Below are 72,089 nucleotides of genomic sequence, written 5' to 3'. Positions count from 1 at the left end.
CATAGACTTACACTGGGCTCGTTGCTTGGGTCGAGCACCCGAGTATTCCAATGCGCTCGACCCGAGCAACGAGCACCCGAGCATTTTAGTGTTCGCTCATCACTAGTAATAATTGCAATTAGTGACTATTTAGAGATCGGCAGAAGACGCCCCCGGTTCATCATGAACCTTATATTTTTATTAGCCAATTATGCCGATGATTGGACGAGCCCTGAGGGGTTAACAGCTGACAGATTCCGCTCAGTGTTACAATGTGTCTGTTATCTCACATTAGGGAGAATTATGATGAGAAAGTGTCCTATGGCTCCGAGGAAAGTGAGAAATAAAGCCGTTTGTAAATAATCGCTTCTTCATACATTGAGATTGGGATCGGCGCGGGCTTTGTGTCGCTCCCTGAACGCTCTTCTTATCATTCACTTGCACTACGTGCTCCTTTATGCCGCCCGCTTCATTCCACAGATAAACACGTATTCGGATCAGTTTAGAAAATCCGCTAACATTGTATTTTCCTAGGAATATGATTAGCCGCAAATGGCGGTGATATTAGCTTCATGTAATTGTCTCTGTTCCAACATCTCAGTTTATATTTTCCATAATCGGCCTCTCGTGGGTAATTTTAGCATCCAACAGAGATAAGGCCAGTCTTCTAAAAGGCTACAGACCCGGGCAATAAGCAAAGTGGAAAGGTGCCCATATACCATAGATAGCCGTTAGCTGAAACACTAATAGTGCTGTATACAGTCCTCATAATCATACTACTATATAACATTAAAAAAAATAATACCATCATATAAAGCTCATATAATAATACTGTCACAGTGCTATATAATATAAAAAAATAATACTACCATATACAGCTCACATAATACCATCATACTACTATATAATCTAAAAAGATAATGCCATCATATAAAGCTCATATAATACTGTCATAGTGCTATATAATATAAAAAAAATAATACTACCATATACAGCTCACATAATACCATCATACTACTATATAATCTAAAAAAAAATAATGCCATCATATAAAGCTCATATAATACTGTCACAGTGCTACATAATATAAAAAAAATAATACTACCATATACAGCTCACATAATACCATCATACTACTATATAATATTAAAAAAATAATACCATCATATAAAGCTCATATAATACTGTCACAGTGCTACATAATATAAAAAAAATAATACTACCATATACTGCTCACATAATACCATCATACTATAATATAATAGAAAAAAAATAATACCATCATATAAAGCTCATATAATACTGTCACAGTGCTATATAATATAAAAAAATAATACTACCATATACAGCTCACATAATACCATCATACTACTATATAATATTAAAAAAATAATACCATCATATAAAGCTCATATAATACTGTCACAGTGCTACATAATATAAAAAAAATAATACTACCATATACTGCTCACATAATACCATCATACTACTATATAATAGAAAAAAAATAATACCATCATATAAAGCTCATATAATACTGTCACAGTGCTATATAATATAAAAAAAATACTACCATATACAGCTCACATAATATCATCATACTACTATATAATATTAAAAAAATAATACCATCATATAAAGCTCATATAATACTGTCACAGTGCTACATAATATAAAAAAAATAATACTACCATATACAGCTCACATAATACCATCATACTACTATATAATAGAAAAAAAATAATACCATCATATAAAGCTCATATAATACTGTCACAGTGCTACATAATATAAAAAAAATAATACTACCATATACTGCTCACATAATACCATCATACTACTATATAATAGAAAAAAAATAATACCATCATATAAAGCTCATATAATACTGTCACAGTGCTATATAATATAAAAAAATAATACTACCATATACAGCTCACATAATATCATCATACTACTATATAATCTAAAAAAATAATGCCATCATATAAAACTCATGTAATACTGTCATAGTGCTATATAATATATAAAAAATAATACTACCATATACAGCTCACATAATACCATCATACTACTATATAATCTAAAAAAAATAATACCATCATATAAAGCTCATATAATACTGTCACAGTGCTATATAATATAAAAAAAATAATACTACCATATACAGCTCACATAATACCATCATACTATTATATAATCTAAAAAAAATAATGCCATCATATAAAGCTCATATAATACTGTCACAGTGCTATATAATATAAAAAAAATAATACTACCATATACAGCTCACATAATACCATCATACTACTATATAATATTAAAAAAATAATACCATCATATAAAGCTCATATAATACTGTCACAGTGCTACATAACATAAAAAAAATAATACTACCATATACAGCTCACATAATACCATCATACTACTATATAATATTAAAAAAATAATACCATCATATAAAGCTCATATAATACTGTCACAGTGCTACATAATATAAAAAAAATAATACTACCATATACTGCTCACATAATACCATCATACTACTATATAATAGAAAAAAAATAATACCATCATACAAAGCACATATAATACTGTCACAGTGCTATATAATATAAAAAAATAATACTACCATATACAGCTCACATAATACCATCATACTACTATATAATCTAAAAAAATAATGCCATCATATAAAGCTCATATAATACTGTCACAGTGCTACATAATATAAAAAAAATAATACTTCCATATACAGCTCACATAATACCATCATACTACTATATAATAGAAAAAAAATAATACCATCATATAAAGCTCATATAATACTGTCACAGTGCTATATAATATAAAAAAATAATACTACCATATACAGCTCACATAATACCATCATACTACTATATAATCTAAAAAAAATAATGCCATCATATAAAGCTCATATAATACTGTCACAGTGCTACATAATATAAAAAAAATAATACTACCATATACAGCTCACATAATACCATCATACTACTATATAATATTAAAAAAATAATACCATCATATAAAGCTCATATAATACTGTCACAGTGCTATATAATATAAAAAAAATAATACTACCATATACAGCTCACATAATACCATCATACTACTATATAATATAAAAAAAAAATACCATCATATAAAGCTCATATAATACTGTCACAGTGCTATATAATATAAAAAAATAATACTACCATATACAGCTCATATAATACCATCATACTACTATATAATATAAAAAAATAATACCATCATATAAAGCTCATATAATACTGTCACAGTGCTATATAATATAAAAAAAATACTACCATATACTGCTCACATAATACCATCATACTACTATATAATCTAAAAAAAATAATGCCATCATATAAAGCTCATATAATACTGTCACAGTGCTATATAATATAAAAAAATAATACTACCATATACAGCTCACATAATACCATCATACTACTATATAATCTAAAAAAAATAATACCATCATATAAAGCTCATATAATACTGTCACAGTGCTATATACTATAAAAAAAATAATACTACCATATACAGCTCACATAATACCATCATACTACTATATAATCTAAAAAAAATAATGCCATCATATAAAGCTCATATGATACTGTCACAGTGCTATATAATATTAAAAAAATAATACTACCATATACAGCTCATATAATACCATCATACTACTATATAATATTAAAAAAATAATACCATCATATAAAGCTCATATAATACTGTCACAGTGCTACATAATATAAAAAAAATAATACTACCATATACAGCTCACATAATACCATCATACTACTATATAATATTAAAAAAATAATACCATCATATAAAGCTCATATAATACTGTCACAGTGCTACATAATATAAAAAAAATAATACTACCATATACTGCTCACATAATACCATCATACTACTATATAATAGAAAAAAAATGATACCATCATATAAAGCTCATATAATACTGTCACAGTGCTATATAATATAAAAAAATAATACTACCATATACAGCTCACATAATACCATCATACTATTATATAATCTAAAAAAATAATGCCATCATATAAAGCTGATGTAATACTGTCATAGTGCTATATAATATAAAAAAAATAATACTACCATATACAGCTCACATAATACCATCATACTACTATATAATCTAAAAAAAATAATACCATCATATAAAGCTCATATAATACTGTCACAGTGCTATATAATATAAAAAAATAATACTACCATATACAGCTCACATAATACCATCATACTACTATATAATCTAAAAAAAATAATGCCATCATATAAAGCTCATATAATACTGTCACAGTGCTATATAATATAAAAAAATACTACCATATACTGCTCACATAATACCATCATACTACTATATAATCTAAAAAAAAATAATGCCATCATATAAAGCTCATATAATACTGTCACAGTGCTATATAATATAAAAAAAATAATACTACCATATACAGCTCATATAATACCATCATACTACTATATAATATTAAAAAAATAATACCATCATATAAAGCTCATATAATACTGTCACAGTGCTACATAATATAAAAAAAATAATACTACCATATACAGCTCACATAATACCATCATACTACTATATAATATTAAAAAAATAATACCATCATATAAAGCTCATATAATACTGTCACAGTGCTACATAATATAAAAAAAATAATACTACCATATACTGCTCACATAATACCATCATACTACTATATAATAGAAAAAAAATGATACCATCATATAAAGCTCATATAATACTGTCACAGTGCTATATAATATAAAAAAATAATACTACCATATACAGCTCACATAATACCATCATACTATTATATAATCTAAAAAAATAATGCCATCATATAAAGCTGATGTAATACTGTCATAGTGCTATATAATATAAAAAAAATAATACTACCATATACAGCTCACATAATACCATCATACTACTATATAATCTAAAAAAATAATACCATCATATAAAGCTCATATAATACTGTCACAGTGCTATATAATATAAAAAAATAATACTACCATATACAGCTCACATAATACCATCATACTACTATATAATCTAAAAAAAATAATGCCATCATATAAAGCTCATATAATACTGTCACAGTGCTATATAATATAAAAAAAATAATACTACCATATACAGCTCACATAATACCATCATACTACTATATAATCTAAAAAAAATAATGCCATCATATAAAGCTCATATAATACTGTCATAGTGCTATATAATATAAAAAAAATAATACTACCATATACAGCTCACATAATACCATCATGCTACTATATAATCTAAAAAAAATAATACCATCATATAAAGCTCATATAATACTGTCACAGTGCTATATAATATAAAAAAATAATACTACCATATACAGCTCACATAATACCATCATACTACTATATAATCTAAAAAAAATAATGCCATCATATAAAGCTCATATAATACTGTCACAGTGCTACATAATATAAAAAAAATAATACTACCATATACAGCTCACATAATACCATCATACTACTATATAATAGAAAAAAAATAATACCATCATATAAAGCTCATATAATACTGTCACAGTGCTATATAATATAAAAAAATAATACTACCATATACAGCTCACATAATACCATCATACTACTATATAATCTAAAAAAAATAATGCCATCATATAAAGCTCATATAATACTGTCACAGTGCTACATAATATAAAAAAAATAATACTACCATATACAGCTCACATAATACCATCATACTACTATATAATATTAAAAAAATAATACCATCATATAAAGCTCATATAATACTGTCACAGTGCTATATAATATAAAAAAAATAATACTACCATATACAGCTCACATAATACCATCATACTACTATATAATATAAAAAAATAATACCATCATATAAACCTCATATAATACTGTCACAGTGCTATATAGTATTAAAAAATAATACTACCATATACAGCTCACATAATACCATCATACTACTATATAATATAAAAAAAATAATACCATAATATAAAGCTCATATAATACTGTCACAGTGCTATATAATATAAAAAAATAATACTACCATATACAGCTCATATAATACCATCATACTGCTATATAATATAAAAAAATAATACCATCATATAAAGCTCATATAATACTGTCACAGTGCTATATAATATAAAAAAAATAATACTACCATATACAGCTCATATAATACCATCATACTACTAAATAATATAAAAAAATAATACCATCATATAAAGCTCATATAATACTGTCACAGTGCTATATAATATAAAAAAAATACTACCATATACTGCTCACATAATACCATCATACTACTATATAATATAAAAAAATGCCATCATATAAAGCTCATATAATACTGTCATAGTGCTATATAATATAAAAAAAATAATACTACCATATACTGCTCACTTAATACCATCATACTACTATATAATATAAAAAAAATAATACCATCATATAAAGCTCATATAATACTGTCACAGTGCTATATAATATAAAAAAAATAATACTACCATATACTGCTCACATAATACCATCATACTACTATATAATATAAAAAAATAATACTACCATATACAGCTCACATAATACCATCATACTACTATATAATATAAAAAAAATAATACCATCATATAAAGCTCATATAATACTGTCACAGTGGTATATAATATAAAAAAATACTACCATATACTGCTCACATAATACCATCATACTACTATAAAATATGAAAAAATAATACCATCTTAAAGAGATCACATAATACTGTCACAGTACTATAAAATATAAAAAGTAATAATACTACCATATACAGCCCTCATAATACCATCTTAATACTATCATTTGGGCCTCTATGACAATACATAAGGCATCTTAGGTTTGGTGGCAGTAATCAGGCCTGTGTGTGGCTAGGGAAATTGAACTCAGCTTCCCAAAGATGTGATACACCACAGTTAATTTATGATTTTTTTGTTTGTTTGTTTGTTTGTTTTTGGGAGGGGGGCAATCACTTTTTCACACAGGACCCTGTAGGTTTGGATTTCTTTTTCCCTTAATAATAAAGACCTTCATTTAAAAACTGCATTTTGTGATTACTTGTGTTATTTTTGTCTAATATTTACATTTGTTTTGTGATCTGAAATATTTAAGTCACAAACATGCAAAAGAATAAGAAATCAGGAAGGGGGCAAACACTTTTTCACACCACTGTATACACCATGATGGGGGATATATATATTATAATGGGGGATATTTGTACCAGGATGGGTGACATATACCAGAATGGAGGACATACAGTACAGGCCAAAAGTTTGGACACACCTTCTCATTTAAAGATTTTTCTGTATTTTCATGACTATGAAAATTGTACATTCACACTGAAGGCATCAAAACTATGAATTAACACATGTGGAATTATATACTTAACAAAAAAGTGTGAAACAACTGAAAATATGTCTTATATTCTAGGTTCTTCAAAGTAGCCACCTTTTGCTTTGATGACTGCTTTGCACACTCTTGGCATTCTCTTGATGAGCTTCAAGAGGTATATAGCTCCCTATATACAATAAGTGCCTGCACATAGCTCCCTATATACAATAGGAGCCCGCACATAGCTCCCTTTATACAGTATGAGCCCCCACATAGCTCTCTATATACAGTAAGAGCCCTCACATAGCTCCCTATATTCAATAGGAGCCTACACATAGCTCCTTATATACAGTAAGAGCCCGCACATAGCTCCCTATATACAATAGGAGCCCGCACATAGCTCCCTATATACAGTATGAGCTCCCACATAGCTCCCTATATACAATAGGAGCCCGCACATAGCTACCTATATACAATAGGAGCCCGCACATAGCTCCCTTTATACAGTATGAGCCCCCACATAGCTCCCTATATACAGAAAGAGCCTGCACATAGCTCCCTATATACAATAGGAGCCTGCACATAGCTCCCTATATACAGGCGATGCGCTGCAGTGCAGAGGTGGAAAAGCAAGTAGGAGTCTTTTTTTCCTAATTTATTTATGGATGGGGGAGTACATATCAGGATGGGTGACTAGGATGGGGGAGCATATACCAGAGAGGGGGGGGAGCACGGACCAGAATGGGGGAGCATATACCAGGATGGGGAAGTATATACTAGGATGGAGGAGTATATACCAGGAAGGGGGACCAGGATAAGGGAGGGACATGTACCAGGATGGGGTAGTATATACCAGGATGGAGGAGTATATACCAGGATAGGGGACAAGGATGGGAAGGGGGGCATGGACCAGGATGGGGTAGTATATACCAGGATGGGGGAGTATATACCAGGATGGGGGAGTATAATGGAGGAGCATATACCAATAAAAAAGCTTGCCACCCGGGCGTAGAACGGGTTCAATAGCTAGTATGATATATTGTGATACAGACATCAGATGTTATATACTATACACATTGTTATATCCCTTCTGATGTCTGTACCACAGTATACCATACAGTAATCTGTATACTGGATATGACATTCTTTGTACAGGGATATACACTGTACTGATCACACCAGGACCTGCCTACAGGACCGCACATATTATATATGGAGCAGTATAGTATGTGACGTCCTGCAGGTTCAGGGTTGATCAGACAGTATAGGATCCTCTATGCTGATGTCTGTGGTCCCTCGGCTGGGGCTCACTGTGATTTATTGCAGGACTCTGAATTTTCTTGCAGATCTAGTGACGCTGGAGCTGATGACCCAGAGTGACCTGATCTGCAGCAAAGGACAGACTCCGGCAATAAGTCACACAGAGCCCCAGCAGAGCGTCTGCAGACCTGACACTAAGGGATCTGTGTGAACTCATCAGGAGGAGAGCAGCGTCCTGCAGCCCCCTCCTTAATCCTCATATTTACCGCCATCCACTGAGGTCTGCTGCACGAGCTCCTCTCCGGCAGGCTGATGAGCTCCGGGCGCCGCTGTGTGACGTCAGCTCTGGAGATGCAGCACACAGCTTGCAGGGGGCGTGTCTGTCTCCCTGGTGCGGCCGACCGACGTCTAAGGCACAGTGCGGTCCCCCTCTGCTGAAAACATTATAATGAGGGCAATCTGGCCATGGGCCCCCTGGAGACCCGGGCCCCGGGCGGTAGCCCAGATTGCCCTCATTATAATCCGCCTATGTACAAAACTACATAATGGGGGAGGAGAGAACATGTATGTGCTTATAGGATTTAGAAGGCAACAAGGGCCCATACATCTGACCAACATGCAGTGGAGGGGTACCTAGGTAGAAATTTTGCACCGGGGACCATCAGACTCTAGCTACGCCACTGGTGTCAGCTTAGTGTGATTTGATGCTCTTGGATGAGACAATCGTAGCCCAGGTGCGGAGAAGATGAAGAACAAAATCTCTCCATATTCTCCATTCTGTGAGTCCGCGGTCCGAGTGCAGTCCGATGTGTTCCACACACCCATAGACTTGAATGGGCGAATCCCATCATATTTACTTCTCAAATCACAGCATGCTGCAATTTTTTTCTCATGCCGAATCAGTATGAGACAAAAAATATTGATCGGAGAAAAAACAACAAACAAATGAAAAATAGTAAAAGAAGAATTTGGCGCAAAAATAAAAATAAAAGCCTTAAAACAAGAGAGAGTAGACAAATAACAAACTCAGATACAATAAAGAATTGTGCCCTTTGCCTTTGATACTTTTCTGTAGAACGGCTACACAAACCTCTCAGACTTGTTACTTGTTTTTCACAAACTTAGTTGTTTGCTGAAGTCATTAATTCCGAAAACAATTTTCTTTTTAGAAGAAAAATGTCAAAAGGCGGAAGGTAGAGGAGCGGGAGACGGGGAGATTTGTCAGAGGAGCTCGGATGGTGGAAGAACAATATCAAATATTAGGTTACGGGAGACTTTCCCGTGCAGAATGTGTTTATCTCGGCGAGTTGGCGGCTTTTCTGCAGGAAGCTCGTCAGCAGTCTTTCCAATTATGTTTTAATGCTGAGTAGGGCTTAACGCGAGGCACCGACGGCAGAACAATCCGGCAGGGAATGCTGGGAAATTCTCCTTTCTCGGGATGATTTTTCATTAGTTGCGGATGGAAATTAATTGATGTGCCCTTTATAAAAGTTGATAAGAGATAAAACGCTTCCCCTTCCCCCGGGGGCGGCTCTTTTTCTGATCCAAAAAAAACTGATTAATTTTTTCTCTTTCTTTATAGAACTTGGACCAGAATCTAAAGCCTCTAATATCACATCACGCAGCGCGGCAGAGATTATCCGCCAATGTTTCCCATCTGAAGTGCCGCCATGATTGTCCTGAGGCGGTCAGGGGGCGCTACTGTCATGTTATAAATGACAAGTGACTGTGTCTGGAGCCGATATGTAGGATGCGCTGCTACTAAATTACATCTTCTGCAGCCATTCGTGATCTTGATTCTTAACCCTTTGATTCTGGTATTTGATACTTTGTAATCAGGATTTCTCTGTTGCTTTATTTGACTTGAAATATTGTTAACACCTTCATGACTGGGTAGGTGTTTTTTTTCTCATTTTTTTCCAAAACTTTTTTCCTCCTTAGACATAATCATATCAGGGCTTATTCTTATTGACAATGTTCATTTTACCATATGTGACATGCAGAATTAGTGCTGTTGCAGAGTGTGACATGCAGAAGTAGTGCTGTTGCAGTGTGACATGCAGAATTAGTGCTGTTGCAGAGTGTGACATCCAGAAGTAGTGCTGTTGCTTCAAAATCATCCAGCAACTATTAGAAGTAACACAATTACAGGAGACAGAAAGTGTTTTACTCCAAAAGCATCCAGCAACTAGAGGGGTTAACACAGTCACAGGAAACAGGGAGTGTTTTAGCAGAGCCCCAGGGGGATTGTGGGGAACTTGTTATTGTTAGTCTGGCTGAAACCGAAGAGAAAGGTGGTGTACGATCTGCATCTCACAGAAGGCAAGTGAACAGGATTCAGATCAGGAGAGAAACTAAACAAAGGTCAGATTAACTCCCTGAACTAACAGTGCAGAGTATTATCGGGCAGGAAGATAAGGACTGGAAGGAATTGTGTCACAGGGATCATCTCCCTCATCAAACTCTCCTCCCTCCATCTCCATGCAGGATAAAGAATGCTGTGTACTATTGAGTCCTTGTGAACGAAAAGCCTGTGGTTGTGTATGCATAGAAGTGTGCTGCTAAGAGATCTAATCTATGCTGAATTATGCTACTGGAGAGACTGACGTTACTGTACCTGATTTAATAGACTGTACTGTGGTGAAGCCTATTTCTTCAAAGAGTTAAATGATACTGGCCATACTTGAATAAACTCCACTGTTAAACTGTTGAAAAAGACTCTTGTCAGATGTGTCTGGTCAGCAACTGAATCTATCGTGTGCCTGAGATTAGCTGCAGCACATGGTCTATGGTCACCCTGAGTAACTGTTCCCCCAGGATTCCAACAAATTCATGAAACCCGTCTCGCCCCTATCTGAACCTAGCGGCGTGCGTGTAACACATATAATGAACTAAGACATATATAGAAAAAAATTGCTACTAAAATGACAACCCCTTAAACGCTGCTGGTGGCATTTAACAGGAGTCTGTCAACAGATTTTTGCTACTCCGTCTGAGAGCAGCATGATGTAGAGGCAGAAACCCTGATTCCATTGATGTGTCACTTACTAGGCTCCTTGCTGCATTTCTGATAAAATCTCTGTTCTCTCTGCTGCAGATATAGCAGTGCTCTGAATGCTGAGCTCTGTATAACCCTGCCCACACTACTGATTGGCTGCTTTCTGTGCACACTATGTAAGCTGACAATCAGGAGTGTGGGCGGGGTTATACACAGCTCAGCATTCAGAACACTGCTAGATCTACAGTAGAGAAAGCGGCAAAGGGTTTTTATGAGAAGTGCAGCAAGTAAGTGACACATCGCTGGTATCAGGGTCTCTGCCTCTACATCATGCTGCTCTCAGATAGGATTGCCAAAAGCTGGTGGCAGATTCACTTTAACAAAAGTTAAATCACAAAGTGTCAAATATTTTGATTGCTAATATCTCCACAATGCAGGGTAGAAATTTAAAAAATATATATATATATATATTTATATATATATATATATATATACAGTGCCTACAAGTAGTATTCAACCCCCTGCAGATTTAGCTGGTTTGATAAGATGCAAATAAGTTAGAGCCTTCAAACTGCAAACGAGAGTAGGTTTTATGAACAGAAGCATAAATCTTACAAACCAAAAAGTTATGTTGCTCAGTTGAATTTTATTAAATTTTAAACATAAAAGTGTGGGTCAATTATTATACAACCCCTATGTTTAATATTTTGTGGAGTAACCCCTGTTTGCAATTACAGCTAATAATCGTCTTTTATAAGACCTGATCAGGCCGGCACAGGTCTGTGGAGTTATCTTGGCCCACTCCTCCATGCAGATCTTCTCCAAGTTATCTAGGTTCTTTGGGTGTCTCATGTGGACTTTATTCTTGAGCTCCTTCCACAAGTTTTCAATTGGGTTAAGGTCAGGAGACTGACTAGGCCACTCCAACACCTTGACTTTTTCCCTCTTGAACCAGGCCTTGGTTTTCTTGGCTGTGTGCTTTGGGTCGTTGTCTTGTTGGAACATGAAATTACGACACATCTTAAGATCCTTGATGGAGGAGCGGAGGTTCTTGGCCAAAATCTCCAGGTAGGCCGTGCTATCCATCTTCCCATGGATGCGGACCAGATGGCCAGGCCCCTTGGCAGAGAAACAGCCCCACAGCATGATGCTGCCACCACCATGCTTGACTGTAGGGATGGTATTCTTGGGGTCGTATGCAGTGCCATCCAGTCTCCAAACGTCACGTGTGTGGTTGGCACCAAAGATCTCGATCTTGGTCTCATCAGACCATAGAACCTTGAACCAGTCTGTCTCAGAGTCCTCCAAGTGATCATGAGCAAACTGTAGACGAGCCTTGACATGACACTTTGAAAGTAAAGGTACCTTACGGGCTCGTCTGGAACGGAGACCATTGCGGTGGAGTACGTTACTTATGGTATTGACTGAAACCAATGTCCCCACTGCCATGAGATCTTCCCGGAGCTCCTTCCTTGTTGTCCTTGGGTTAGCCTTGACTCTTCGGACAAGCCTGGCCTCGGCACGGGAGGACACTTTCAAAGGCTGTCCTGGCCGTGGAAGGCTAACAGTAGTTCCATAAGCCTTCCACTTACGGATGATGCTCCCAACAGTGGAGACAGGTAGGCCCAACTCCTTGGAAAGGGTTTTGTACCCCTTGCCAGCCTTGTGACCCTCCACGATCTTGTCTCTGATGGCCTTGGAATGCTCCTTTGTCTTTCCCATGTTGACCATGTCTGAGTGCTGTTCACAAGTTTGGGGAGGGTCTTAAATAGTCAGAAAAGGCTGGCAAAAGAGATCTTTAATCCACACATGTGAAGCTCATTATTCTTGGTGCCTGAACTACTTCTTAATACTTTAGGGGGACCAAACAGAATTCTTGTGGTTTGAGGGGTTGAATAATAAATGACACTCTGAATTAACTTTTAACGTTTTAAAAAAATAAATAAAAAAAAAAAAATAATTTGCTGCAGTGCATTTCCCACTTCCAGGCTGATCTACAGTACAAATGTCACAATGCCAAGTTAATTCCGCATGTGTCAACCAGCTAAATCTGCAGGGTGTTGAATACTACTTGTAGGCACTGTATATATATATATATATATATATATATATATATATATATATATATATATATATATGTAAAAAAAAAACTGACCAGCACATCCCAAATGTGAACAGGTGCAAGCTGCAGAAACTGCATAAGATATATAAAAAGAAAGCGCAGCAGCACTCCATTATGGCCAAGATACATAAAGACAATAAAACCATTTAATTTAAACTGTGTTATTACTCAATAAGCTTTACTTACAAAAAATGGAGGTTCTTAGCGCATAAATTGGCCAATTCATGTGTGCCCATCAACCGCTGCAAGGTGACCTCCCGTCTGATGGGTACTACTCTGCCTACATGCCTCTCTTGGGCTACAAGCCTATAACTCTGGACAGAACATGTCACTTCTGGGCTGAAACACCTACAATTTAAATGGGCTGGTAGAATAGAATATACATCACCTGCTGGTTAAATGGGGAAAGTGCAAGGTCAAACAGGAGGCAGTTCCCACCTCCTATAGCGGTTGATGGGCACACATGAATTGGCCAATTTATGCGCTAAGAACCTCCATTTTTTGTAAGTAAAGCTTATTGAGTAATAACACAGTTTAAATTAAATGGTTTTATTGTCTTTATGTATCTTGGCCATAATGGAGTGCTGCTGCGCTTTCTTTTTATATATATATATATATGTATATATATATTTTGCTCTCCAGCCCCATTGTGCCAGTTCAACATGGAAAATTCAGTGAAAGGTCCTCTTTAAGGACTTAAGGAGTTTTACAAATTTGTCAAAAAAAAAAAATGACACAGGAAAAAAATTGCGGAAGTCACGTGTATGAACCCATATTAATTAATGACTAGAGATGAGCGAATCGACTAAGAAAATCAAATTTGTTATGAATTTCTTAAAAAAAAAATCAGATTTCCAGAATCCAAATTTTTTGGGGGTGATTTGATGCGTGCAATTTCCAGCTAAAGGGAAATCCACACCCTGCTGTTATACTGGATTCTGAAGGCCAAAGGGTTTGTCCTTGGCCGCCCTGACCTTCCCCGTACCTGTCCCTTACCGTCTTCTCCCTTCTATCTCCCATCTCCTTTCATTTCCTGGCTTATGGTTCTGCCGTTGTTCATTACTCCCCACCCTGACATGTCACGTAGGGTGCGATGAACGTCATTGACGGGAATAATATGATCACCCCCCCGATTGGCCACGTGGGGTCTAGTGAAGAACAGCAGAACCAGAGGCCCAGAAACAGGAGAAGACAGAAGAAAAGAGAGGTGATCGGAGGACCAGCCACAGCAGGACAGGTACAGGCAGAGGTGAGTATAAAAGGGTTTTTTATTTGTTTTTTTAACCTCCTCCCAGCAAATTCGATTTCTACCAAATTTATTCATTGTGAATCGTATCTCTCCTCCATCCCACATTGAAGGACCGCCAGAACTAGATTTTAAGATATTCGCTCAATTCTATGTGTAAAACCAAAAACAAGCAAAATACCCAAATAACTGGAAGTAAATGGATAAATCGCACAGTGCAAATGGTAAGGTTTTAATATTAGAGTTAGGACTGTCCCATAAGGGTTACCGTGACGTGGTGGGATGGCTTTTACATTATTTTGATCAAAATTATGTTAACTAAATACCCTTTATTATTTATCATTATTTTTGCACCGTGCGATTTATCCATTTACTTCCAGTTATTTGGGTATTTTGCTTGCTTTTGGTTTTTCTCTGTCTAGTGGCCTTATGTGGACATGCATTTACATTTTGCATGCACATCAATTTATGTTTCAGTTCACACTTCCAGGTTTTTTCTTTGAAGTTTAGTGTGCTTTAATGCATTTAAGGGTGTGGCCGCCCTTTGTTTGAGCTGAAAGGTTCATTCTGCCTCTCAGGTCTATGCTTCTACTACGGGTGCAGTCTCTCTGCCCTTATACATATGTATGTCACTTGACAAATGATAAGGTTTTAATATTAGAGTTAGGACTGTCCCATAAGGGTTACCGTGACGTGGTTGGATAGCTTTTACATTATTTTGATCAAAATTATGTTAACTAAATACCCTTTATTATTTATCATTATTTTTGCACTGTGCGATTTATCCATTTACTTCCAATTATTTGGGTATTTTGCTTGTTTTTGGTTTTTCTCTGTCTTGTGGCCTTACATGGACATGCATTTACATTTTGCATGCACATCAATTTACGTTTCTGTTCAGACTCCCAGGTTTTTTCAATTCTATGTGTGTAACCACAGCACGGACGGAGGCGCTGAAGCAGCAGGAGATTTAACGAGCAATGAAAAGGTTTTTATAGGCTACGATCTCAGAGTTTTTGGTGACTTTTGCAGATTTTTGAAAAAAATGCAAGTAACCTATGTTACTTAATGGGTGCAGAAATGCTGCAGAAAATCTGCAACATCAAAAATGCACCAAAAATTTTTTTTTTATTGGTGAACTTCCACACCCCATAATTTATTGCACGCATGCACCAAATTTAGCCGAGGTATTTATGGTGACATTTGGTCTGGAGCGGTATAGAAATTTCTGGAACCGCAATGTTTCCATACGGAAAATAATGAGGCAAGTGTTAATGTTGCAAAAAAAAACTAACATGGGTCCAATTCTCTTTTTTCATTAAAAAATGGAGGCAATGAAACCTTGTAACAATTCTATCTGAAGATTTAAATATTTTCTTATAATTTTTCATTATATTTAGAATTTTTACCACCATCTATTATTATTATTTCTTTATGTGATTTTTGTATCTACTTTGTATATACATAATTCACAAGGACAACACATTATAATAATGGACCTGGGAGTTTTCCCCATTTTAATTATCCAGAGAAGTGATTCTAGGCGTCGTAATTTGGTCGTCAAGAGATTTCTGTAGAATAACTTTTAATTTGCAAATGAAGACGAACAAACTGAACCAATCTGCTCCGTCCGTCCTTCTTAGAACAATTTGGAAAATTCCTTAATTCTAATGGAAACTAAATGTGCGGAGATTTAGAGAGAATTGCGCGGCGTTCGTCTTCCTGTGTATTAACATGTAAGAAAAGCTATTACTCCACAAATGACTTTATAATTGAAAGCCCCAGTAATATTGCAGCAAATGGGCCCATTGTAGAGGAGGTAATGGAAAGTTCTGCGGTGCTTGTCGGCCGGCGAGGTCGGGTAATTGTTTCCTTTGTGTCTGGGCGCATTATCAATAAAGTGTTTAGAAGGGACGTTCACTTCTGTCTCTTCTCATTAAATGAAATTAACTGGAAAGAAAAACATATTTCACCATAATAACAAAAACATACACATGGAAAATAATAGATCCGAGCGGAGACGCTGAATATCATAATTACTGGGAGATGCAACACGGACGATCAAGTGACTCCACCATGTGTGTCCAAATAATGTGTAACTACCATCAGATCACAATGCAAAAGGGGGAAGAACCTGCAACATAGATAGATAGATAGATAGATAGATAGATAGATAGATAGATACGGGATAGATAGATAATAGATAGATGATAGATGATAGATAATAGATGATAAATAGATAGATAGATAGATAGATAGATAGAGGGTAGATAGATAGATAGATAGATAGATAGATAGATAGATACGGGATAGATAGAGGGATAGATAGACAGATAGATAGATAGAGGGATAGATAGATAATAGATAATAGATAGATAGATAGATAGATACGGGATAGATAGATAATAGATGATAAATAGATAGATGATAGATGATAGATAATAGATGATAAATAGATAGATAGATAGATAGAGGGTAGATAGATAGATAGATAGATAGATAGATAGAGGGTAGATAGATAGATAGATAGATAGATAATAGATAATAGATAGATAGATAGATAGATACGGGATAGATAGATAATAGATGATAAATAGATAGATGATAGATGATAGATAATAGATGATAAATAGATAGATAGATAGATAGATAGAGGGTAGATAGATAGATAGATAGATAGATAGATAGATAGATACGGGATAGATAGAGGGATAGATAGACAGATAGATAGATAGAGGGATAGAGGGATAGATAGATAGATAATAGATAGATAGATGATAGATAGATAGATAATAGATAGATAGATAGATAGATAGATACGGGATAGATAGAGGGATAGATAGATAGATAAATAATGATAGATAGATATATAGATAATAGATAGATAGATAATAGATAGATAATAGATAGATAATAGATAGGTAATAGATAATAGATAGATAGATAGATGATAGATAAATAGATAGATAATAGATAGATGATAGATAGATAGATAATAGATAGATAGATGATAGATAGATAGATAGATAATAGATAGATAATAGATAGATAGATAATAGATAGATAGATAGATAATAGATAGATAATAGATAATAGATAGATGATAGATAATAGATAGATAATAGATAGATAATAGATAGAGGGATAAATAGTGGGATAGATAGATAGATAGATAGATAGATAGATGATAGATAGAGGGATAAATAGTGGGATAGATAGATAGATAGATAGATCATAGATAGATAGATAATAGATAGATGATAGATAGATAATAGATAGATAATAGATAGACAATAGATAAATGATAGATAGATAAATAGAAAGATAATAGATAGATGATAGATAGATAATAGATAGATGATAGATAGATAATAGATAGATGATAGATAATAGATAGATAATGGAGAGATAATAGATATATAATAGATAATAGATAGATAAATAGATAGATGATAGATAGATAATAGATAGATAATAGATAGACGATGGATAGATAATACAGTCATATGAAAAAGTTTGGGCACCCCTATTAATCTTAAGCTTAATGTTCTATAAAAATTGGTGTTTTTGCAGCAGCTATTTCAGTTTGATCTATGTAATAACTGTTGGACACAGTAATGTTTCTGCCTTGAAATGAGGTTTATTGTACTAACAGAAAATGTGCAATCTGCATTCCAACAAAATTTGACAGGTGCATAAGTATGGGCACCTCACCAGAAAAGTGACATTAATATTTAGTAGATCCTCCTTTTGCAAAAATAACAGCCTCTAGTCGCTTCCTGTAGCTTTTAATGAGTTCCTGGATCCTGGATGAAGGTATTTTTGACCATTCCTCTTTACAAAACAATTCCAGTTCAGTTAAGTTTGATGCTCGCCGAGCATGGACAGCCCTCTTCATATGATCCCACAGATGTTCAATGATATTCAGGTCTGGGGACTGGGATGGCCATTCCAGAACATTGTAATTGTTCCTCTGCATGAATGCCTGAGTAAATTTGGAGCGGTGTTTTGGATCATTGTCTTGCTGAAAGATCCATCCACTTTGTAACTTCATATTTATCACTGATTCTTGAACATTATTGTCAAGAATCTGCTGATACTGAGTGGAATCCATGAGTCCCTCAACTTTAACAAGATTCCCAGTGCCGGCATTGGCCACACAGCCCCAAAGCATGATGGAACCTCCACCAAATTTTACTGTGGGTAGCAAGTGTTTTTCTTGGAATGCTGTGTTTTTTTGCCACCATGCATAACGCCTTTTTGTATGACCAAAAAACTCAATCTTGATTTCATCAGTCCACAGGACCTTCTTCCAAAAAGAAATTGGCTTCTCCAAATGTGCTTTTGCATACCTCAGCCAACTCTCTTTGTGGCGTGCTTGCAGAAACAGCTTCTTTCGCATCACTCTCCCATACAGCTTCTCCTTGTGCAAAGTGCCTTGTATAGTTGACCGATGCACAGTGACACCATCTGCAGCAAGTTGATGCTGCAGCTCTCTGGAGGTGGTCTGAGGATTGTCCTTGACTGATCTCACCATTCTTCTTCTCTGCCTTTCTGATGTTTTTCTTGGCCTGCCACTTCTGGCCTTAACAAGAACTGTCCCTGTGTTCTTCCATTTCCTTACTATGTTCCTCACAGTGGAAACTGACAGGTTAAATCTCTGAGACAGCTTTTTGTATGCTTCCCCTGAACAACTATGTTGAATAATCTTTGTTTTCAGATCATTTGACAGTTGTTTTGAGGAGCACATGATGCCACTCTTCAGAGGAGATTCAAACAGGAGAACAACTTGCAAGTGGCCACTTTAAGTAGCTTTTCTCATGATTGCATACACCTGGCTATAAAGTTCAAAGCTCCATGAGGTTACAAAACCAAAAAAAGTGCTTTAGTAAGTCAGTAAAAAGTAGGTAGGAGTATTTAAAACAAGAAAATGATAAGGGTGCCCATACTTATGCACCTTTCAAATTTTGTTTGAATCCAGATTGCACATTTTCTGTTAGTACAATAAACCTCATTTCAAGGCAGAAACATTACTGTGTCCAACAGTTATTACATAGATCAAACTAAAATAGCTGTTGCAAAAACACCAATTTTTATAAAACATTAAGCTTAAGATTAATAGGGGTGCCCAAACTTTTTCATATGACTGTAGATAGAGAGATAATAGATAGATGATAGATAATAGATAGATAATAGATAGATAATAGACAGATAATAGACAATAGATAGATAATAGATAGATAATAGATAGACAATAGATAGATAATAGATAGATAATAGATAATAGATAGATAGATAATAGATAGATAATAGATAGATAAATAGATAGATGATAGATAGATGGTAGATAGATAATAGATAGATAATAGATAGACGATGGATAGATGATAGATAGAGAGATAATAGATAGATGATAGATAATAGATAGATGATAGATAATAGATAGATAATAGATAGATAATAGATAGATAATAGATAATAGATAGACGATAGATAGATAATAGATAGATGATAGATAATAGATAGATGATAGATAGATAATAGATAGATGTAGATTGTGAGCCCTCGCGGGCAGGATCCTCTTCTCCTCCTGTACCAATCACTGACTTGTTCTGTTAGGCTGTCTGCCCACGTAGCGTTTTTGAAGCGTATATGCTGCGGAATTTCCGCAGCGTAAACGCTTGAAAAACGCATGTATATCCGCACCCCATGGTCCCCAATGGCATTCCGCAATGTCAATGCCCATGCTGCGGATTTTTCCGCAGCGTATATGCTGCGGTCAAAAATCCGCAGCATGTTCATTAATTTTGCGGAAGCGCAGCGGAATCAATGTGCGGATGGTACCCAGGTCTGGAGGAGAGGAGACTCTCCTCCAGACCTGGGTACCAAAGAACCTGTAAAAAAAAGAATAAAATAAAGTTTATACTTATCTTCTGATGTTTTCCCTCCGTCGCGCTGTTGTCTGAAGGACCTGCCACGTCATTGAGTCATGTGACCCACCACATGACTCAATGACGTCACCGCAGGTCCTGCACACAACAGCGTGAGCCGCTCAAGACTCCGGACGGGGCAGAGGACGCATCAGAAGGTGAGTATAAAGTTTATTTTTTTATTTTTTACCATTCTGAACAAGTTGTCAAGCACTTTTCCAAGTGATGCTTGGAGAAGTGCTTGATAACCCGCATGCGGAAATGCATGCAAAGACGCCTCACAAACGCTTCTACCTGGCGGGAAAACCGCATGTAATATCCGCATGCGAATTTCCCGCCAGGGAGAAGCGTAAAAAATATGCTTCAGGTCCGCAACGTGGGCACATAGCCTAAAGATTATTGTAAGTGTTTTTTACTATGTATACCCCCTTTTTCACATGTAAAGTGCCATGGAATAAATGGCGCTATAATAATAAATAATAATAATATGTTACACGCACACCGCTAGGTTCAGATAGGGGCGAGACAGGTTCCATGAATTCTTTGGAATCCTGGGGGAACCGTTACTCAGGGCGACCATAGACCATGTGCTGCAGCTTCTCTCAGGCACACAGGGGTATTGACCCTCAGGCACAGACACGTAGGTTGTTTCACTTGTTGACCAGACACACTTGATAAGAGTCCTCATAAACAGTAGAACAGTAGCATTTAATAAGCAGCCGGACAGCCAGTGCAAGTTAAGTCTTATGAGCAACAGGCTCCAGTGACAAACAGTACAGTTTCCTTAGCAGCACAGCAGTTCACTATCTTCCCAGTAGTACAGGACAGCACAGTTCTAATGCAAAGGCACATTAATGAACACAGCATTCTTTACAGCACAGTGAGATGGAGGAGGAGGGGAGGGTTTACTGAGGGAGATGATCCCTGTGATACCATTTCTTCCAGTCCTTATCTTTCTGCCTGACAATACTCTGCACTGTTAGTTCAAGAACTCTACCTGACCTGTGCTTAGCTTCACTCCTGACTTGAATTATTTTCACTTGCAGGGGCGCTTCTGTGAGATATATAACACACACACCACCTTTCTCTTCGGCTCCAGCCAGACAGTAAACAACTTCCCCACAATCCCCCAGGGGCTCTGCTAAAACACTCCCCTTCTCCTGTGACTGTGTTAACCCCTCTAGTTGCTGGATGCTTCTGGAGCACAACACTTCCTGTCTCCTGTGCTAGTGTTACTTCTAATAGTTGCTGAATGCTTTTAAAGCAACAGGACTACTTCTGCATTCCACAAATAGATAGATAGAAGATAGATAATAGATAGATAATAGGTAGATAATGGATGATTGATAGATAGATAGATAGATAGATATAGGCTTTCCAGGCTTATGACATTGATAACTTGTCCCTTGGATAGGTCACCCATAGCTTCCAACCATCTCAGATCCAGAAGGACAGTCCCAATTTAGGGATGCTTTCCCGCTATCTCTGGAGGTCAGAGCTATGTCCTGACTTTCACTCAGTTTGTCGGTGCATTGCTCCATAGTTCCTCCTTCTCCTCCCCTGACTATGTCTCTTTGCCCTGCCTGCACTTACATTCATTTAACCCCTTTTTGACCGGGTCAGTAATAGTACGCACCACGTAGGAAAGGCCGGTTCAGCAGGAGCTCCGGCGCTGAGCCCGCACTGAACTGGGTACACGTCAGCTGATTATTACAGCTGACATGTGCCCGCAACAGCTGCGGGTGAAATCGCGATCCACCCGCGGCTGTTAACTAGTTAAATGCCACTGTCAATCTCTGACAGCAGCATTTAACAGCGCCGCGCCGGAAGCGCGTCACTTACCCCGCGCATCGATGACCCCGTCACGTGATCGCGTGTCATCGATGGGTGAGCATGACAACCCGGGGTCTGCAGCAGACCCCTGTGGTTGTCATGTCTCCCTTGCTATGAGCGCCACCTAGTGGTCGGCGCTCATAGCACATGAGCATTTCTCCTGCATACAGGCGATCTGCTCAAGCAATCAGACAACTGCAGCTTCTAGTCTACTATGGAGAATATAGAAGCATGCAGAAAGTGTAAAAAAGGTTTTTAAAAATATTAAAAAATTAAAAATATATAAAAGTTTAACCCCTTTCCGACCCAAGGCGTACTAATACGTATCTGTGCCCTGGGACTTATGGACCTGATACGTATTAGTACGCCCTATCTTTAAAGCGGCACCACGACCGAAGTCGCGGTGATAAAATTAAAATTCCAGTGCCATCTTACCTCAGGGTAGATGGCGCTGGCATCTCGGGGGGTGGCGCCGCCCCCCCGCACCCACGATCACTGTGATTGGCTGTTCAATTCTGAACAGCCAATCACAGCATTTCTCACTGTTTCCGGCAATTAGATTGCCAGAAACAGTGCTGTGCAGCCTAGGATCGGTGCTCCTAAGAGCACCGATCCTAGGCTGTTGCCTAGTAACCCCAGCCCTCTCCCCAAACTGCTAGGATCGGTGCGATCGCCGATCAAATCGATCACACCGATCACAGCGGGACCGCGCGGTAACAGGGCGGTCACGGGGCGGTGACCGGCTTGTGACCTGCCTGTCATCTCCCCATGACCACCTGTGAAGTTATACAAGCCCCCTGCCAGCCCCCAGCCAGCTCTGATTGGAGCAATCGATGATGACATCGATCGCTCCAATCAGAGTACATGAACACAGGTGACACGGCGGTCACAGGGCGGTGACCGGCTTGTGACCTGCCTGTCACCTCCCTCTAACCCCCTGTGGTGCGTGCCCAGGCCCCAGCCATCTCTGATTGGTGCGATCGATGTCATCATCAATCACACCAATCAGAGTACCTGACTGGGTGGTGACCGGCCTGTGACCTGCCTGTCACCACCCTGTCACCCCCTTGTGACCGCCCTGCAGATGCTCACACTTGGTGAGGATTTCTACAGAGCGGTCACGTGTGATCACTCTGTGCTGGGCCTTGTAGTTCCACAATCTTCTGTGACACTACAAGACCTCCTCCTACCTGCTCCAGTCGCTGCTGCCGCTCTCCAGGGTCCTGGATCTCTTGCTCCGGCATCTGCTGAGCTGTTCAGGCTGCTGGATCTTCAGCTTCGGTGTCCGGCTGCTGTCCAGGGTCCTGGATCTCCTGCCCCTGTCTCCTGGGTCGTCGGTCTCCAGCTTCTTATCCTGCGGATCCTGCTCCAGAGCCTCTTCCTGAACCTGCTGCTGATCCTGCTGAAAGAAGAACAGAGAAGACTTTGATAAGTGCATCTCTGTTCTCCCCTCATCCACCCCTCTCCCCCCCTCCTCCCCCCCCCCCCCCCCCTCCTTTTACCAATTTTTTTTTTTCGTGCGTCCTGCAGCGGCCAAGCGCTGAGCAGTGTCTACGTCACTGATCAACATCCATGCTCGCTACTTTTCACGACTTTTCTTTTTTTCTTTTCTGTGTTCGCTGTTTTCACGACTTTTCTTTTTTTCTTTTCTGTGTTCGCTGTTTTCACCACTTTTCTTTTTTTCTTTTCTGTGTTCGCTGTTTTCACCACTTTTCTTTTTTTCTTTTCTGTGTTCGCTGTTTTCACCACTTTTCTTTTTTTCTTTTCTGTGTTTGCTGTTTTCACGACTTTTTTTTTCTTTTCTGTGTTCGCTGTTTTCACGACTTTTCTTTTTTTCTTTTCTGTGTTCGCTGTTTTCACGACTTTTCTTTTTTTCTTTTCTGTGTTCGCTGTTTTCACGACTTTTTTTTTCTTTTCTGTGTTCGCTGTTTTCACGACTTTTTTTTTCTTTTCTGTGTTCGCTGTTTTCACGACTTCTTTTTTTCTTCTCTGTGTTCGCTGTTTTCACGACTTTTCTTTTTTTCTTTTTTGTATTCGCTGTTTTCACGACTTTTCTTTCTTTCTTTTTTTTTTTCTTTCTTTCTTTTCTTTCTCTTCTTTTTCTTGTCCCTGTCAATTCTCCCCCCCCCACCTTTGCACCACATCCGCGCACACACCCAGCAGCTGCCGAGAGTTGATTGGTGACATAGTTCACCGATCCGCACTCGTGCTCGCTGTTTGAACCACCTACGGTAGTTCTTTTTTTTCTCTTCTTTTTTTCAGGAAAAAAAGGTTCACACCAAGCACACTGACACACACACACTAAACAAAGAACTGACACACACGCACCACATACACGGGGAAAAAAAAATGGCCGGCTCATCCCAAACTCGCTATTCAGCAGAGGAGGCATACTCTTTTGTTGCCTCTGACACTGAGACCGACAGCGAGGGCGAGGATCCCACATTTCTTTGCTTTTCAGACGCCTCATCGTCCTCCTCTTCCTACTCTTCTTCCTCCTCTTCTTCCTCAGGTTCTCCTGGACCGCCCCGCAGTCGTCGCAGGAGAGAAGATGTTCCAGTGCCCCCCAATACTGACCCCATATGGACCCCGCCTCCCGAAAATTTTGAGCCATTGATTCCTGATTTCGTGGCGGAATCAGGAATCAAGTTTGACACCACCGGCCTCACAGAAATAGACTTTTTCAAAGTGTTTTTCTTTGAGGATTTTATAAACCTCATGGTGGGCCAAACTAATTTGTATGCTCATCAATTTTTGGAACAAAACCCCTCTTCATCATTTTCTAACTGGTCTCCTGTAGACGCAGAAGAAATGATGAAGTTTTGGGGCCTAGTCCTTCATATGGGGATCCTGAAAAAAGCAGAGATTCGGCAATACTGGAGTGTTGACGTTTTGTATAACACTCCAGTGTTCCGAATGGTGATGATCCGGAAACGTTTTGAGGCCATCCACAAGTTCTTGCATTACCAAGATAATGCAAGGTGTCCTGCACGCGATGACCTGAACTTTGATCGTCTTTTCAAAGTTGGGACGGTCATCGAGCACTTCAACAACAAGTTTGGTGAAGTGTACGTGCCCAAAGGGACATCTGCATGGATGAGTCCTTAATTTCTTTCAAGGGGCGGCTTGGATTCCGGCAGTACCTGCCCAGTAAAAGGTCCAGGTACGGGATCAAGCTGTATAAACTTTGTGAGAGTACCTCAGGGTACACTCACAAGTTTAGAGTTTATGAAGGGAAGGACTCCCGGATTGAACCCCCTGAATGCCCCCCTGTTCTGGGAGTGAGAGGGAAAATTGTGTGGGACTTGGTGCATCCACTGCTGGATAAAGGTTATCACCTGTACGTGGATAACTTTTATACAAGTATCCCACTCTTCAAGTCCCTCTCTGCGCGACATACCCCAGCTTGCGGTACTGTCGGCAAAAATCAGAAAGGCCTCCCAAAGACGCTAATTGGGCAGCTGCTCAGAAGGGGTGAGAGCAGAGCCCAATGTAGCGACCACCTGTTGGTGGTCAAGTACAAGGACAAGAGGGATGTCCTTCTCTTGACCACCATACATGGTGATGGCTGCACCCTCAGCACTGTAAGAGGTTCCACTACACAGGTCGCCAAACTAGACTGTGTAGTGGGGTACAACAAGTACATGGGGGGAGTTGATCTCTCCGATCAAGTCCTCCAGCCATACAGTGCTTTGAGAAAGGCCAAGGTATGGTATAAGAAGCTGGCCGTGCACATTGTTCAGATGGCAATGCACAACGCTTTCCTTCTGTCTCAATGTGCAGGCCAGACTTCTGCATCGTATCTTCACTTTCAGGAGACAGTTATCAAGGCCCTGATATTTGGCAGTGGTGGCGGAGCGGGTCCCACTATTTCTGGAACTGAAGGACCTCGAATTTTACCGGGCCAGCATTTCCCGGGGCAGATCCCTCACAGCGGAAAAAAGGGTAAGTCACAAAAGAAGTGCCAAGTATGCTACCGAAGAGGAATACGCAAGGACACCATTTACCAATGTGACACCTGCCCCGACAAACCTGGCCTCTGCATGAAAGACTGCTTCAGAAGATACCATACCTCCATGGACTATTGAATTAATTTCTGACGTATGAGAACCCGACGAACACTACACAGCTGACGTAGTGTTCGTCAGGTTGTCATACTTCAGTTGTGTAGTGTTTGTCAGGTTGTAATACACAACTGGCATATAACACTACATTATAAAATTGACAAATCAGGAATCCGTTCCAAAAAGGGGGCACTTGTGGGGGAGCTCCAATGTTTAGGCACACAGGGGCTCTCCAAATGCGACATGGTTCCAATTTGTTAGCGGACACCATGTCGCGTTTGGAGAGCCCTTTGTGTGCCTAAACGTTGGGGCTCCCCCACAATTTTCCACTTTTTCATTTTTACGAATCAATTTGTGAAGCACCAGGGGGTTCCAAGTGCTCACTATGCATCTAGATAGGTGCCTTGGGGGGTCTAGTTTCCAAAATGGGGTCACTTGTGGTGGAACTCCAATGTTTGGGCACACAGGGACTCTGCAAATGCAACATGGTGTCCGCTAACAAATTGAATGGAAAATCGGCTCAAATTTTTTCACAAATAAACGCAAGTGATATCGAAGAAATTTTACCAAAATCATGAAGTACAATATGTCACGAAAAAACAATCTCAGAATCAGGGGCATCCGTTGAAGCGTTCCAGAGTAATTACCTCATAAAGTGACAGTGGTCAGAATTGTAAAAATTGGCCTGGTCATTAACGTGCAAACCACCCTCGGTTAAAATAAAATAATAAAAAAAAAAACACATACACATATTTGGTATCGCCGCATCCAGAATCGCTTGATTTATCAATATAAAAAAATAATTAATCCGATCAGTAAACGGAGTAATGAGAAAAAAATTCTCAACGCCAGAATTATGTTTTTTTGGTCGTCGCAACATTGCAATAAAATGCAATAACGGGTGATCAAAACATCAGATCTACCCCAAAATGGTATCAATAAAAATGTCAGCTCGGCGCGCAAAGAATAAGCCCTCACCCTGACCCAGAACCAGAAAAATGGAGATGCTACGGTCTCGGAAAATGGCACCATTTTTTTTTTTTTTTTAGCAAACTTTGGATTTTTTTTTCACCACTTAAATAAAAAAGAACCTATACATGTTTGGTGTCTACGAATTCGTAATGACCTGGAGAATAATGATAGCCAGTCAGTTTTAGCAATCAGTGAACGTGGTAAAAAAAAAAAAAAAACCTGTGGAATTGCATTTTTTTTGCAATTTCACCGCACTTGGAATTTTTTTCCCGTTTTCCAGTACAAGATATGGTAAAACCAGTGATGGCGTTTAAAAGTACAACTCGTCCTGCAAAAAGTAAGCCCTCACACGGCCATATTGAATGAAAAATATAAAAGTTCTGACTCTGGGAAGAAGGGGAGCAAAAAACGAAAATGCAAAAACGGAAAATGCTCCTGTCATTAAGGGGTTAAATACAGGACTCTTCTCTTTTCCTGAAGTTTGTTTTTTGCTGGGATTCAAACCCCCATCCTGTATCATCACAGGCACCAGCAAAAGCTATTGCCACAGGCTGCAGTGTCAAGTGCAGGGAAATTTCTATTTTCAGTTGCTTGCATGTGCCTTGTATTCTTCTGTTTTATAGGCAGATAGTACTGGTACACAGAGCTACATCTCCATATACTAGTGCATTTCTATGTACCTGTATGTTAGAGGTAAAATCAAAGTAAGATTTTTTCTTAATATAAAATTACTTAAAAATAGTAAAAAACAATAGAATAATTTAATTTTTGTTGCACTTTAAAAAAAAATAAGCATTTCAAATCAGCAAATAACAGACATATTTGGAGTCCCTGTAATCGTATTAATCCGTAGAAAATAGTGACCAGATTATTAACATTGAGCATTAAATGGCGTAAAAATGAGGGGATTGATTTTTTTCTCCTTTATATTCATAAAAATGTTATAAAATTGCTGTATTTTTTCTCCTGCTTTTTTTTCCTGCACATTTTCTGCAGGTGTCCGTACCACATGACACAAAAACAATCTTTCCTGATTATTGTGTTTTTCCGCAATGATAATCCGGAGCTGAAATTTCCGCAGCACGTGCACAGCACATGCAGATTATCATTGGGGACCATGGGGCAGGTATTACCAAGCGTTTTTTAAGCATTTTCGCTGCAGAAATTCCGCGGCAAAAACGCTTGAAAAACGCATAGTGGGCACGCAGCCTTACCTCCACTTGGCTTGAACATTTGGGCCGTGTTCACAGATAGCGCAAATGCACAAATGCTCCTTTTTTTCGGCTGCGTTTTTTTGGGCAGAAACTTCATTTAGCTGTCCAAGGAAAGCGGATGTGATCTCATGAAAACTCGGCTGCTGAACTGCGCAGTTTTGGTGCTATTTTTCCATGACGGGCTTCTTTTGGGAGGCTGAAAAAAATGCATGTTCAATAGCCATGTAAAAAAAACACGATTGGTTTTTTAACTGCAAAGCTTTTCTGTACTATTAAAAAATTGAAAAGCAGCATCAAATCTGCAACAAACATGCACCAAATAAGGGGTAAAATGCATAATAAAATGCATAAAAAAAATGCAATAATCAGAGAAGATTGTTAGTTTGGTGCAGAAACCGGTGCATTTTCACTGTGTGTGAATACGTCCTTTACAGACACAAAATAGCAAGACGTCATATAGTGAAGCTTATTTAAAAATGTGGAACTTAGATACTGAGGACAGTCCTGTATTTGGGTCTACGCTGTCCTGGGTGGTCTGCTGAATGTCTCGAGTGAAGTGAAGAACTGCAGTCCTATGTAACATCACAGATACAGAACACGTCTGCATACCTTCCACTCCCTTTGGACACGTTACACAACTATTCTGCTACATTTATACTGTGTTCCTTCTCTGCAGGGGTCTCTTCTGATAGGGACAATAACCCTCATCCATGTTGCCATCTCCTCCGAATATAACAATGACACAGACAGATTACATGGGGATGACCGGTTGCCCGGTGTCAGACTCCATATAGGTCGGCTCCTCGGCGTCTCCGCACATCTTTATTTTTCTGCTTTTCTTCCTTCGCTTCTATAAATCTTGTTCTCATTTGGAGGAGACGTCTTAGGTCAGAGACATTGCCCTTAATATTGGGATTATTCAGTGAAACGTGCTCCATTATAATACGGCAGGCAGCGGTGATGACTGCGCGCTTCACTCATTCGCAGCGGTTGGCGACGTTACATTACTGCGCGCTCTGCTCGGCTGAATGACAGATCATTACTATTGATATGTGAGATTTCATCAGACCAGGAGTCACAGTAACTGAGCAATCACATAGTAACTGACGACTGGAGAGTGGACCGTGAGCCGTGCCGCCATATCTACACGTACTGAAACACACTCCTCCACAGGGAACACCACCGGAGGTAGTCAGGAGACAGGCCAGGAGCGCTGGAAAAAAACGAAAAATGAGGATCAGGAGCTCAGACGCAGCAGAATAAGGAGAAGAGAAACACCAGGAACTCATAAATAACAGGGAATTGGGGACCAAGAACAGAGGAACAGCCAGAAACTGTAAGGGAACAGCCAGGTGCTGGCGGCTAAGAACAGGAACAACCAGGAACTGGAGACTTGGAGCTGAGGAACAGCCAAAACCTGGGTACAAGGAGCTCATAATCTGGAATTAGGGACCAGGAGCTCAGGAACCGCCAGGAACTGGGGACCAAGAACAGAGGAACAGCCAGGAACTGGGGACTAAAAGCTGAACCAATCAAAAGGTTCCAGGGGCACAGGACAAACCGGGAACTAAGGACCAGGAGCTCAGGATCAACCAAGAACTGGTGACCAGGATCAACCAGGAACTGGGAACCAGGAACATAGAAACCACCAGGAAATGGAAACCAGGAATATAAGAACCACCATGAACTGTGGAGCAACAAAAGAGGAACATCCAAGAACTGGGGACCAGGAGCTCAGAATAAACCAGTAACTGGGAATGAGAAACTCAGGAACAACCAGGAACTGTGGACCAAGAGATCAGAATGAATCAGCAACTGAGGGCCAGTAGCTGAAGTACAGCCAGGAACTGGGGAGCAGAAGTTCAGGATCAACTGGAAACTAGGGACCAAGAGTATAGGAACAACCAGGAACTGAGGACTAAGTGCTCTGGAAAACCCAGGAACTGGGGATCATTAACACAGAAACAACCAGAAATTAGGGACCAGGAGTGCAGAAACAACCAGGAACTAAGAACCAGGAGCAGAGGAACAAGCAGGAACTGAGGACCAAGAAAAGAGGAACAACTGGGAACTGGGGACGAGGAGCTCGGAAACACCCAGGAACTGGGGACGAGGAGCTCAGAAACAACCAGGAACTGGGGACCAGGAGCTCAGGAACAACGAGGAACTGGGGACCATGAGGTCAGGATCAACCAGAAACTGGGAACCAGGAGCAGAGGAGCACGCCATAACTGGGGACGAGGAGCTCACAAACAACCAGGAACTGGGGAACAGGAGCTCAGGAACAACCAGGAACTGGGGACCAGGAGCAGAGGAACAACCAGGAACTGGGGACCAGGAGCAGAGGAACAACCAGGAACTGGGGACCAGGAGCAAAGGAATACGCCAGAACTGGGAACTAGAAGCTCAGGAACAACTAGAAAATGGGAACATCAATTAGGAAATGGGGACCAGGGGCACATAAAAATGAGTAACAGGAGCATAGGATTAACCATCATCTGGTTAACAGAAGCACAACTGCAAACTGGAGATTAGAAGCATAGGAACAGCCAGGAACTGGGGATCCATGCATATAAGCACCCAGATGCATAGGAGCAGTATAGGAATGCGCTGATTTTTGACTCATGTGCAACCACACATTATTCCAGCAGTTTCTCATGCAGGAGTCAGATTCTCTGTTGATAATGAAATTTCTTGAAATTGAGAACAAGGGGATCCAATCATACAAACCACACAACACTTATAACAGAACCAAAACACAACAATAAAGCAGGATAGCCCTCTGTAATCCCTTTATAGATTACTTGTTTGTGATGTGAAAATGTTCCCCGCTGCTTATTTTTATATTACCTGTATTTCAGAACATCATGGTCAGAAGAATAAAAGGAACAAGGAGAAGAGGACGACCAGCAACCTGATGGCTTAATACTATCAAGATAATGGTGGAGAAGACCCCGGTGGACTTATCTAGGCTTGTACAAGATCGATTTTCCAACAGATTGCTCATCCATCAAGTCACCATGGCCCGAGATTGAGCCGAAGGCAGTTAAATAATAATAATAATAATTTCAGAACATGTGTTTCTGCACTGATGGAAAACTCTGTGTGCACTGTGGATGAAGCTCTTCCTCTCTTACTGACCAGTAAATCCCAGCAGATTCTAAAATACTTCTGGCAGCTGAATTATGGCATTTACAGCCCCTAAACTGCATAAAAGTGCAGCCTTGGGGGGTTTTTTTAGGTGTGAATGCTCCCTCAGTTATAGTCAGCAGTCACATGAATAAAAATGATTGCACAGAAGAATTTGAATATTAAATCCAACTAATCCCAGAACAAGTGCGAAGCTTCCAGCAGAGCCGAGGCCGTTGTGTCTCTGCTGTGTTACTGAATTGCATTTGTTTTTCTGTTTACTACTTCTTTAACCTTAACCGCGAGGAGAAGCGTCACCGAGATCCGTTGCGAGGAGCCGTTTAGATTTTTTTTTTCTGCTTAATGAAATGGGAGAAACAGCCTGAAGTGCTTTAACTAAGCTTTTATCTCTAATTGGCTGCCTTTTCCGGATAACCGCGGCGCGCAGATTTGCTGGAAGTGCGCCAGTAACATTTTAACATATGCAATGTTTAATGATACTATGTTCTTTTTTATTTTATTTCTGGTATAAAGCGCGTGTTGCTGACCGATGAAAAAGATTAGCTTGTCTGCGTAAAATTTTAGCTTCTAATTTAGAAGGTATCACGAGCAACAGATGTTTTGCAAAATGTAATTCTTTCTAACAGCGGAGATGAACGTGCCAGCGGAGTTAACTTCTGAGAGTCATTTAATGACTGAAGGAGCTATTACCAAGGATTCGTTCTACGCAGCTGTGATAGATCAGAAGAAAATGTCACGTATCGAGGGATGGGAGGTAAACCAGTAAATTGTAGGCATGTACCATACAGTGGAAGCGGAATGGTCGGCACTCGGCTCTGTGTCCCTCTGTAAGGTGCCCCAGCGAAGGTAGTCGTGGGCGAGTTGTGGCCCCTGTTCGCTTTGGCACCTTACAGACAATTCGTGTCCTCCCTCTGATGTGTGGCTGTACATGTGACATTCTTCACTTACTTCACACCATCCGATCGCGGCTGTCTCCAGACATTTCTCTTCTGAGACCAGAGCAGTAATAATTTCAGAGGACACAAAGTTATTAACCATAACTGGGGTTTTACTTGGGGGAAAGGAGTAATTACAATATTTACAGTCTAGTAGATTGGATAAGGCCCAACAGGTTCTTGTCTCCCATACAGGTGCTAAAATCATCAGCCCTGGTGCCCTCTTTCGGTGAAGCATCTCTCTGTTTCTATTCCTTAGCCTAAGAGATGGTTCCTCATCAGCAACAGTGTGCCCAGATCCTTTATCTCCCTCACGGATTATCCTGGAGTCCTATTTTCCTCTGCTACCTGCAGACTAGAAGTGCCCCGGGTCCTCAATACCTCCGTGGAGTTTCTCTGGATGGTTAATGGGACTCCTGCATGAGGAGATATTCACACTACGGATTCACTGTCTTAGGGTAGGTAGCCCCCGTCTACCCTAGCAGCCAATTTCCCTGACTGTCCGTATGTAAGAGTTCCTGTCACGTCCCTGACAGGGCTTCAACTGAACTCAAAAATAACGGCTGCAGCTTTTATTAGCACACCCAGAGGGTCCACCCACTAAGCCATCTGCTTAGCAACTGCCTTGCCTCTCACTGACAACTGTGCCAAGCAGTGGCATCTTGTGTCTGATAAAAAGTACTGCAGCCCCACAAGGAATTATATCTAACCTCTAGACATGCCCAATGTCTATCCCTATCACTACGTTTCCCCCTTACTCCACTGACTGCGCCACTGAAATTAACCCCGTAACTTGACCTAATAGCAGTTCAGAGAGTGCCTAACTATGGGGATATGTAATTCTAACTACTTCAGTCCCAGGAGAAGGTTACACCCTTCCTTACTATTACATGTCATCAAACAAGTATTTGGATGGTTCTGATTAGTGATGGGGGAGCATGCTCGGCACTACTCGATACTCGATCGATAATCAGGGTGCTCGATCAAGTATCGAGCAGTGCCGAGTATCGCGTGGTGTTCGAATGATCGGGTCCCCATAAGAAGCCAATTTGACTCATCTGAGCCACGCGTGGTACTGAAGCCAGATATTCCCCTGCTAGAAGTAGAGGGACTCCTCTGTCAGCCGGACATTCTCTCTCTCTCCCTCTCGTCCACGAGCTATGGTCCTCCGGAAAAATGCTCGAGTTTCCCATTCACTTCCATTATGCTCGTTACTCAAGGCTATTAGAGTATCAAGCACTCGAGCATTTCAGTGCTGGATCATCACTAGTTCTGATCATTTCACATATTCTACATTGGAGAAGGATAGAGCATTTCAGGAGAAGACTGTGCTGATACTGCAGGAGGTTCCCAGACTGAGATTCACTAAATTTGTGAAATTTAACCCCCAACATGACCAATATTATCTAAACCCCACATTGTTAGAATTTTGGTTTCCGGAATTATCCTGGCAAAATGGGAGTGTTGGCGAGTATGGAAATATTGGGATCACCCAGAAACCCAGAATATTTCAGAATAGGATGGTGCTGTTTTTGTGGTTGGTCACAGATTCAACCTATATAAGTTATCCATCCGAAATGAGCCATCTGACTGGGGGCCATAGATTCTCCCCAAGACAGAGTGAGGCCATTGAAATAAGCGGCAGGACGGAGTCTTAGCCTCTTGCGGTGTGATCTAGGCCAGTGGTGAGCAACAGAAGATAGCAACTGGCCTACTGACTGCTTTTAGAACCTGGGGTGAGGACATCCAGTAGGAATTACAAAGATTCAGGTTCCTTCTCACTTCAGGGGAGCCATAACACCCTTGAGACAGCTGAGGGATAAGATGAAACCATATGGAAGATAAAAAGCCAAGCAATAGAAGCTGCAGATGCTGAAGGCTTCTTTGGAGAACAAGGCAAACAGCATAGTCCTCATTAAGGAGAGGCTAATCTGGAGAAAGAAAGTTGGGTAGCAGGAAGACTCTTTCGAGTCTGTCAGCACCTATGGCTCTTGGGTTCCCTGCCATCTATGATTTTTAGGAATTAACAAACATCAAGTGACTCCATAAGGAGCTGGGGAGAGAAAGTTCTCTGGCCACATCTCCAACAATCCAAGGCATCAGGCTGTCAAGAAGAAGGTAAAGAGCCTACAGCAGAACGCTGACCAACTGGAAAAGTGAAGAGAGACAATCCTCACCAAAATGGCCTTTCATGGATGATTAATTAATTCCAGTTTGCAGAATTCAGTGGGAAAGGGAAACAGCTTAGTTATTATCTGAGGCCATTGTAATCCTGCAGAGTTCGCGAGGATGGTGATGCCAATGTCTGCTATGATTAGGAAGAAAGTAGCAAGAAAACAGCAGAACTGATACAGCTTGTTGGCCATTCCATGTACAATTCAAGAGTTAGCCCATTGTGCAAGTCCCGTCATTCACCAATGCTTCTTATGGAGGCAGAGTATGTGTCAGTATAGCTGATATGGTGATGACAGGTATTGGAGCGGACAATAAGGGGTGGGAAGTAAAGCTAAAAAAGGCCATGAAACTGGATTAAGTGTAAAAGTCAGGAAAACTGAAGACAAAATGGTTGATAAGATCAGTGTTGCTTCTTACACAGGAACATCGGCTCCAGTCTTTTTTTCATTTTTCACTGGAGCTTCTGACACATGATGCACTTGCTTTGTGAATGTGTGGGGAGCAACATTATGATGACCTCAAATTGAGGCCTAATCAATTCCGAAAGCACTCGTGAAGACTGAAGGTAAGACCAGAACTGGTAACTCAGGGAGCGAGTGGAGAACTAGTGTCAAGCTGCAACACTCGGGGCTGATGAGGCACGAGGTGAGTATATTTTACTGAATTCAACTCCTTCTAGGTTCACATGAATCCATCAAAATGGCAGCCACCTGAGCCCAATTTTGCAAGATTTTTGCAAGTTGAATCCAAAAAAATTCAGACTTTTGTAAGATGGCCGGTAGACAGGTCCTCGAGGGGAGATATGTATCATTGAGGTTGATAGCCTCAATGATGTAAGCCCGGAAAAGCAGACTACTAGTAGTCTCATTCCGCGTCTGTATGTGGAGGTGTGCAGACCTCCAGTATTGTTTGCCTTCTCTAAAGACTAAAGAGCTGGACACTAAACCGAGTGGGTGAACCTGCTCTACTGTATGGACTTTATGGATTGTATGGAGCCGATTCCGGAGCGATTGTGCAGATCTTTTACATTAGGGAAGCCATAGGGTTTCCTTATTACAAACCAGTACCATAAATCTATTTTTTAGACACTATGGATATTGCTGCTCATGTTTCAGGCTACAATTAGATAGATACAGACTTTTCAATTTTACAATGTATTAACCCTTTGATCGCTCACAGGATCCAGTGATTTCCAACCACATAAAAAAAAAAATAATGACATTAGAGACAATATACGACCACTGGAGGTAGATTTCCCACAAGACTCAGTATTTTTCCAATACCTTTCTGCATCTCATGTTTTTTCATTCCCCTTTCCCCGCATCATATATTATATTTATGGCTGAGGATAATGTTTACCAGGGGAGACAAGCTGAGGAAATATTTTGCAAGCGCACATTTTAATGATGCCCTTCACCATTTATAGCTTGTGACCCCTTAATGGGGAATCTGATCCTCCTACCAGCAGAACGTACAAGTTACAGTAACCGAGATAGAAACGCCTCGGTACGACGTTAGGTGACAGAAAGGCAATTTCATTGCATAAATGGAAATATATTTTGTGGGTTTTGGAGACTGGATAGGAATTGAAGAGCATTTACCCTTGATACATAGAACGGTTTATTGTCAAATGTTTTCTACTGTAATAGTAATGTATCTGCTGCCCCAGTGATAACCACAGTGTTTTGTGCCCAGTTCCCCAGTGTTAGTTGAAGGGTAACCAACCAACCTTTTTATCAATAATTAATTACTCACCAGGCATTTCAGAGTTATGTCATTTTGTAATATACATTACTGATCAAAAGTTTTAGGCAGGTGTGGAAAAAAGGCTGCAAAGGAAGAAGCTTTCAAAGATAGAAGTGATAATAATGGTTTATTTTTATCAATTATCCAAATGCAAAATAAATGAGCAAAAGAGAAATCTAAATCCCATCAGAATCTGGTGACCGCCCGTCACCTCCATCATCACTATCTGGTGACCGCCCGTCACCTCCATCATCAGTATCTGGTGACCGCACGTCGCCTCCATCATCAGTATCTGGTGACTGCCCATCACCTCCATCATCACTATCTGGTGACCACCCGTCACCTCCATCATCACTATCTGGTGACCGCCCGTCACCCCCATCATCAGTATCTGGTGACCGCCCGTCACCTCCATCATCAGTATCTGGTGACCGCACGTCGCCTCCATCATCAGTATCTGGTGACTGCCCATCACCTCCATCATCACTATCTGGTGACCGCCCGTCACCTCCATCATCACTATCTGGTGACCGCCCGTCACCCCCATCATCAGTATCTGGTGACCGCCCGTCGCCTTCATCATCAGTGTCTGGTGACCGCCCGTCACCTCCATCATCAGTATCTGGTGACCGCCCATCGCCTTCATTATCAGTATTTGGTGACCACCTAGCACCTTCATCATCAGTATCTGGTGACCGCCCATCTCCTTCATCATCAGTATCTGGTGACCGTCCGTCACCTCCATCAATCAGTATCTGGTGGCCGCCCATCACCTCCATCATCAGTATCTGGTGACCGCCCGTCGCCTTCATCATCAGTGTCTGGTGACCGCCCGTCACCTCCATCATCAGTATCTGGTGACCGCCCATCGCCTTCATTATCAGTATTTGGTGACCACCTAGCACCTTCATCATCAGTATCTGGTGACCGCCCATCTCCTTCATCATCAGTATCTGGTGACCGTCCGTCACCTCCATCAATCAGTATCTGGTGGCCGCCCATCACCTCCATCATCAGTATCTGGTGACCACATTGCACCTTCATCATGAGTATCTGGTGGCCACCCGTCACCTCCATCATGAGTATCTGGTGACCACCCGTCACCTCCATCATCAGTATCTGGTGACTGACCGCCCATTGCCTCCATCATTACTACCTGTGACTGCCCGTCGCCTCCATCATCAGTATCTGGTGACCACCTGGCACCTTCATCATCAGTTTCTTGTGACTGCCCGTCAACTCTACCATCAGTATCTGGTGGCCGCCCTTCACCTTCATCAATTCTCCTAGGTCATTTGTCACTTGCAAAAAGTCAGGGATTTTGTATGATTATAGCCAGCTGTAGGAGGAACCAATTCTATCAAACAGGTGCTAATGATCGTTATTTTCCTATGTCATTTGAAATATATTAGTTAACTGAAACAGAAACAGCAGTGTGGGAGGCTTAAAACTGGGTTAGGAACAGCCAAACTCTGCTACAAAGGTGAGGTTGTAGAAGACAGTTTCCATGTCACAGGTCATACACCGAAGAAAGACTGAGCACAGCAACAAGACACAAGGTAATTATACTGCACTAGCAAAGTCTCTCCCAGGCTAAGATTTCGCTGCACGCAGGGGTTTTACAGTGGTACACAAAGCAAATGGGCAGAAAAGTAAGAAAAGCCCCAAAGCAGAGTATATTATAGCCAAAAACAATAACTTTATTGGTAAAATACGTACAAATGAATACATATATATGGAAAAAAATATATATAACAGCAAAGTACTGCTTGTGGTGCGAGGACAGAAAATATAAAAGCTTGCACCCACTGGAAGTATAGTTCTAGCCCTCACTTTTGCTGTTGCTCATCTATAGTGGGAAATTTATCCTTCTTGTGCATATAGGGGTTTTACAATGTCATGTTCATGCTCTATTGAAGAAGCACCAAAAAATGCCAATGTTAAGCACCGTAGATGAAGTGGACACCCAACGAAACTTAGTGTAGAAGATGAAAGACACATGTCCAGCAGTGCCATCAGCTCAGAACTGACAGCAACCAGTGGGACCAGCTACACCCATCTACTGTTAGAGAAGTACAGAAATAGACTTCAAGGAATAATTGAATCCAAAAACCCAGACCTTCTGCATACAAACAAGGCTAAACAACACAATATTTGTATACCAGATGGGATGGCATGTCCTAGCAGCATTCTGTGGTCACTGTGCTGGATAGTGTGCCTTGAATTTGGAATAAATTGACAACAGTTTTAACATCAAAGCAGCTCTACACCAGCCCACCACTCACTCATACAGCTTTCCACTAATTCAATGTTCAATCCTTGAGTTGTTTGGCCCAAAATGTCCCTTCTTGCTTGTAGTTCGTAAACACAGACTTCTCACAGTCACGCTGGACAGCTGATATTGAGATGTCTCTTATACTTGATGTCTGTGCACCATTTATGAGGGCTGTTATCTGAGGTGATGTTAATTTTCATGTTCTGAGCCTGGTAACTCTGATGAACTTATCCTCTGCAGCAGATGTAATTCTTGATCTTTCTTTCCGTCCTCATAAGAGCCAGTCTCATCATAGCAATTGATGGTTTTCATGACTGCATTTATCGAGAAATTCCAAATTTGCTAACCTTCATGTTTTAAAGCAAGGATATACTGTGTTTTTTCTTTAATTAGTGGAGTGCTTCTTACCATATTCTGGCTTAAAAGTGTTGGATAGGGCTCAGCAATGTATGAATATGAACACCAACACTGCTTCAGCAAAACACTCCTGATTGTCAGAAACACTTTCTGATGACCTTTTGCGCTGCTAAAAAAATAAATGAAAACAATAAAAACAATGTAGTTACTTTGTTCATTACATTTTAATTTCATTTTCCTAATATCATCAAACAGTATAGAAATGAAATGTAATAACAATTTGGGCCCAAGTGTGAAAAAGAAGCAAAAAATTCTTGAATATCGGAATGAGAAAAAGAATTAGAGCGCTTATTCACGTGTACACAAAAAAACGATAATTGGTCATGATTGAGAGGAATGGCCTTCAACTGGTTAGTCCTCCATTTGCAGGTATTATAAGGTCAGACTAGACTGACTTTTAGGTATCAATTCTTTTAGTCGTTGTTTGACAGTTTTCTAGAGTAAAACTGCTTGAAATGTCTCGAAAATTTTTGCGCAATTTAATTTTGAACAAATTTTGTGACTTTGAATCCCGGGCAGGTCTACTAACTTTTTAAAGAGTGTGATGAGCATAGCTGAGAAATTGCATGGCCGATTGTGGTTGACAAACTCATAATTTAAGCCCAAAAAGTGGCATGGATTACGACAGAAATATAAGCCAGCCTTTAACTGATGTAGTAGCGCATGAGTGCCACGCTCCCGGCACTAAGAAGGTATGCGGAACGCCAGTCTTAGTGTATCGGAGGCTTGGTCTTTTGCTGCCATTAATCCTCTTTATTACAATGTTTCTTCTTCCGTGAATGAATGCCATGTGTCCTGATAGGAGTTTGATGTCGGCTCGTAACTTTGCACTTTTCTGTAGCTGAACTTAAGGAGAGTTAAGTGGAATTTGTTGTAAGAAACATTCTCTGATTCGGAGCCACCGGGGAAAGGACAATTAAATAAATTGCCTTCAGCACTTGAGTTTAAAATTCTGAAAATAATTTTGAGAAAACGTTACCTCGGTAACATCCTGTTTTGTTGGTTTTACTTGTGAGATATAATTTCAGTGGGAGCCATCTGCTCGTTACAGGAAGGCGAGAGGTTTATGTAAAGATGGAAATGAAGACGAGCTCGAAAGGAAAGAGAAGCTCCATCGAGACAATCCCCGAGAATGTATTCTGCTGTAAAACGCAACGATGGTCATTAACACACACCTGGAAAGCAGGAGGAAATAACCTTGCTTTACTTTACAAGATGTAAAGACAAACAATGGACCCTGCCTTCACCCTCCTCCGAAATGTACGGGAAGCGCTACGCTGCCCCTTCGAAAAGTCACTTATGTTATATCGAGACAAAGAATAAAGTATCGCTCTCCTTCCCCCATTCCACCAAGTCTCAGCATTAATAATTACCAAACCTGGGACCCTTATATTGAATTTTTGCAATTTTTATTTATAATCCCTTAATTTCTTTCCCAGGCCGGTGAATTTTTCCAAGTGTGAGGAAATGGTGAAACAACAAAATTTCACCATTTTTTTTTTATTTTTTTTATTTTTTTATTTTTAATGTGTGTTCATTTTACAGTAAAAATTACCCGCAACATCACTCTTCAGGTTGGTATGATGATGATGGTGCTGAACTTGTGTAGCTTTTTTATTTCTTTGTTTTAAATAGTAAAATAAAAAAATTCTAATCTGGTAAAAAAAAAAAAAAAAATTATATTTGCCTTGCTAGTTTCTGATACCCGTAACTTTTTTTTTTAATTTTTCCATCAAAAATTACTTTTTTTTTTATGTATCTTTTTTTTGGTACATATCACATTTTTAGTTTCTTTTTTTTTGTAGGAAGTGATGAAGCGATCAAAAAGTATCAAATATGGCAGTTTGATTTTGTTCATTACAGCATTTATCCTACGAGTTAAATTGTTTTATTTGTTCGTAGTTCTACATTTCACAGACACATCGTTACCGAATATGTTTTTTTTTTTCTTTTGCTTTATTTTGAAATTGAGAAAAGGGAGAGATTAAAATTTTTACGCTTTGTTAAATATTTTTCGAAACTTTTTTTTTAAAACTTTTCACATTTTTTTATAGACTTGAACTTGCAGTTTGATTGGTTGTACCATAGGTTTTGAAGTACATAGTAAAAATAATGCTCTCCTATGAAGCTTAGCCTGTGCCTGGACTATGCTGGAGTGCCAAGATGGTGGCTATTGCGTTATCAACTGCCCTTTGTGTCCATTGGAGCCCTGAGATTGCATTGATGGTGGGCGATGAAGGCCTGAATAGATGTCCTAGTAGGATTACATCACACCTATATATATATATTTGTGTGTGTCTACATATACTCCATTACGGATATAATAACCAAATACACATCTGATTACAACTGAAGGTTCCTCTGTATGTTCTGGAGGACATTTGTGTTCTCTGAAAACAATGCATAAATCTTGCTTTCAATGTGTCCGACAAAAAAAGGTCCAAATTTAAATTTTAACAATTTGAATTTCAGTGCAATTTGATTTCAGATCTTTATTGCTCCATTTTCTTTTCATAAAAGGTTCCAAATTCTCTATATAGAGCTAAATGGTAACATTTAGGGGAAGCTTCACTTCAATGCATTGCATTCAATAGTAAGTCTGCAGTAAGCTCTTCGGCTCCCCCTAGTGGTGGATGCAGGCAGAACTTTGTTCATGGTTTCTTCATATTATTAAAGGAAATCTGTCACCACATTTGACCTAACAAACCTATTGATATGGGCACACAGGTTGTAGATGGCTGAGACGAGTGATCCTGGTATCCTTGTCTCATATCAGATGCCTTGTTGTGGAGAAATCATCTTTTATCACTTTATATTAATGACCTCTTCCAGGCTATTCGTGAGAACGCTACCTGGAAGACAACTCGGCCTCCAGAAATTATTTTACATGAAGGGGAGGGAGTTACCAGTGTGATGTGTAATGGTTACCAGTGTGATGTGTAATGGTTACCAGTGTGATGTGTAATGGTTACCAGTGTTACACTGTGTGACAAGTAACTAACAGAGAACAGGAGAAATGTATTTTTTGCAGCTCTCTGAGCTCTGCTGTATTGTAACAATATTACAACTCTGTCTGGCTGTGAGCTGGAGGCTGAAGCTGAGAGGAACCTGCAGATGTGTGAGGTATAATCACACACAGCTCTGCAGTAGGATCAGGGGAGCAGAGAGCGGCCATCACACTGGTAACTCAGCAATGTGCAGTGAAACTGAGTCTGTAAAAGCCAAAAAGTGCAGAATTTTTAGAGAATTTCAAGTGCAACATTTTTGCCCAAAACACATACATTTAAGTAAAAAAAAAAATGTCCCTGAAGATGTCAATATCCTGTAAGGTCAGTGGCAGCATTTCAGATTGATGCATATAGACCTGGCAGGAAAATGGGTCCACTAATCATCCGTGTGTCAGGCTAAAGGTGAGCAAATTGATTTCAATTGCCTCAAATTGTATGAAATATTTCCTTTTTATTACAAGTCGGCTGCCATTTTACTAAATTAAAAAGAGACAAAAACCTTAAGAGATGAACTTGAATATACCGTATTTTTCGGACCATAAGACACACTTTTTTCCCCCCAAATTTGGGAGGAAAATGGGGGGTGCGTCTTACGGTCCGAAAGTAACTTACCAGTGGTGGTGGAGTGGGATCGGCGGCGGCAGCAGGTGGCACCAGCGGCAGCAGGCAGCAGCATTAGAAGACGTATCTGCCTGGGAGCCGGGGCCTTGCTATGAGCGGCGTGAACAGCTTCCGATGCGCGTGGCCATCTTTCTGAAGCTGATCTACAGGAAAATGGCCACCGGAGCCGGCTCATGTGCTCTGCTACGCCGGCAGCCATTTTCCTGTAGATCTCAGCTTCAGAAAGATGGCCCCGCGCACCGGAAGCCGCTCATGCCACTACTCACAGCAAGACACCGGCCCCGATACCAGGCCCTAGGACCCCAGCCACCACTCACCCAGGCCCCAAGCCCCCAGCCACCACTCACCCATGCCCCAAGCTCCCAGCCACCACTCACCCAGGCCCCAAGCTCCCAGCCACCACTCACCCAGGCCCTAAGCTCCCAGCCACCACTCATCCATGCACCAAGCCCCCAGAGCCAGCCACCACTCACCCAGGCACCCAAGCCCCCAGCGCCAGCAACCAGACGCCCAGCACAAGCCACCAGGCCCCCAGCCCACCAGCACCAGGCACCCAGGCCACCAGGCGCCCAGCCCCAAGCCACCAGGTGCCCAGTGCAGGCCACCAGCACCAGGAGGCCAGGCCAGCCCCAGGCCACAAGCACCAGGCACCCAGGCCACCAGGCGACCAGAGCAAGCCACCAGCGCCAGTCCCGGCTTCCTGAAGGACCTTGCCTCCTGTGTCCCCCACTACACGGCCCATCCAGGTAAGATACCTATTCAGACTATAAGACGGACCCCCACCTTATCAAAAAAAAATGTTTCCTCTGTTCCACCCCAAAATTTGGGGTGCGTCTTATGGTCCGGTGTGTCTTATAGTCTGAAAAATGCGGTAAGTTGGTGTGCAAGCAGCATGTAAGCACATGTTCACACTGGCCACTAAAGAGATAAAACCTAAGATAAAAATAAAATAATCATGACTAGCGGTTAGGAATAGGGTCATCTTGACGTGGCCGGATGGATGATATGGTTTTTTAATTAAAATTATGTTACCCAATCAACCTATATTATTTTCATGCACTATTTCTATTTAGTTATTTACTGCAAGATATTTGCTTATTTTGTTTTTATCTTGGGTTTTGTCTGTTTAGTGGCCAGTGTGGACATGCGACTAAATGCTACATGCACACCAACTTATATTCCAGTTCATCTCTAGGTTTTTGCTTCATTTTTTTTTTGCACTCTGTGCAAATAAGGTTGTGGCCTCATTTTTCCTTGAGCTGGACATTATATTGATCTATTTCCCCATTACTGGATGTCCATTAGCCGGGTCTCAGTTTTTCTCAACCCTTATTCACATTACGTTACTTGACATATGGTAAGGTTTAAATACTAGAGGTTAGAACCGACCTGAATAGGGTCACCTTGACGTGGTGGGATGGGTTTTATGTTTTTTTGATCAAAATTATGTTAACAAAGCACCCTATGTTATTTTCATGGACTATTGCTATTTATTTATTTACTGCAGGGTATTTGCTTATTATTTTTTTTTATCTTAGGTTTTGGACAAAAAAGAGATGAAATTGGGGTAAAAAGACAATTCCTTAACTCACCTCTCAAAAATATTGGTGAATGTATCGACAGACAAAGGTAAATGAATCTCTTGAAATTGGATTTTGGGCAGATTTGCTCAACTCAGGAGGAAAAATTTAATTTGCATTGAAGAAATTCGATCTGGCCCTCCCTGAACCTGTCCCACCTCCGCTGGTCTTCCAATTGGCTCTACTATCTTTCTTCATTGTCTCAATGTGACCACATGTGACGAGTCTCACGTCGATGACCCATGTGATTGCATGGAGTCTAGTCAAAGGAGAAAGACGAGCCGATCGGACCGGTACTCGGAGGGCTGAGGAGACAGGAGTCTAAGATTTTTTTTTTTTTAACCACATTCCAGTCATTTCGATTTGTAGCAAGTTTATTTAATGCGTCTCGAAATTTCCCACCTAAATTGACAGACAGATGGCAGAAATTCAACCTCATGAATATTTCGGGAGACTCGCTGAAAAGTTTCAACTTTTTTAGCTCGTGAAGTAGCAATACAAATGTAAGATACAAGTTCACAATGTGTCAACCTCCAGCATTTCCAATCCTTTTATAATAGTAGATTATAGCAATCCTACCGGGAGGATGTTTAATGTCACCACTGTCCTCTCTACAGAAGAGGGATTTCTAATATTATCAGTTAGCCACTAGCTACCGGCGCCGCGGCTTCACATTTTCTCTGCTTCTTCATCCTTGAAATATTTTTCCTTTTCTGTATGATGAGGATGGAAGAAAAAATAAAACCCCTCTACTGTTCTACGACTGATTGCGGAAGCCGTTTCATTGCGATCATCTTCTTTGTGTCTACGAGGAGGTAATCTGAGAATGGTGGAGACTAGAGATGAGCGAATCTATCGAAATGTAAATCCTCTAGCTTTGATGCATTTTTAAAAAAAATGTGATTCACTATGGATCGCAAAAACTGCGAAACTTCCAGTAGCCCAGAAAACATGTAACACTCTGAGGTCTCCCAGGACTGTATCCAACCCCTTTCTAACCCCTTTAATAATGCAAACACAGCCATAGTAATGTCCAAGTGACCTCGCTATAAAACGCTATGGGTAAACAGATGGTAGCTGTTTTACACATACTATTTGTATAATTTATTCAGTGTTTTAGGAATTTCTATCCTCTCTATGGCTAACCAGTTATTCACCACAAAATGACTGCTGCATTCCCTGCCTCGGCTTTTATACGGGCTCTGACAGTTCCTCCTACTATACACTGTGATGTGATAACTGAAAGATGTCTCTGAGGTCATGTGGTCATGTGAGGCTTCTCTCACTGAGGCAAACTTTGCTTTCTCTATTGATATTTCACGCAAATGAAATCCCAAATTGTTTGAATTTGCCAAATTTCCTGAAATTTGACACAAATCCAATTCACATTCAATCGTTTTGCTCTCTGTCGCAACCAGGCAGTTATTTGTTCATGTTGTAAGGATAGGAAAATACATTGTTACCTTGGAGTTGACCAGGACATTGCAAAGCTTCAGACACCTGACACACCATCACAAATGAGATCTTTATTCCTTTTTATTTCCGTTTTACTGAAGGTTTTCATGAGAAAAATAATATAAAAAATAATCCCTTTGTAACCCAAATTAGGAAAGCAAAGAGGAGTAGATAATAATATAGGGAAGCGCTGGAAGGGTGAGTAATGGCAGAGAGTCTTTGGTTGGGTCTTCAAGAGGTTCATGGTTGTCATTCGTTTACAATCCAAGATTTGATAGACTTGAAGCAAGAAACCATAATTTCTTAGCTGAAGGGGTCTAAATGTGTGGTGGTCTCCAGATGGTTGATATGAAGGGAAGAGCCCTTTCTGAAGACGGTGATATTTGCATGGTTTCTTGGGTTTAAGGACTGACTTTTCATGAAGGAACATCTCATTGGTTCGTCTGGTTTGTGTGGGTCTCCTCTGGGTTCTCCCGTTTCCTCCCTCACTCCACAAACAATCTGATAATTACCTTAGATGGTGGGTGATAAGTGTCAGTAAAGTGCTGCTGGATATGTTGGTGCCATATAATTAAGAGTAATAGATAGCAGAGATGAGCGAATCAATACTTAACTAATTGAATCTATTTACAAGTTCCCAAAATTCATGGATTCAGGCAAATTCAAATCTTCTGTGATTCATTTGAATAAATCCAGCAAAGTGGCGAATGACCACCATTTCTCTGGATTCTAAAAGGCAGAAAAGTGTTAAAAAAAAATGTCCAGCCATGACGTTTCTCTCCAGTCCAGTTTACACTTTGCTCAAGTCTTCCGTTGCCTTCTACCACTGTGTCCTGGCATCTTCAGTCCTTCCACAGTGGCTAGACCTAAAAACGTCATGACATTGCCCAACGATGTCATTGCACCACCATCCGTACGTCACGTAACGCCTGGTCAGTGTCGGCTTGGCTTCATGTGATATACAATATCAGGGTGATGTATGACATTAAGTTATGGAGCGATGTCATGATGTTTACAGGCTGGTCAGTTCGGATGGTTCGAAGATGCGAGGACATGTTGAGAGAAGATGATGCAAGGTCGGATTACAGCCTAAAGTGCAGAGGTCACCATGAATCTCGTCTCACTCCTCAGCAGCAGGTCTAAGGTATTATATTGGTGTTAGGAGTGGCAAGGAGGGAGGTGATAAGGAAGCATAAAGGGGAATGAATCTCCTTTTTTGATGAGGGATAACAAGGGAAAAACAATGGATGGTGCAGAAGTAGCAGTTGCATCTAAACCAGCCCCTCTACCATATAACATGACATAACAACCACATAAGTATTATAAGGGACACCTGACATTAGGGGCCATAGCAAATTTTGCATCGGGGTATCGGAGATTCAGTTTACGATTTTTTAGGGGGGGCGGGGGTAGTAAATAGCTGATCAGAAGTTGGACATTCAGGTGGCTAGAATGTCAAGAGTTGAGGTCAAAAATATATTTTTCTCTTCCAGAGGTGGTGTTTCCAATGTCACAGATATGTGTCCTTCAGACATAGTCAGTAGAGGATGTACTAGTGTCATCCTCTGGGAAAAGTGAGAGTGACTGTGGATAACCTCATCTATACCACTGCTCAGCCAATCAGAGCAAGGAATACTATGATATGATTGGCTAGATAGTATTCTAATCAACCAATTAGAGATTGGAAAAGTGATACATTGTAATTTGAGTGGTGTGAGAATGATCTGCGTTCCCCGAGGTCATTCTCATTCTGTTACCCATCCTGGGGGATTATAATTTTGGTCATGACGAGCTGAAGTTGCAAGTCAATTTTAGTTACAACATAAACTGAAATTAATATTTAAAGTCTATGTTTGCCTTGTATGAATGGCGGGCAGTTTTCCGTCTGCACCGGGCATCTTCTTCATTTAGCATTGATTCCTTTTGGCAGATTGACATTGAAGTATTTTGCAGAAGGAACGTCTTTATATTCATGTCAGTTATATCCAGGTCATACTGTTACGATTCCCTCCGAATTGCAGATAATTGATATCTCAGAAGGTGTAGGCAAAGACTCTCACTTCCAAAGCAGCATCCCAAGAACTATCCGTAACATAATATCTATGACAGCTCTTCAGCCAGGAATGTTACATAAATTATTACACTTAACTACATGGGTAATGAGGCTCTAAAAATCTGATTTCACATTTATTTTCACTGGTGACATTTTTTTTTTTTTTTGGGAGGGAGGTTCAAAATGTAAAGTAACAATCATGTGTCTTGTGGCTGGTACGGTTAGAATGGACAGATAAGATAAGTTGATGGGTGAGGGATCGGGCATACCTCCTGTTGTTCTTCACTTCTACATGGAATAGAAAGTGTCGGGAGTAGTGTTGAGCATTCCGATACTGAAATATCGGGTATCGGCCGATATTCGCGGTATCGGAATTCCGATACTTAATTCCAATACTTTTACAATATCGAATACCGGAATCGGAAGTTCCCATAATGCCTGCGCTCTGCAGTGTCTCTGAAGGATGACAAGCTGGATGGCAGCGCTCAGCTGCGATCCAGCCTGTCATCAGAATGCCATCCCAGCGTGGGAGAATTCTCCTGATTGTTTAAAAGCCGGCGGGCGGTAAAAAGCCGCCGGCTTTTAAACAATCACACGGCCCCATACTGCTTCCCCGCAGCCTCCCACCCCAATCCTCCGCTCCCCTCGCCACCTCCCATCCCGATCGTAAGTTAGGACCGGGCGGGGAGCGCAGCACCAAGGAGCGGGGAGCGAAGGACCCGGGCGGGGAAGCCGGCAGTGAAAAGACTTCACCGCCGACTTTCCCGTTCTGTGCTGCGCTTTCCCGCCGGTTATTTCAAATGAACAGCTGAGGTATCAGGTGATGCCGATCAGCTGTTCATTTGAAGTCGCCGCGGTGCCCTCGGAGGGTTCATGTGAGTTCATGCTTGACTGCATTGCATGAACTCACATGAACTTTCCCACGGCCGCACAGGTCAGCCTCACCTCCCAGACCATCAGCCCGTCATGATTGGTGTGTGTGGGTGTCTGTGCGATGTGTGCGGGTGTGTGCGGTGTCTGTGCGATGTCTGCGAGTGTGTGCGATGTCTGTGCGATGTCTGCGGGGGTGTGCGGTGTCTGTGCGATGTCTGCGAGTGTGTGCGATGTCTGTGTGATGTGTGCGGGTGTGCACGGTGTCTGTTCGATTTCTGGGGGTGTATGCGTGCAGGCAGACATAGGCCGATGTGACACTACTACTCCCATCGGCCTATGTCTGTCCCCCGTCCACTCCTGCCAGCAGGATCAGCTCGATGGGAGCAGTAGTTCCCATCAGCCTGATCCTGCTATTTAAATTGCCCTACTGTGTCCCCAATAAATTTTAAATACATGTCATTGGTGGCCAGTGGTTGCCTACAATAAATTAGTTCATACATTTCCTGTCCCCGCCGATCGCCACCTAAAATAAAGTAAAAAATAAAAAACTACACCTATACTCACCTAGACACCTAATTCCCCGAAGCCATCGATCTCCTGTAATAAAATATAAAATAATAAACCACAACCTTATCCTTACCCCTCCGTAGTAGTCCACGAGTGTCCCACGATGATCTCCAGTTTAGAGCAGCCACATAGAATGTGACCGCTCTGAACCGCTGCCGCCGCTAGAATGATGGGGCCGTAAAGCAGCCCCGTCATTGCATAAGCGGGTTCGCCGGAGTTCAGGCAGCGCTGCTCCGGTTAGCTCCTTTACGGCCCTGCTGTACCGTGAGAAATTCCCACGGTACAGCACTGCCGTAAAGGAGGTCTCCGGAGCTGCGCTAACTGAATGCACTCCGGTGACCTCAGTCAGTGGCTCCCGCTGCCGGGAGCGGACGTGTTCCCGGCAGCGTGAGCTTACAGCAGCCATGCACAGCTGTCACCATCTCCAGATGTGACAGCTGTGCATGGGAGATCAGCGCAGGAACGTGGACAGGTAACTATTTTTTTTTTAGTAAACTAAGAATTAAACAAAATGGTGTGTTTTATTTCAAATAAATTATTTTTTTCTCGGTGTAGTGTGTTTTTTCTTTTTAACACTTAGTAGGTTAGTAATGGGGGTGTCTTATAGACGCCCATCATTACTAACCTGGGCTTCATGGCAGCTGGCGCTGACATGAACACCAGCCCTATTACCCCCTGCCACCGCACCAGTGCAGCGTGGAAGAGCGAGGCTAAGTGCCAGAATTGGCGCATCCTATGGATGAGCCATTTCTGGGACGGCTGGTGTTTCTACCCTGGGAGGGGGCCAATATTCATGGCACCCTTCCTGGGCTATTAATATCAGCCCCCAGCTGTCTGCCTAGCCTTTGCTAGCTATTAAAATAGGGGGGACCCCACGTCATTTTTTTGGGGGGGGGTCCCCCATTTTAATAGCTAGTAAAGGCTAGGTATTCAGCTGGGGGCTGATATTAGTAGCCTGGGAAGCTCCGTGGGTATTACCCCCTTCCCATGCTTCAAACATCTGCCCCAGCCGTCTGCTTAACCTCCGCTAGAGACTAAAATTATGGGGGATCCCACGTCAATTTTTTTTTAAATAAATCCTATATTTTAACACTAAATTACATTTGAGGAGTTAATATAGATGCAGTCCCTAAGTTATTATTTATTTTTTAATTAATTTTTCCAAAAAATTTTTTCGTGGGCTTTGCCATATTTTTGTATGCCAGCCAGGTACAGCATCCAGCTTTTATGAACGCGCCATTTTCCGGGGTGGCTGCGGACTGCAATTTGCAGCGGCGAGGGGGGGGCAGAAAGCTTGGGCCTTCCTGCGCTCCAGATTCCATCCCCCAGCTGCTTAGTTGTACCTGGCTGGACACAAAAATAGGGAGGAGCCCCACGTCAAATTTTTTTTTAATTATTTCAGGAAATTCATGAATAATTTCCTGGGAACCATGGAAAGGTAAGGATGAGGTTGCTTTATTATTTTTCTTTTATTGCAGGAGATCTTTGGCTTCAGCTGGAATGGGCGTGATGGTTAGTGTTGAGCCACCCCCGTAGTGTTCGAGTTCGGTTCGGTTCGTCGAACTGTTCGTCGAACACCTTCGAACACCGTTAAAACCAATGGCAGGCAAACAAAAACACATAGAAACACATAGAAAACACCTTCAAAGGTGTCCAAAAGCTGACAAACTGCTCAGAAGACACAACTAACACATGGAAAAGTGACAAGTACATATAGTCATGCGAAAATAAAAGAGGTGGAGGAGTAAAAGGAGGGGGAGACACAGATATAGGCATGTCATGCCCTTCTAAAATCCAAAAAGTGAGAAGCCGACACGGCCAGTCCGCTCCTGCCCGTGCCACCTCCGTGTCGCCGGGTTTGTGCCAGAGCCGCGGTGAACCCTGATGGCCAGCCCCCCTCTCCCAATACTGGTGCCTGTCCGCTGGTGGGTCGAGCGAGCCCCCCTGTGGTGGAGGCAGCTCTAAGCTTTTTAATTTAAATTGTCTCTCTAATTTGAATGAATACACTTTAAATCCATTTAAAAGGATCTATTGGAGGGCAAGTCTCATGCCAGCAGCCGCGTAATTCCAGCTCCAGTAGCGTCCACTAAAGCTGCTGCAGTTAAAAAGCTTTTATAAGGATCGAGCTCGGCTGTCCACCGCAAGGCATCCTACTGCCAGTCCCAGCCCCTATGCCTTGGGGTGCCTCCTGATGCTCTTCACTAAGTATCCCATGGTCCCGAAGCATTTCCTTTGAAAAAATTAAGTGTCTAAACTACAGGTGGTGTAGCTTGCTAAACAGCCGGGATAATGCGCTGACTAGCAGACACTGCTACTAGGCACAAAGTATTTCCTGGGCTAGATGCAGTTAAAAATTTGTAATTAGATACTCTCGTTGGATGCTGAGAAAGCATTCCATAGAGTCTCCTGGCACGCCATATATGATTCTCTTAAAAAGCTTGGGGTAGGGGTCTAGGGGACCCTTTTATAGCCAAAATCACGGCACTGTATCGCAATACGTCACCTAGGCTGAAGATAAATGGAACTGTAGCACCCTGAGGGCTCGGTTGCTACAGACGTATTGCACCTCACCCAGAGGTGTGATATCTCACTCTCAGGTAAGGATGGAGTGTGGATCAGGACCCGACACCTGCATGCATTACACCACATTGCCGTGGGGCAGGGCGACCAATATGCCCCTGAGATGGGCACGACAGTCCCTGTCCCTGGCTGGAGTGGGGGGAGGGAACACTGAGGAAGGGGAACCCTGTAGTGCAGGAGCAGGGAGGAAGCAGTTCCTGGGTGCATTGAGAAGGGAGTATAAAAGGTGGGCACCATCTTAGTTCAGTGCAGAAAAGTCTGAGCAGAAGTGGCAGGGAGCAGGGGCTCTGCATGAGCTCTGCTCCGGAGGCGGGCCTAGTAACAGAGGCCCAGGCCTGGAAGAGGGAGAAGGAAGGAAGAGGAGCGGAGAAGGCTCCAGGAACGAGGAATGAAGGGATCCCAGGGGTGCGGACGGGCGAGTCGCCACCGCACGCCCGAATCCACCTGCGTGGAGGGGTCAGGCCAAAGGGGGAGACCGGTCCCCGAACTAGTGGAGGCAGGAAACGACCCTCAGCTAGAAACCGGAGGCTCTGACATTTTATGTGGCGCAGCCCCTCGCTACACCCGCTAGGAAGGCACCACATAGGGTCAGGGAAACTGGCGCCAAGTTTACCAAGAGGAGGCCCGAGGCAGCCGGACAGAAGTGTTGGTAAGAAAGGCCAGACAAAGGACACACAAAGGGGGTTCTGTGAAGTGCTCCAAAGTTATCTGGGAGTTGTCTGAGCCCCTCACCTGGTGAGCACAGTACGACGTGGGCAGCCGTTACCTGCAGACGTGGTCTGGATAATAAGAACTGTGAGTAAAGGCCCTGGACTGCATCACTGACTCCGTGTCGTTACTGCTGCTGCCCTGCACCATCACCCCCATCCTCCGCATACACTGCCCTGAGGCTATACTCCTCCCGTGGGGAGTTATGCTACGCTCTGCTGCACCCACAACACCAGCCTCAGCGGTCTGCCCTGTAGCGGCGGTTCACTCTGACCGCAATCCACGGGTGGCGTAGTCGGACATTTAAACATCAAAACCACATAAATAGTTCCGCCACTGGTTTGACCGCCCTGAGCCACGGAACCGGGTCGCTGCCACGAAGACTACAACCACCAGCATCCACCAAAAAGGGTCCGGCTCCGGGTGTCCCAAGGCCCAGGGGGCGCGTCAGAACATTTTCATCACCTTTCACAATCACCAATGGGACAAGGCAGTGATGTTCTCTGTCCCCTCTCTTATACATCCTAGTGACGGAGCACCTGCTCTCATCAATTCGCCATAACCCCAATATTAGGTGGATTGAGGTGGGAGGCACCGAGTACAAGTGCTCTCTATTTGCTGATGATGTCCTAGTATATATCACTCAATCACATATATCCATCCCTGCTGTTATGGCTGAAATAGATCACTTTGTTACATAGTAAAATTTTAAAATCAATGCAGCAAAGTCTGAGGCCCTCGATGTCTCCCTCCCTAAATCCATATAGGATTCCATCCAGTCCAACTTTCCCTTTGCCTGGCCCTCACAGAGTATCAAATACTTAGGAATTCCTATTCATAGAGACCTCTCCCATCTATGTTATCTTAATTTTGGGCCCTTTATTGAACAATTCCATACAGACCACGGTTGGCAAGTTAGAACTGTAAGATTCACTACGTGAACCGCTGGTGTTTTGTGGAAAAGCACATGTACACTGTGTTCCAAATTATTATGCAAAAAGTGTTTAGGAGTGATAAGGGAAGAATTTGTTTGTTTGTCAGTTAAACTCATTGATGGTGATGTGTGTCAGGGCTCTTTATATCACTGTAAGCAATTGCAGACACCTGTGCTAATTAGTTTGGCAGGTGTGTCCAATGAAAGGCAAGACTACTTAAGAAGGCTGTCTCACATTATTAAGCAGCCTACATTTTCTGCCAAAATGGGAAAGAAAAAGGATGTGTCGGCTGCTGAGAAGCAACAAATTGTGGAGTGTTTAGGTCAAGGCATGACTACAATCAACATTGTGCGATGATCAGGATGAAGTGTCTTGGCAATCAAGAAGTATGTAGCTGATTCACAGTACACACGTGTGCGTGCTGATAAGGGCAAATTGAGGACTCTTTCCTACAGGCAATTACGTCAGGTTGAAAGGGCAGCGGCAAAAAAGCCTTGTCATAGCAGCAGACAAGTTTTTGAAGCTGCTTGTGCCTCCAACGTCCCCCGAACAACAAGATGCAGGGTCCTTCAGAGGTTTGCAGCTGTGCATACGCCATCCTGTCGACCTCCTCTATCCACTTCACACAAGCAGAAACGGCTCCAGTGGGCCAAACATTACATGAAGACTGATTTCAAAACTGTTTTGTTCACGGATGAGTGCCGTGCAGCGCTCGATGGTCCAGATGGATGGAGTGGAGGATGGCTGGTTGATGGACACCCCACGCAAACACGGCTACAGCGCCAACAAGGAGGAGGTGGAGTAATGTTTTGGGCTGGAATCATGGGGAGAGAGATTGTCGGCCCCTTTAGGATCCCTGAAGGCGCTAAAGATGAACTCCATAATGTATGTGGATTTTCTCAAACAGCACTTCCTGCCATGGTTCAAGAAGAAGAACCGTGTATTTCACAGCAAGATCATTTTTCTGCATGATAATGCACCATCTCATGCTGCACATAAAACATCTGCATCTCTGGCTGATATGGGCATAAAAGGGGACAAACTTATGGTGTGACCCCCATGCTCCCCTGACCTCTACCCCATTCAGAACCTTTGGAGCATCATTAAAAGGAGTGTCTATGATGGCGGGAGGCAGTTCACATCTAAGCAACAGCTCTGGGAGGGTATTCTGTCCTCATGCAAAACAATTGAAGCAGAAACCATCCAAAACCTGACAAATTCAATGGACGAGAGAGTTCAGAAGCTCGTTTCGAACAAGGGGTCCTATGTGAAAATGTAACATCACCTAGAATAAAGTTTTGAGTTGAAAACTGTTTGATTTCAGTTTCTAACAACCTGCTAATGCTTATAATTTCAAAAATGACCATTTTTTTGGTCTTTATTAAAATGAAAAGGTTGATCGAAAAGTTTGGGGGATCTAAGAGTGTGGCAACCCAGTAGTCATGATTACTTCGAATTCTGACAATATGAGGGTCATGCTGCAGGTAGTGCAGCAAGAAGGCACTTATGTGCCTTGCGCATCTCGGAACCCCAAAAATATTTTCCGGGCTAGATGCAGCTAAAAATAATTTTTAATTTTAAATCTGGTGGAGCTTATTATAGATGGCCTAATAGGATCAGTGCTGCACACTGCTACAAAGCCCAAATTATTTTCCAGTCAAGATACAGATAAACATGATTAGTAATTTGAAAGCTTAAAACGGTTGGTAGGGTGATTTTAACCAATCATCAAGCTTTTACTCTCCCCAGGATGACACAGGGGTAGAAAAGTCCTTTCGGATCCATGATTTGTTCATCTTTATGAACGTGAGTCTGTCTACATTATCAGTGGAGAGCCGCGTGCGCTTATCTGTCAGCACACCACCAGCAGCGCTGAACACACGTTCAGACAGAACGCTGGCTGCGGGGCATGACAAGATCTCCAAGGCGTAAGTGGCTAGCTCCGGCCATTTATCCAGATTGGAAGCCCAAAAAGAGCAAGGGTCCAGTGACACAGTCGTGGCTTCAATGTTTACTTGGAGATACTCCTGTACCATCGTCTCTAGGCGTTGACTATGTGTCAGACTTCTTGTCTCCTGTGGCCTTGCAAAGGATGGGCTAAAAAAGTGGTGAAATGATTCCGCAAAATTGATGTTACCAGCAGATACTGTGGTTCTGTTACGGTTTGAGTGCTGAACACTTGACGGTCCCCCGGTTGGCAAGTTGGAACTGTGAGATTCACTACGTGCACCACTGGTATTTTGTGGAAAAGCACATGTAAGATTCTGCAACAGTCTCTGCTGATACTCCTGCATGCGTGCATCCCTTTCTATGGCAGGAATAATTTCTGCAAATTTACTTTTGTACCGGGGATCTAACAGTGTGGCAACCCAGTAGTCAGGATTATTTCTAATTCTCACAATTCGAGGGTCATGTTGCAGGTAGTGCAGCAAGAAGGCACTCATGTGTGTTGCGCATCCAGGAGCACCAAGTCCCTGTTGTGTTGGTGGCGAGGTAACAATCATGCTTCCTTCCTCTGTCCTCTCCCCCCAACCTCGCACAACAGAAATGTGATCAAGGTCTCCCTCATCTGATGAGTCTTCCATCAGTTCGTCCTCCACTTCTTCCTGGGCTCCTGCACCTTCCTCACTAGTTTGGCTGCTACCATGCGCCCTGGTAAAACCATCTCCCCCACCCTCACATGCCTGCCGCCTTGGTGCTGCCGACCTTCTGGACCTTGCAGATGTTAGCCCTTCCGCATACAACTCCTCCTCCTCTACTTCCTCCACCTCCTCTTGTGCCACCACCTGACTCCGAATTCTGTTTAACATGTGCTCCAGCATGTAAATCACCGGAATAGTCATGCTGATAATGGCATCGTCAGCACTAAACATCTTCGTCGCCATTTCAAAACTGTGCAGAAGGGTGCATAGGTCCCTGATCTGAGACCACTCCTCCAGCGTGATTTGCCCCACCTCTGAATCTCGTTGGCCCAGGCTATACGTCAGAACGTATTGCACCAGGGCTTGTCGGTGCTGCCACAGTCGCTGCAACATGTGCAGAGTTGAATTCCACCGGGTAGGCACATCGCATTTTAGCCGGTGAAGTGGCAGGCCCAACGACTTCTGTAGAGATGTAAGTCGCTGAGCTGCGGGATGCGAACGGCGGAAGTGAGCACACAGCGACCGTGCCCTCTGCAGAAGGCCATCTAGTCTGGGATAGTGGGCTAAAAATTGCTGGACAACCAGGTTCAACACGTGAGCCATACAAGGCACGTGTGTGACATTGCCCCGGCGAAGGGCCGCACCCAGGTTTGCAGCATTGTCGCACACGGCCTTCCCTGGTTTCAGGTCCAGTGGAGACAACCATTCATGAAATTGGTTCTCCAGAGCTGACCACAACTCCTCAGCTGTGTGACTCACATTTCCCAGACATTTCAATGTAAAAACCGCCTGATGACGTTGAGCCCTAGTGCCAGCATAGTAAGGAGGTGTGCAGGATCCCTTCTGCGCAGTTAGAAAGCTTGTGGCATGACCAGACAGGCTTTGGGTGCAGGTGGAAGACCGAGAGGAGGTTGAGGAGGCAGAAGCAGTGGAGGAACTTTGACATAAAGAGGATTGACGCACAACTCGTGGGGACGGCAAGACTTGGACAGCAGCCCCTTGTCCTGCTGTCACCATAGTTACCCAGTGCCCAGTCAGCGACATGTAACGCCCCTGTCCATGCCTACTCGTCCAAGTGTCTGTGGTGAAATGCACCCTGTCACACACAGAGTTTCTCAAAGAAGCGGTGATGTTGTGTGCGACATGCTGGTGGAGCGCAGACACACCTTTCTTTGAGAAGTAGTGCCGACTGGGCATCTGGTACTGGGGCACTGCGACGGACATAAGGTCTCGAAAATCCTCTGTGTCCACCAGGCGGAAAGGCAGCATTTCTGTAGCCAAGAGCTTGCAGATGGTGAAATTCAACCTCTTAGCTTTCTCATGGCTAGGAGGAAATGGTCTTTTACTTGTCCACATCTAAGGGACCGAGGGCTGGCTATTGTGCTTAGACGGGGTTGATAAGGGTGTCCCCGGCAAACTGCCGGTCTGTGAGGAAGATGCAGGCGGACATGTTAGGTTGCCTTCATCCAAAGGTGGTGCTATCGATGTCGGACAGCGCTCAACACCAGCTGGTGTTACCAACTCCAAAGAAAATGATGACCTGCCAATCACGCTGGCTGTTGCGGGTAAAGAGGTGGCAGGTCTGCGCCCCAAAACAGGTGTGACTGCTGTCCCCCCAGTCACAGAGGATGAAGAGGCCGCGGATGCACAAGATATGGCAGACGGTGGTTGGCCCGGCCGGCTAGGCCGCATTGTAGCACACTGAGCTTCCCACTGCAACTTATGCTTCATGTCCATGTGCCGGTTCATGCATGAAGTACTCAAACTATGTATTTTTTGGCCTCTACTTAGCTTTTGCTGACAAATGTTACAGATAACACGAGTTGGGTCATCTTTATCGATCTGAAAAAATGCCCAGGCTATGCAAGGCTTAGCACCCATGCGACCTGAAGAGCCACCACGACTTGTGGTGAGAGGCAGAGTTGTGTTTGAGGATGCAGTTGTTGACGTGCTTCCAGTACTACGTCTCTGTCCAGGAAGGCGCAACCTGACCTCGTCGTCACTAGTGACGCGCCCCTGGGCCTGCTGTGTCGCGCAGCGTCTCGCGCACGGGGGCTTACCCGGAACCGGATCAGATGAGGGTTGTAGTCTCCGAGTGGCGGGGACCCGGTCCGTGCCCAGGGAGTCAACTCAGTGTGTGGCAGTCTTGATAGATGTTATTTGAGTGTCGACTACGCCACCCGTTGATTTGCAGCTATGGAGCTGCCGCTGCAGGGCAGACCGCTGAGGCCGGTGTAGAATTGTGCAGCGTGATAGTATAACCCCCAACGGGAGGGGTATGGCCTCAGGGCAGCCGACGTGGAAGATGAGGGTAGCAGGAACCACTCAGAGACGGTGCGGTGTAATTCAGGGTCTTTACTGGTAACAACGATAGACCCTCCCGGAGTACTTGCTAGCGAACGGGGCCTGGTCAGTCCTTGAGCAGATGGGATCTCCCCTGGCCAGGCGGAGTTGTAGGCCTCCCAAACTGACTGTACTCTTCTGGCTACCTTGCTAGAAGCGGATATAAGTAGCCCACGTCCCTGAGTGTACCGTGTGGTGCTCACCCGTATGGCCGGTGACTCGGGGCCTTCTAATGGCTTCCGCTCCACGATGGCGGCGCTGGTCCCACGAGTGTGACCGTGCCTTCGGGTTTCTGGGCCTGAGGACCTGAAATCCCCTGCCGGTCGGCTTCTGCTGCTGGGTAAGAGTTAGTCCCCACAGCCTCGGACGCCGGGCCCGGTAAGAAAGCTTCTCAGTCAGGGCGAGCTCTGCAGCTGCCAGCCCCTGACTTGTAGTAGTATTGCTCCCACTGAGCTTCTGCTGTTTCTTCCTGTGACTGTTTCTTGTCTCTACTCTCCTTGACTGACTAACCCTGCTTCAGCCCCGGGTTTATATAGGGGAAGGTCTTCCCCTCCCAAGACTGGGCAGGAGGTGTGGCATGCACAGGATCCCTGGCCAAGAGACCTCCCACCTGCTCTCAGACATAACATTGCTTGTTACTGTGGAAACCAGACCCCTGGGGTGCCACATTCCCCCCTAGTGAAATTTAGTACTCCGGGACTAAACATATTTTAGAAAAACATAACAAGATATAACAATAACAATACAATAAAGAAACACATAAAGGTGGTCACGGCATGTCCGTAACCGGGTGCAGTTTTTGAAGAAACAAAGGTGTCCATTTCACCAAAACAGGGAGACGTAACCAGGTAGGGGTTCAACGTAGCAGCCTGCTTACTCCTTACCCGGTGGGAGTACTGGATAGTCCCATGACGGTGGAACGCAGGGAGTTCAACTTCTTCCAGTCCCTCCGGATCTTCTCCTTCGTCCGGCAGGTTGGGCATCCTGGACAGGGCGTCCGCGTTGGTATTGGAGCGTCCGGCCCGGTATTTGATTGTGAACTCATAGTTGGACAGACGGGCCATCCACCTCTGCTCCAGGGCACCGAGTCTTGCCGTGTCCAGGTGTGTCAACGGGTTGTTATCCGTGTACACGGTGAACCGGGAAGAAGCGAGGAAATGCTTAAAGCGCTCGGTGACTGCCCATACTACGGCCAGGAACTCTAGCTTAAATGAGCTGTAATTCTCGGGGTTCCTTTCGGTGGGTCGCAGCTTTCGGCTGGCGTAGGCGATTACTCGTTCCTTCCCCTGCTGGATCTGGGACAGTACGGCTCCTAGCCCGATGTTACTGGCGTCGGTGTAGAGGATAAAGGGCTGGCTATAATCCGGGTACGCCAGGATTTCGTCCCCCGTGAGGGCCATCTTCAGCTGGCGGAAGGACTCTTCTTCCAGCTCCTCCCATTTGAAGGGCGGCTTCTGGTTCTTGGCCTTCCGGGACTGGCCTATCAGGAGGTCCTGCATAGGTGCTGCCTTTTTGGTGAAACCGAGAATAAACCTTCGGTAGTAGCCTACCAACCCGAGGAACTGCCGCACTTCTTTTACGCTGGAGGGGCTTGGCCATTCCTTAATTGCGGTGATCTTATCAGGGTCGGGAGCCACTCCGTCAGCGCTCACCACGTGTCCCAGGTACTGCACCTTTGGTTTCAGGAGGTGACACTTGGAGGGTTTCACCTTTAGGCCGTAACTCGCCAGAGCTTCGAACACTTCCGCCAGGTGTTTCAGGTGGTCCTCATACGTCTTGGAATATACGATGACATCGTCCAGGTACAACAGGACCGTCTCGAAGTTTCTGTGGCCCAGACAACACTCCATTAGTCGTTGGAAGGTTCCTGGTGCGTTGCAGAGTCCGAACGGCATGCAGGTGAACTCGCTAAGTCCCATCGGGGTGGTGAATGCGGTCTTCTCCCGGTGCGCCTCTGCTACAGGAACCTGCCAGTACCCGCTAGTGAGATCCAAGGTAGAGAAGAAGTTAGCAGATCTTAAAGCAGCCAATGACCCCTCTATCCTTGGTAAGGGGTACGCATCCTTGTGTGTGATACGGTTGATTTTCCGGTAATCTACACACATCCTCATGGTGTTGTCTTTTTTTCTGACTAAGACTAGTGGAGCTGCCCAGGGGCTACAGCTATCCCTGATCACCCCAGCCTCCTTCATGTCTCTAAGCATCCCCTTGGCGTGTTGGTAGTGTGCAGGGGGTACGGGTCGATACCTCTCTTTTATGGGAGGATGGTCTCCCATGGGGATGTGGTGTTCTACCCCCTTGACTCGCCCGAAGTCTAACGGGTGTTTACTAAACACTCTCTCGTACTCTTGAACCACCCGATAGACTCCCTGTTTCTGATGTGAGGGAGTGGAGTCAGTACCCAAATGTAGTTGCTGACACCAGTCCTCCATTGTTTTCTTAGAGCCGTTACCTTCCTCCGGGTGAGATGGAGGCAAGGGTTCCACAGATTGTATAGCATTTTGGTTAATGGTATATAATTTGGCTAGCGTGGCATACCGGGGCAGGTACACTTCCCTCTTCCCGATATTGATTATGCGAACGGGCACCCTCCCATGGCGTACATTAACCACCCCCCGTGCTGTTAAGATGGTGGGCCTACTGTCTGAGTAAACTGGTTCTACCATTGCCTGGTAATCTCTACCTCTCAGACCAATAGCTGCCCGGCACCAAATCATCATTTCACTTTTTGGGGGCATGGCAATAGGAAAAGGGTCACACATTCTTACGCTACCAATCTCACCGCCGGAGAGTTCCACCTGTTGCCGTCGCATCAGTGCCCGGATCTCTTTCTGGAGCACCCGCTGCTCGCCGGAGCTGGCGTTCTTGGCAACCTGCTGTAAAAGGAAAATCACCTCTGCAAGACAATTTTCAATTACATTAGTTCCTAGAGTTATTTTTGGGTGACTCTCATGTTTGTCAATATCTACAATGATCAGTCCCTGTGCTGCCAGTTCGACTCTACCGATTTTGATGGTCACCTCTTTAAATCCGATCTGTGGCACGGGCTGGCCATTGCTGGCGATGATACTCAAGTCGTCGTCAGGGTAGCGGGTAATATCCGAGTCATTCCAGTACTGCTTAAAGAGCACGTACGGGATGGTGGTGACCTGTGACCCGGTGTCCAGTAGGGCACTCATGGGAATGCCATCCAGTACCACAGGCAAGACTGGACGTCCTCCCACATATCTGTCGCGCCAGTTCGATGGGCCTGGTGATCTTTTTCCTGGGGGTTGGCCCTCTACCCCAGGTTGTGCCCGTTTAAAGAACAGTACCTTGCCATATGTCCGGGTTGATTGCAGCGGCGGCAGATGGGTCGTCCGTCTTCGCTGTATCGGTCACTGGGTCTTCCTCTGGCCGGTGGGGTCCTCCTTGGTCGACGCCACGGGATGTCCTCCGGTCCGGATGCCAGCTGGATCTTCCCTGGGGTGGAAACCTGTAAAGACTGCACAGTTCGGGTTAGCGCAGCAACGCTCTTAGCTAGCTCTTGGACCTGATGGTGTAGGTCTGGAGCCGGGTCATTGTCCAAAGCCTGCGCATCAGCTCCCACAGGCCCTGCCGACAAGGGCGCCGCCTCCTGGTGGTAAGTGATAGCTGGGCGCCTGTGGGTCACAACGCCACCCGGTGCCGGTTCTCGGAGCACCCGGATGGCTCTGTCCTTGAACTGTGCAAAGCCCAGATGGGGATCCTGTAAGGCCATCGCCCGCAACTGGGTTCGGTGGGCATTACAATATAGTCCTTCTATAAATTGTTCGGTCAACAGCCTGTCCTCGTTTCCCACTCCATCAGGGTCGGTCTGCTTAATGGCCCTCAGGGCCTCTTGTAGGTTTAGTGCATAGTCCCTTATACTCTCATGCGCTCGCTGCTTGCACCCGTAGAATCTAAGCTTAATCTCGGCTGAGGTGCGGGTATCAAAGGTATCCTTCAGCCGGGTTAGTATCCCTGCGACAGTCTTCCTCCCAGGTGGCCAGGATTTTACTTCCCTTTTGGCTGCCCCGGTTAGTTGGGCCACCAGGATGCTCACTTTTTGCTCTTCTGTGAGGGGGTACACCTGGAAGAGGCTATCCAGCTTTTCTCTAAAGTCATGCAGGGTATGTGACTCCCCTGAGTACTGGGGTAGCCAAGCTGCTCCCGGGATATAGGGCATGGTGAAGGGCATAACTGCAGCAGCGGTGGCGCTGGCGGGGGTTGAGGCAATGAAGCTCTCCTCCGCATCCGACATCTTCCTCCCCCCTAGTGGACCGTGGCCTACCTTGCGATGATCCTGTTCCGTAGGCCGCGGCTCCGCAGTAGATCGTCAGGGTTGAGGACCTTCCGTCGCGCTCCGGTGACGTCGGCGTCTGCTGGGCTCCTTCCAGGACCTTACGCAACGTCCGGACGTGAGGCGGGGCTTCAGTTCTCGCGCGCTTTCGGAGTCCACGCCCCTCTTCTTCCCGCGCGGCGTCCTCAAGATGGCGTCCAACGGCGGGAAAACTCCACGGATGGCGGGAAGAAGGCTGAAGATGGCGCCGGATGGCGGGAATCTTCACCGATGGCGGGAAAACTTCACGGATGGTAAGTTTTAAAAGTCTCTTTTTCAGGCACGCAGTACCCGGTGGTTGCGGGCACGAAATCCTGCCGACTACGCCAAAGTTGACGCGCCCCTGGGCCTGCTGTGTCGCGCAGCGTCTCGTGCACGGGGGCTTACCCGGAACCGGATCAGATGAGGGTTGTAGTCTCCGAGTGGCGGGGACCCGGTCCGTGCCCAGGGAGTCAACTCAGTGTGTGGCAGTCTTGATAGATGTTATTTGAGTGTCGACTACGCCACCCGTTGATTTGCAGCTATGGAGCTGCCGCTGCAGGGCAGACCGCTGAGGCCGGTGTAGAATTGTGCAGCGTGATAGTATAACCCCCAACGGGAGGGGTATGGCCTCAGGGCAGCCGACGTGGAAGATGAGGGTAGCAGGAACCACTCAGAGACGGTACGGTGTAATTCAGGGTCTTTACTGGTAACAACGATAGACCCTCCCGGAGTACTTGCTAGCGAACGGGGCCTGGTCAGTCCTTGAGCAGATGGGATCTCCCCTGGCCAGGCGGAGTTGTAGGCCTCCCAAACTGACTGTACTCTTCTGGCTACCTTGCTAGAAGCGGATATAAGTAGCCCACGTCCCTGAGTGTACCGTGTGGTGCTCACCCGTATGGCCGGTGACTCGGGGCCTTCTAATGGCTTCCGCTCCACGATGGCGGCGCTGGTCCCACGCGTGTGACCGTGCCTTCGGGTTTCTGGGCCTGAGGACCTGAAATCCCCTGCCGGTCGGCTTCTGCTGCTGGGTAAGAGTTAATCCCCACAGCCTCGGACGCCGGGTCCGGTAAGAAAGCTTCTCAGTCAGGGCGAGCTCTGCAGCTGCCAGCCCCTGACTTGTAGTAGTATTGCTCCCACTGAGCTTCTGCTGTTTCTTCCTGTGACTGTTTCTTGTCTCTACTCTCCTTGACTGACTAACCCTGCTTCAGCCCCGGGTTTATATAGGGGAAGGTCTTCCCCTCCCAAGACTGGGCAGGAGGTGTGGCATGCACAGGATCCCTGGCCAAGAGACCTCCCACCTGCTCTCAGACATAACATTGCTTGTTACTGTGGAAACCAGACCCCTGGGGTGCCACACTAGCATCTTCCTCCACCTCCTCTGCTGACCTCATCTCTTGGCTGACTGTGGGTTGACAGTAAGTGGGATCTCCGACCTCATCATCATCACCCTGTGCGTTATCACACCCGTCGTCCTCAGAGCCAACCTGTTCCTGCCCTGACAAAAAACTAAAGTTGTCGCTCCAATCAGGTATTTGAGTCTTATCATCGTCTTCCTCATTGTCTCCACCAACAGGAGTTACAGTTTGGGAATGAGGGTCTACATTATGGTCAGAACCTTCTGCGTCTGGTCCTGGATCCGACTCATAAAGATTCTGGGCATCAGTGCAGATCATTTCCTCGTCTGGATTCACAGAAGCGCTGGAGTCGACCTCTGATTCCCAGGCTATAGTATGAGTAAACAGCTCTGCAGACTCAACCATCTGTTCTACCTCATACTCAGACGGGCAGCTGGAGATTTGGGAGCTGTGAGGAAGCAAGTGCGATTTGGGTGACACCTTTGAGGACTGGAGTATTTGTGATGTTGAAGTTGATGTGGAGGAGAGCCCACTTAAAGGAGCACTTGATATCCGTTGAAGCACCTGCTGTTTTTGTGCCTCATCTGGAATTTGTAGCGATTGGCGTGGCCGTAAGAAAGGGATCTTATCACATTGTCCGCTAAAAGAAGTAGACATTTTAGTTTGGCTGGAAGATGGTCTTTCTTCTGCAGATGTTACTGTTGCTTTAACACCTACCCCACGGACACAACCTTTTTTCCCCTTCCCAACACGCCTATTCCCCTTTCCACCAGCAGCAGGCCTTTTTCCACTCATTTTGGTGGTTAACTAATTCACAACTCTGGAGTTGTTTGCACAAAAAAACAATGGATGGTAACCAAGCAGAGCTGAGTGGCCAAACTGTGGTATTAGGCCAAAACTATTGGCTGGGTTAGATGCAGAAAAAAATTATTTTGAATTTGCAACCTGATGGAGGTCAGTATAGATGGACTAATAGAACAAGTCCCACACACAGCTAGAAGCCCAAATATTTTTTCAGAGGTAGATGCAGAAAAAAATATATTCAGTTTGCAACCTGATGGAGGTCAGTATAGATGGACTAATACAACAAGTCCCACACACAGCTAGAAGCCCAAATATTTTTTCAGAGGTACTGTAGATGCAGATAAAAATTAGTTTTAATTTGCAACCTGATGGAGGTCAGTATAGATGGACTAATAGAGAAAGTCCGACACACTACTAGAAGGCCAAATATTTTTTCAGAGCTAGATGCAGAAAAAAATTATATTCAGTTTGCAACCTGATGGAGGTCAGTATAGATGGATTAATAGAACAAGACCCACACACAGCTAGAAGCCCAATATTTTTTCAGAGGTAGATGCAGAAAAAAATATATTCAGTTTGCAACCTGATGGAGGTCAGTATAGATGGACTAATAGAACAAGTCCCACACACTGCTAGAAGCCCAAATATTTTTTCAGAGGTACTGTAGATGCAGATAAAAATTAGTTTTAATTTGCAACCTGATGGAGGCCAGTATAGATGGACTAATAGAGAAAGTCCGACACACTACTAGAAGGCCAAATATTTTTTCAGAGGTAGATGCAGAAAAAAATATATTCAGTTTGCAACCTGATGGAGGTCAGTATAGATGGATTAATAGAACAAGACCCACACACAGCTAGAAGCCCAATATTTTTTCAGAGGTAGATGCAGAAAAAAATATATTCAGTTTGCAACCTGATGGAGGTCAGTATAGATGGACTAATAGAACAAGTCCCACACACTGCTAGAAGCCCAAATATTTTTTCAGAGGTACTGTAGATGCAGATAAAAATTAGTTTTAATTTGCAACCTGATGGAGGTCAGTATAGATGAACTAATAGAATGATGCTATGCCCAAAAGATTTTACTTCACTAGGTGCAGTAAAAAAATTGGTATTCTATACACAGGTGGTATATCTTGCAACACAGATAGGCTACTCCACTGACTAACACACTCTGCAATAGGCCAAAAAGGATTAGCTTTGCTAGATTCAGCCAAATGCTGTGAAAAAAACTTGCACAGCACTGGCACAGACCTGCCTGGCAAAAACTGATAGGAACTCATGTAACCTAGTCCTGAAAAGGACTGCAATTACAATTAGTCTTTACTCCCAAAACCGATCTATTTAAGAGCACAGACCTCCCTGATAAAAGTCGTAGGAAATGCTGTAACCTAGTCCTTAAAAGGACTGCAATCACAACTATTCCCTACTCCCAAGCTATCTGTAGATTTGTGCGAAAATTGGCTTGAAATTAACAAGGTATAGCGCACATAGCAACAGCGGTGCCGTCTAACACGCAGCTGCAGCAGTGAGAAAATGGTGGCGACGGGGAAAATGGCTTGGTCTTATAGGGCAAGGACATGTGACATACACTGCCAATGACACATGCCCTTGCTTGTGTGAAAAAAAGCACTTCGCTCCGTGTGTGCGCTGCTGATAGGCTGACAGATTGCACCTCCCCACTGAAAATGCGGGAAAGAGAAAAAAAAATGGAGATCTTCATTGTTCCTGCAGAGATCCATCCCCTGCCCCTCCCCCCGCCCCGCTGTACACTCAAACTGCGTATTAACATTAATTTTCATCATTACTGAGAAAAAATCCAGTTATGATTTTGGTGCACGAACAGTTATCGAACATAACCTCGAACAGCCGAATTTTTCTCAAATTGTTCGTGTTCGCCGAACGGCTCGAACACCGCCCAAAACAGCTCGAATTTGAGATTGGCGAACAGTTCGAGTAGAACAACGCTCATCTCTAGTGATGGTAAGTATGGTTTAATTTAGAACAATAAAGAATTGTGTGTTTATTTCAATTAAAGGACTTTATTCTGGGTGTTTGTGTTTTTTTTTTAACTTTGACTATGGGGTTAGTAATGGGGTTGTCTTATAGACGCCTCTCCATTACTAACCTGGGCTTGATGTCAGCTGGCATTATAAGCTGACATCAACCCCAGCCCTATTACCCCACTGCCACCGCTACAGGGCAGCGTGGAAGAGCGAGGCTAAGTGTCAGAATTGGCGCATCCTATGGATGCGCCATTTCTGGGGCGGCTGACGGCTGGTGTTTCTAGCCTGGGAGGGGGCCAATATTCATGGCTCCCTTCCTGGGCTATTAATATCAGCCCCCAGCTGTCTGCCTAGCCTTTGCTAGCTATTAAATTAGGGGGGACCCCACGTCATTTCTTTTAATAGCTAGTAAAGGCTAGGTATTCAGCTGGGGGCTGATATTAGTAGCATGGGAAGCTCCATGGGTATTACTCCCTTCCCAGGCTTCAAACATCTGCCCCAGCTGTCTGCTTAACCTCCGCTAGAGCCTAAAATTAAGGGGAACCCCACGCCAATTTTTTTTTAATAAATCCTTTATTTTAACACTAAATGACATGTACAGTAACCAACACTGTCACTGTACTTCATATATATGTGACTGACATGTTTCTATCTATCTAATCTATGTGTGAAGCTCTATTCTGTCTGTTATAAATTGTCGGGTACCGCTGCTGAATTGCCGGCCGGCTTTTTTAAAGAGACGGTGCACGAAAACACTAATATTTTTTTAAATAAATCCTTTACACTAAATGACAAGTGCAGTAACCAACACTATCACTGTACTTCATATATATGTGACTGACATGTTTCTATCTATCTAATCTATGTGTGAAGCTCTATTCTGTCTGTTGTAAATTGTCGGGTACCGGTGTATGCCGCTGATGAATTGCCGACTTTTCGCGTAATACATTCTACATTATTCTTAGTTGTTTTACTTCATGTAGAATTAACCTACAAGGAAAGAAAGGGTTTATTTTCATTCCGATATTTGTGTCCCATTGACTTGCATTGGTTTCCGGTATCGGAATTGGCGATATCCGATACTTTTTGGGTATCGGTCCGATCCAATCCGATACGATATTTCCTGATATCGGAAGGTATCGCTCAACACTAGTTGGGAGTCTATAGTCACGTGAGGCCATAGACAACACCAAGGAGAGTTCTGCACCTAAATGTAGCATTTTATAGCTTTTCCAATGTTAACTGAAGGTCACACAATAGGCTGGAATTTCTTGTTTATAATCCAAAACTGTATAAAAAAACATACTAACATAAACAAACAATAATTACACTTTGATAGAGTTCCGAAAAACAGATATAAACCTATAAATACAGTGGGTACGGAAAGTATTCAGACCCCTTTAAATTTTTCACTCTTTGTTTCATTGCAGCCATTTGGTAAATTCTAAAAAGTTCATTTTTTTTCTCATTAAAGTACACTCTGCACGCCATCTGGACTGAAAAAAAAACAGAAATGTAGAAATTTTTGCAAATTTATTAAAAAAGAAAAACTGAAATATCACATGGTCATAAGTATTCAGACCCTTTGCTCAGTATTGAGTAGAAGCCCCCTTTTGAGCTAGTACAGCCATGAGTCTTCTTGGGAATTTTAGCTGTGTGCTTAGGGTCATTGTCTTGTTTGAAGGTGAACCTTCGGCCAAGTCTGAGGTCCAGAGCACTCTGGAAGAGGTTTTCATCCAGGATATCTTTGTACTTGGCCGCATTCATGTTTCCTTCAATTGCAACCAGTCATCCTGTCCCTGCAGCTGAAAAACATCCCCATAGCATGATGCTGCCACCACCATGTTTCACTGTTGGGATTGTATTGGGCAGGTGATGAGCAGTACCTGGTTTTCTCCACACATACCGCTTAGAATTATCATCAAAAAGTGCTATCTTTGTCTCATCAGACCAGAGGATCTTATTTCTCATAGTCTGGGAGTCTTTCATGTGTTTTTGAGCAAACTCTATGCAGGCTTTCATATGTCTTGCACTGAGGAGAGGCTTCCGTAGAGCCACTGTGCCATAAAGACCCGACTGGTGGAGGGCTGCAGTGATAGTTGACTTTGTAGAACTTTCTCCCATCTCCTTACTGCATCTCTGGAGCTCAGCCACAGTGATCTTGGGGTTCTTCTTTCTTCTCTCACCAAGGCTCTTCTCCCACGATTGCTTAGTTTGGCTGGACGGCCAGGTCGATGAAGACTTCTGGTGGTCCCAAACTTCTTTCATTTAAGGATTATGGAGGCCATTGTGTTCTTAGGGACCTTGAGTAAAGCAGAAATTCTTTTGTAACCTTGGCCAGATCTGTGCCTTGCCACAATTCTGTCTCTGAGCTCCTTGGGCAGTTCCTTTGAGCTCATGATTCTCATTTGGTCTGACATGCACTGTGAGCTGTGAGGTCTTATATAGACAGGTGTGTGCCTTTCCAAATCAAGTCCTATCAGTTTAATTAAACACAGCTGGACTCCAATGAAGGAGTAGAACCATCTCAAGGAGGATCACAAGGAAATGGACAGCATGTGACTTAAATATGAGTGTCTGAGCCAAGGGTCTGAATACTTATGACCATGTGATATTTCAGTTTTTCTTTTTTTAATACATTTGTAAAAATGTCTACATTTCTGTATTTTTAAGACAAGATGGGGTGCAGAGTGGACTTTAATGAGAAAAAAATGAACTTTTTAGAATTTACCAAATGACTGCAATGAAACAAAAAATGAAAAATTTAAAGGGGTCTGAATACTTTCCGTACCCACTGTAACTCATCAAAATTTATGATAATGAAAAATAACAGAAAAAATATTTAAGCAAAATAAATCTAATTTTATTAACTACAATGCACAAAAATAAAAGAAAAAAATAGATGAAAACATCCCATAAAATCCGAAAAAACAGACAGTGTGGTCTGAAGTGAATCATATTATGGCAAACAAATATATAATAAATAACAAAACATAATGACTTCATCAAGAAAAACAGGAGGGGGAGGGGAGTGAATTATAGGCAACTGCACAAAATAATAAATATATTCAGGGAACCAAAGACATGATTGTCTGAAAAGAAATGTAACAACATTATTTCATCAGATGGCCCTACAAACAAAAGCCAAATAGTAGCCAAATAACAATTAATGAATTAATTATGAATTAATTGCTATTTAGCTAGTTTTTGGCTACTAAGTGTGACTCTTCTCTGGACAAGCAATGTGGCGAGAGGGACAGCACAGCGGAGGTAACAATGCTATGAGAGGAGTAGAGCTGATAGAAGGGCTTGTAATGTGACACAGCTAAACTCGGCCACACTTTCTAATTATACAGGAGGTGAGACCAGGAGATCGGAGCTGTAACTGAGAAACCTGCTGTAAGCTGTGGTGGGGGTGTGTTCTTCTTTCCTTTGAGTACCTCTGCCTGCTTATGATTGGTCAGCATCATACGGGGAGAAGAAGTACACACCCCCAGTGAAAACTATCTGATAACACTTACTTGAATTTAGCAAAAATTTTATTAAATACTTTAATTGCTAAGATATTCACAACGGAGAGGCAAAATAAAAAAAAAGAGCTTTTTTTTTGCTCTGCATCCAGTATTACAGTTTGTCCGGTTCCACATAAAAAGTTTGGCGAGAGGTCCTTGCCCAAATACACTTTTGTGTAGTTTTCTATAGGAATGCAAGGGAAACTATGGATTATAATTCAGCTCTGCTACATTTGTACATAGCACGGACTATGGATACATATTCATGGCTATTAGACAATTTAATAAAGTAACAAAGTATCATCTGAAAAATAGCAATCAGTTTTAAAGTCTACGTAAAGAATACCAATGAGGAATGTATCAGTGATGAGACGGAGAGAGATCACCTTATAGACTGCGGACGAGAATAGATTGCTGTCAGCCCTTGAGACTTGAGTGAAGAGAAGGAGACGGACATACCTTTCTCTTGTGTCCTCCTGCGGTCTAATTCTCTGTAGTCCTCTATTCCATTGTCAGACACTCCGAGGGGACCATAACTACTAAGACAAACAGTTTAGGAGAAATTGAGTTTCACAATGGGTCACAGGACACGGAATAGCTTCAGCTCCAGACGCTGGGTCTTTCAATTACTGAGACTGTTACGGCTCGAGAAATCATTATCCCCTTTATATCCTCTCTTCTGTTTATTGCTGCTGCAGCTGTGACGGGGTGAATAAGGTGAAGGTGACAATTAGGAAATTGCAAATAATTAAAATAGTTACTCATGACTTGTTCCACTTTTTGGTAATTTTGGAGAAACAATCTTAAAGTACAAACCAACTGAATATTTGGTGTAGAGGTGACTCGGTGCGCTCCCTTCTCCTGCCCATCAACTGTCCTCTTGCGTTACCGGAAGTGTCCAATATTTGGTGTCTCAGGCAGAACGTTTTGGACATTCAGTACCC

This window comes from Phyllobates terribilis, unplaced genomic scaffold (assembly GCF_046119375.1).
Source record: "Phyllobates terribilis strain yellow unplaced genomic scaffold, ASM4611937v1 Scaffold_3__8_contigs__length_932513732, whole genome shotgun sequence".
Classification (NCBI taxonomy): Eukaryota; Metazoa; Chordata; class Amphibia; order Anura; family Dendrobatidae; genus Phyllobates; species Phyllobates terribilis.
Note: the sequence above shows the minus strand (reverse complement) of the source record.